The sequence below is a fragment of the Zea mays genome, chromosome 3 (genome assembly GCF_902167145.1).
Source record: "Zea mays cultivar B73 chromosome 3, Zm-B73-REFERENCE-NAM-5.0, whole genome shotgun sequence".
Lineage (NCBI taxonomy): Eukaryota > Viridiplantae > Streptophyta > Magnoliopsida > Poales > Poaceae > Zea > Zea mays.
Window position 1 is genome coordinate 205,263,272 of NC_050098.1, and position 67,450 is coordinate 205,330,721.

At 44.9% G+C, this 67,450-nt stretch overlaps 2 protein-coding genes across 2 annotated transcripts; both read right to left on the reverse strand.

The window, feature by feature from the left end:
• Positions 1-7,961: 7,961 nt before the first annotated feature.
• On the reverse strand, positions 7,962-8,870 carry LOC100283311 (Werner syndrome ATP-dependent helicase). Its single transcript, NM_001156213.2, has one exon. It carries the CDS (start codon positions 8,809-8,811, stop codon positions 8,197-8,199), a length of 615 nt encoding a protein of 204 aa, NP_001149685.1. The 5' UTR covers positions 8,812-8,870; the 3' UTR covers positions 7,962-8,196.
• A 24,203-nt stretch (positions 8,871-33,073) lies between these two features.
• LOC541878 (diphosphonucleotide phosphatase 2) lies at positions 33,074-41,048 on the reverse strand. Its single transcript, NM_001358408.1, has 15 exons — positions 40,584-41,048; positions 40,458-40,493; positions 39,773-40,084; positions 39,660-39,695; positions 39,345-39,407; positions 39,198-39,254; positions 38,926-38,982; positions 38,484-38,555; positions 38,290-38,346; positions 38,129-38,205; positions 36,817-36,898; positions 36,539-36,655; positions 34,250-34,377; positions 33,650-33,719; positions 33,074-33,335 (listed from the first exon to the last, which is right to left on the reverse strand). The coding sequence occupies exons 1-15, from the start codon at positions 40,908-40,910 to the stop codon at positions 33,288-33,290; spliced, it is 1,539 nt and encodes a 512-aa protein (NP_001345337.1). The 5' UTR covers positions 40,911-41,048; the 3' UTR covers positions 33,074-33,287.
• Positions 41,049-67,450: the final 26,402 nt, after the last annotated feature.

Below are 67,450 nucleotides of genomic sequence, written 5' to 3' on the forward strand. Positions count from 1 at the left end.
ACCGAACAAGTCTTCACGTTCGGAAGCTCTCCTGCCGAAGCAGTCCTTCAAGCTTTCTCGACTAAGTCGGGGACAGGGCCTCATGGACGGGTGAAAGTACGCGTAAGCGGCAAGGCCGACCGAGCCGAGGGACTCCCACGCCTCTGGGATACGGATACCTCACTCGTCCCTTCCGCGAGAAGCAACTCTCGCTCACACAAACATCCCTGTTACCGACAGAGTCCAGACGCTCGAAACAAGAGGAAAAAAGACGCAGCTTTGCAAGCACGGCGAGGGTGTGTCTTTCTGGCCTCGGCGGCCGCAGAAGGCACACGCTACAAGACGATCTGATCCTGCAGGCTCGGGTCTTCACGCTGAAGGGAGCCGTAGCACCCTCGGCATCGGCGACGTCTTCAGCAAAGTCCGACCCAGCCTCGGACGGCGACGCGATCAAGGACTTCTCCGGGAATCCGGCCCGAGCAGGCGGCTCGGCCGGTTACCCCTGAGGCCTCGGCCAAGCATCTTCCAAGGGCGCCGGCCCGACCCGAGGCCTCGGCTGATCGACTCCGGCGTCGGCCACGCTGACGGGCAACCTGGCTAGGCTCCGGCCAACCAGGTTCCCATTCTCGAGCCAACTCCGCCTCTGTTCATACTGATATCGCTACCCCTGGCCTCGGCTCGTCGAAGAGCGGCCAAGGGGTCCCTTTAACTAAGCTAGAGGAGCCTCAGACAACAAGGCCGATCGAGCCGAGGGATTCCTACGCCTCCGGGATACGGATACCTCACTCGTCACCTTGACACGGGGCGACTCACGCTTGGTGAAGCGGTTCAGATAATCAACAAGCGAGGCTTAGTGCTCGAAAATGAGGAAAAAACACGGCTCCGTGCCAAAATTACATACATGTTCAGGCCCCGACAGCCGCAATGAACAAACACACCGGCATTCGAGATGCCATTACAAACGGAACTCCGGTTCCCCTTCCGCGGGTACGAACAACCCCACTCCGAGGGGGAAGGCCTGCAGAGCAACGGAAGGCCGGCGAACGGCGCGCCGTCACCTGCTCCAGCAGCGGCGACGACGACGACTTCTGCTCCGGGGGGTCGAACAGCGGCAGCACTGACCTCAGGGCGGATGCTGCTGCCAGGAGGCCCCCGCCCACGCCAAAACTCGTGAGGCAAGGACGGGCAGAAGGCCGTAGAGTTGGAGGTCAGTCCGTGGCCGGTCCCGGCTATCGCACCGGCGGAAGAACCTCTTCCAGCTGCCGTGGCGGACGCCGGCGCCGCGAGCGGCTCCGAAGCCACTCGCGTCTGAAGACCGGGCACGCTGCAGCTGCCAGCGCCACGGACAACAACCGCTCCTCCCCCCATCACTGAGTGAAGGAGCGGGCCGCCGCCCACGCGGGGGCCGACCTCAACTCGGCGCACTCCCCTCCCCAGCCCTGGTGATGAAAATCCTTGAGGCTGAGGGAGGGGCAGAGGCCGCAGCCCGGCCGGGCTGCATGATGAAAATCCTTGAAGCCAAACGATGGCTGAGAGGTACCAACTCCCATGGAGTTGCGTTCCTCCAACGAGGAGGCGGAAAGGCGGCGGATACCCCCATCCGGGGGCTTGGAAGATGGAAAGACACGACGCATAAGGGAGGAAGAAGACATGGTTGCCTTCTGAAAGGAGTCTCCCTCCTTTTAAAGGCAACTCTCCATACGTGCGCCCCCAGACGCCACGGGCTGAGTCTTCTCCAACACGCTCCAAGGCCCTCCCCTGCGACTCGGGGGTTGGGTCCCGCATGTCATGCAAACTGGCTCAGGGCAGAAGAAGCCAAACCGCCGCGCGTGGTGCGCACAACCGCCCAGCGGTTACAAGCGACCCCCCACTTTTGCCCAGACCAACGGGCGGGAGGGGCGGGCAGCCATGCAGGCGGCATGCAACCGCGCCAGGTGGACGCGCTTCTCCGACTTCTGACGCGCCGGCTTGGAGGCCCAGGCCCACGCGTCGCACAACCAGCGCGCCAGTTGCTGCATGCAAGCAACCGCACCGCCACTTGTGCCACCGTCGCACCTTTTCGGTTGCGGAGCCTATGCCGCGACTCGAGGCGACCCAGCGCACGACCCAGCAGCGCCAGCCTGGCGCGTTGGTCAAAGCGGCCGAAAGTGGGCCGGCAGTAATGGCGGTGGCAGGCGGGCGAGCGCAGCAGTCACGTCGTCAGCCAGGCTCATGTCCCGTCCGGGGACAGCAAGGGTGCCTCCTCCCACGGCGTGATGACGGTGCACCCGTGACCCGTTCCTCGAACGGCTCGCGCGCGCGCAACGGCCGCCCCGCCAACCACTCGCCCCGTCGCATTAACTCCGCGGCGGGACAGGCGGCGATTCTGGCAGGAGAAGCGGACGACGCTTCGCCTTCGCCGCAATAACCGCGTCAAAAAAGGTACGCCACGTCGTTCGATTTCGTATCCTTTTCCTTTTTCCTCTTTCTCTATCTCTTGCAACAGGGACCGGGAAAGGGGGATACCCCGAAAAGGATCCTTCTCCGCGAAGGAACCGGGCTCCGAGCTCCCCCTTACTGATCAGAGGTTCGAAGACTGGCCCTCCGAAGGGTTCAACAGTCGCCTCAGATCGCGTGGGCCCGACACCCACTACTGGTCAGGGGTTCGAAGGCCAGCCCCCCGAAGGGTTCCATGGCCGCCTCAGGCTACTCGGGCTCCGCGCCCATTACTGATCAGGGGTTCGAAGGCTGGCCCCCGAAGGGTTCACAGTCGCCTCAGACACCGAGCGAGGGATGACCAGGGGTACGTTCGATACATAACCGAGGCTCGGGCTACGCTCCCGAGGTACCCTAGGACATTTCCGAGACCAGCGGGAATGATCTTGTAACGGAATCCCATCGGAGGGAGGCATCGAGCCCTCGGACCCCGTCGCCAGGGGACCGGGTCCGGCAAATCACCCGCAGGTACTTTTGGGCGTGCCTCTGGGCCCCTAGCCGACCCCCAACGAACGGGGCACGGACGTCCACTCGGATTACCCGCTTGCAGCTCACCGGAGACACCATGTTCGGTGCCCATCGAGGGTAACATGGCGCACTCCCCCCCCCCCTCCTCCTTGCGGAAAGGCGACGTAGGGGCGTATGTAAAAAGTCGAGTCTGTCCCTGATCGTCCTCTCGCCCTGTGCGGAGGCTCGGGGGCTGCTCTCGCAAACCCGGCTCCGGCCAAACCGTTGACAGCGTCAACATACCAGCCCGAGAGCTTGGGCCCCGACCGTGCACCCGGGCTACGGTCAGTTCGCATGAGGGAACGACCAGACCAGCCGAAGCATTACGCAAGGCATTAAGACCTCGAAGGAGTGTAACCACTCCTCCGAGGCCTCGGGGGCTACACCCGGCGGGTGCGCTCGCGCGCACCCACCGGAACGAAATGCAACCGAGAAAGGCTGGTCCCCTTGCAAAAAAGTGCGACGAAAGCCTCCAAGCGAGTGCTAACACTCCCTTCGAGGCTCGGGGGCTACTGTCGGGGACCATAATTAGGGGTACCCTCAAGGCGCCTAATTCTCAGCTGGTAACCCCCATCAGCATAAAGCTGCAAAGGCCTGATGGGTACGATTAAGTCAGGGATCAGTCCACACGAGTGACTCGATCACGCTTCACCCGAGCCTAGCCTCGGCCAAGGGCAGCCGACCTCGAGAGACTTCCGTCTCGCCCGAGGCCCCCCTTTTTACGGCGGACACACCTCCGGCTCGCCCGAGGCCTTGGCTTCGCTCAGAAGCAACCCTGACTAAATCGCCACACCGACTGACCAAGTTGCAGGGGCATTTAACGCAAAGGTGGCCTGACACCTTTATCCTGACACGCGCCCCCCGGCAGAGCTGAAGTGACCGCCGTCACTCCACCGCTCCACTGACCAGTCTGACAGAAGGACAGCGCCGCCTGCGCCACTCCGACTGCAGTGCCACTCGACAGAGTGAGTCTGACAGGCAGTCAGGCCTTGCCAAAGGCGCCATAGCGAACTCCGCTCCGCCCGACCCCAGGGCTCGGACTCGGGCTAAGACCCGGAAGACGGCGAACTCCGCTCCGCCCGACCCCAGGGCTCGGACTCGGGCTAAGACCCGGAAGACGGCGAACTCCACTCCGCCCGACCCTAGGGCTCGGACTCGGGCTAAGACCCGGAAGACGGCGAACTTCGCTCTGCCCGACCCCAGGGCTCGGACTCGGGCTAAGACCCGGAAGACGACGAACTCCGCTCCGCCCGACCCTAGGGCTCGGACTCGGGCTAAGACCCGGAAGACGACGAAACTCCGTTCCGCCCGACCCCAGGGCTCGGACTCGGGCTAAGACCCGGAAGACGACGAAACTCCGCCTCGCCCGACCCCAGGGCTCGGACTCCGCCCTGGCCTCGGCCAAACGGTCTCCGCCTCGCCCGACCCGGGGGCTCGGGCTCGGCCTCGGCAACGGAAGACAGACTCGACCTCGGCTTCGGAGGAGCCCCCACGTCGCCCTGCCTAGGGCACAGGCCCGCCACGTCAACAGGAAGCGTCATCATCATCCTGCCCCGAGCCGACTCGGGTCACGGAGAACAAGAACGGCGTCCCATCCGGCCAGCTCCGCCGGATGGGCAATAATAACGCTCCACGAGCTCTGTGACGACGGCGGCTCTCAGCTCTCTTACGGAAGCAGGGCGACGTCAGCAAGGACTCGACCGCTCCAACAGCTGTCCCTCCGCCAGGCTCCGTCGCTCCTCCGACAGCCACGACATCACGCCAGCAAGGTGCCAAGACCTCTCCGGCTGCCACATTGGCATGTACCTAGGGCGCTAGCTCTCTCTCCGCTAGACACGTAGCACTCTGCTACACCCCCCATTGTACACCTGGATCCTCTCCTTACGACTATAAAAGGGAGGACCAGGGCCTTCTTAGAGAAGGTTGGCCGCGCGGGACCTAGGACGGGACAGGCGCTCTCTTGGGGCCGCTCGCTTCCCTCACCCGCGTGGACGCTTGTAACCCCCCTACTGCAAGCGCACCCGACCTGGGCGCGGGACGAACACGAAGGCCGCGGGACTTCCACCTCTCTCACGCCCGACTCCGGCCACCTCGCCTCTCCCCCCTTCGCGCTCGCCCACGCGCTCGACCCATCTGGGCTGGGGCACGCAGCACACTCACTCGTCGGCTTAGGGACCCCCCTGTCTCGAAACGCCGACAAGTTTGCTCTAGATTATAAGTTTTATAGGTGCCAAAGGTTCACAACAAACCAATAAAAAGACCAAGAAAATGGTTCAAATAAAGAGAGCAAAAGACAACCCGAAGGATGCCCTAGTCTGGCGCACCAGATTGTTCGGTGTGCCACCAGACAGTGTCCGGTGCACCAGGGAACCCAACTCCGAACTTGCCACCTTCGGGAATTCTGGGAGCCGCTCCGCTATAATTCATCGGACTGTCCGGTGTAGCACTGGACTGTCCGGTGTGCCAGTGGAGTAACGGCTATACAACGCCAACGGTCGTCTATAACGGAATAGTAAAAGTGAACAGTGCGCGCCTGCGCGCGCAGAAGTCAGAGCATGTGCCAGAGGCGCACCGGACAGTGAACAGGACCGGTCCGGTGCACCACCGGACTGTCCGGTGGCCCCACTTGTCAGAGCTCCAACGGTCAGAACCCAACGGCCGGGTGACGTGGCTGGCGCATCGGACTGTCCTGTGCGCCATACGACAACAGCCTCCACCAACGGTCAAATTGGTGGTTGGGGCTATAAATACCCCCCAACCACCACACTTCAATGCATCCAAGTTTTCAGCCATTAAACCTCATTCAAGACCTCTAGACTTCATTCAAAGACACAATCAAAGAGATCAAATCCTCTCCCAAGTCCGGAATCACTCCAAAGAAATTAGTGACTAGAGAGAGAGACATTTGTGTTCATTTGAGCTCTTGCGCTTGGATTGCTTTTCTTCTTCCTTCTTTCTTGTGTTCAACTCACTTGTAATCAAAATAAGAGACACCAAGTTGTGGTGATCCTTGTAGTGGACTTAGTGTCCCATTTGATTGAAGGGAAAGGCTCACTCGGTCTAAGTGACCGTTTGAGAGAGGGAAAGGGTTGAAAGAGACCCGGTCTTTGTGACCACCTCAACGGGGAGTAGGTTTGCAAGAACCGAACCTCGGTAAAACAAATCACCATGTCATCCGCTCTTATTCGCTTGTGATTTGTTTTCGCCCTCTCTTTCGGACTCGTTTATATTTCTAACGCTAACCCTGGCTTGTAGTTGTGCTTAAACTTTATAAATTTCAGATTTGTCTATTCACCTCACTCTAGGCGACTTTCAGATACCCTACACTATCTCTACCTATGTTAATTGATCTAGCACTTCCTATTGAGCAACTTCCTTCTTTAGTTGCCTCATCAGAGTAGACACTTGCCATTAGCCATGAACCTATAGTGCTAATCACCCTACTCTAGTGCATCTAGAGCCATCGACAATGGTAGTGATTGGCCTTTCGAGTTAGTCTATAGTAGTAGATTCTGAGAGCACCACTCAGTTAATTGACCTAGCTCTAGTTCCCTCCACTCAGACATGGGCTCAAACAACTATAGATATTATAGACTCTGATGACACTCCTTACGTCTAACAGTTTGGGCTTGCCTCACACATTTCCATGACCGACATGTCTGTGTCCTCCCCACTGTCTGAGCCTTAGATTTTGACCTTAGGTTTAGTCCTTCATGAAAAACAGGGCAAGATAGTGAGTATGCGAGTTAGGAGGAGCTTGGGGAATGGGAAAGATAAGGGGAGCATGGTGAGTTTGAGATACATTTGGTTATACATATTTGATTTTATATGCTTTGTTACTTTCTATTTACAATATGCACATTGCTTTACATACTCATGCATTGATGATGCACTGTGTTTATTTCATTGACGTATGTATGATATAGTGGCATGTCCACTTTTCACTTAATATTCAATAACATGTCACAAATGCTTGTTTATGACTCCTCACGTGATAACTTTTTGAAAACAAGCTTATCCTTTCATGTACATGAGCTAAATATTGTTTTTACATGGTACATGAGTACATGACTATGGATCTTAATTATATGGACTTACTCTAACATCTTGTATTTCAGCTCTAAAAGTTCATACAAACAAGGTCCCTTTAAAAACCTTACCTATTTCACATACTTGAGATAGTGTTGTTATCAATCACCAAAAATGGGAAGATTGATAGCATGTAATCCCTAAGTGGTTTCAATGATTAATGACAATATAAGATTATTGTGACTAGCATGTGTTTTGTACAAGCAAATTGAAGTTAGGTCATGATGATAGAGATTGTTTGGGTAATCTATGGCTTTCATTTGAATTTTTAAAAGGATGGAAGACAAGGTTAAGGATGAACTAGTTTGAAGTGTCGTTTGGAGTTGAGGGACACTTAAAATAGTTTAGGACTTTGTGAAAGGGAATTAGGCTTACACCTAGTTCCTATATACTTTTGGTGGTTGAATTGCCCAACACAAACAATTGGACTAACTAGTTTGCCCAAGTGTATAGATTACACAGGTGTAAAAGGTTCACACTCAGCCAATAAAAAGACCAAGTTTTGAATTCAACAAAAAAGCAAAGTGGGAACCAAAGGCCCTCTGGTCTGGGAGCACCGGACTGTCCGGTGTACACCGGACAGTGTCCGGTGCACCACCGGACAGTGTCCGGTGCACCAGAGGACTCCAACACAAACTCGCCACCTTCGAGAATATCACAAGAAAAGCTCGTCACAGAAAAACCGAATATCACAAGAAAAACTCGTAAAAAGAGATCACAAGAAAAGCTCGTCACAGAAAAACCGAATATCACAAGAAAAACTCGTAAAAAAACCGATTCTCAGAAAAGCTAAAAAGTTGTAAAGAAAACAGTAACAAACCGGCCCTGGATATCATGGTTTTTTCTTTTCAGACTGCCTGCATGCACGCTTTTGAGGCGGCTTAATGAACATGCCAATTGAGAGAAGATCATGGGGCTTCAAGATAGCATTCAAATTTTGAAGTCGAAATGCCATATGCATGACGAGTGGTGGCGCACACAAAAGAGATCACGCGCGTGATACTAGCTAGTACAACTTATTAGGCAGAGAAATTAGAGGACACAACTGCAACGCAAACTGAAGACCATCGACGACTGCTAATACTGATACGCCGGCCTGACACGCATGGCATTGCTAAACCAGACAGCATACCGTAACCCTAGACCCTAGTAGTCGCCTTCGTAGAGCCTCCGGCCGACCTCGAACGAGGCGAAAGCGTCGGCGCAGGCGTACTTGAGCTGGTCTTCCGACAGCGTGGGCGTGTCCCAGGCGCTGACGCGCACGTGGTGCGGCTTCACCATCTGCACGCCCATCACCTCCCACACCAGCGTCTGAAGCCCCGCGCGGAGCAGCTCGGGCACCTCCAGCGTGTCGGCAGCGAGAACGCGCAGGTCCACGGCGCTCGCCACCCCCAGCCTGTACCCGGCCCGCAGCTTTGCGACGTCGCCGCTGATCCCGACCCCCACGAAGGTGAACCGGCGGTCGGCGAGGAACCTGGACAGGGCGTCGGGGATGTAGTCGGCTTGGAGGATCTGGAATACGAGGCAGCGGTGGTCGACGCAGATCTGCAGCACGGCGACGGGGACGGGGCCCGGCACGCGAGCGGGGCGCCACTCCACGTCGAGGCCGGCGATGTGGCCGCGGTGGTGGAGGCGATAGGTCTCACCCAGCCACCACTCCACCACGCTGCCCAAGTTCGTCAGCGTGGTGTCGATGTTGTGCACGTCGAACGACACCACGGCGGTGCCGTCATCGTAGTAGCCCTGGATCTCCGTCGCCATGCCTTCGTGTGAGATCAAGAAGCTGAATATAATGGATGCGTTGGGGTCGGTTTATATAGACCGAGAAAATGGGTGATACCCTACCTTATATCGCATCGCCTGCCGTTTTTCTGAAGGGAAAATTCCATGTATGCCACATCAATTTTTGTCAGTACTCTGTTGGAATTTTTAAATGTGTCCATGGTTCTATCACTCTCTAGTACGAGAGGTTATTATTACTCTCTCCCTCTAACCATCTCTAGTTTAATTAGTTTTAGGAACTAATTAGTCCCTTTATTTTATTTAATTTTATTCACTAAATTACTAGATATAAAAGTTAAAACAGTTGTAGTTTCAATATTTAGCAATTTTAGGGAATAAAATAAATGGACTACAAATTAGTTCTAAAAAACAAACATCTTCTAAAAACTAAGAAATATGTTTAATTCTTTCAATCATTATTGGTAGTACTTACATCGATGTATATATATATATATATATATAGGGAAGAGGTAATGGAAGCCCTGGGCTTCCGTTAGTGGGCGAAGCCCCAGCCAGGGAGACCGATCGGGTCGCGTTCGGCCCACTGGACGTCAGCCTGCACCATTTATGCAAAGGATAACCACGTATCCCGTCTTACACGCGACATGCAATTACGCAACCATAAATATGTGTACAAATGTGCATAACTCATGCATAAATGGAATCTTTGCATGCCAGGAATCGCGCGCACGAATATTTGCATGTGCTAGACGTTTACGACTGCATAACGTTGTGATACATGATAGCGTAAACCATGCAAACATTTAAAATCTCTCACCGGTTTTGAGATAAGGAAAGACGTGCTCTTCGTGCGCGTAAATAAAGGCGCAGTTACGGGAGAAAACAAATACGCACACATAAATATATGTAGTAATGTGCATAAATCATGCATAGAAGGGATATTTTGTACCTTGACTCACAGAAACGAATATTACCATGTGCACACCGTTTACGACTGCATAACGATGTGTAACATGATAGCATAAACCATGCATTATATAAATCTTGATCAGTTTGATATAAGGAAAGACGTGCTGCATAATCACGTAAATAAAGGGACAGTTACGGTTCGAGGAGCATTAGTAGAAGGAAATAAATTTTAATTTACAGCCGCAGTTCGCGGGTTCTGCTCGGGCGGATTCCAGCGTAAAACGTGAGCTAAAACATCGTAAATGAGTACGAAATTTAGCGTAAATCATATGCCTGTTTCGTATACCAAATTTACGGCGCGAAAATCACGCGCCACCGGTCATGCGCGGGTTCTGGCTCGGACGGATTTAAGCGTAAATCGTGAACCAAAACAACGTAAATGAGTATGAATTTTAGCGTAAATCGTCCATCTGTTTCATAATAACGAATGTAGACCGAATGTATCTCTCAGCGCATGAGGTTGTCATAAAACACATCAAGAAATTTCGTAAATTGGTGTAAGATACAACAAGAAGTGATCTGAGGTAATTGTAGCGTAAAATGCAAGCTAACCCTTCTACATGAGAACTGTTTCAGATTTTACAATATGATATAAGAGATAATTATTCTTGTTCATGTTGCCCTTATATTTTGTGTAGAGTTCCTTCAAGTCCGTTTTCTCAGAATCTGACCCTCTATATTTAGCTTCAAATTCTTCAATGTCAGCCTCCGTGACCTGGGAATAAAGATTAAATTAAGTACCATTATATATAAAAATATACAACCTGTCCCCAAAATAATGTCACTCTGGCTATACATCTGAACAAGCCAAAAGGGTATTCTTTTAGAGACAGAGCAACAGAGGTAGTTTTATGCCACAACAGAGTTCTCGGTACTGTATTTCCCTAAAAAATATCATTGTAAATTAATAGACAACATTAGCCTACAATTAATATAGAAGCAACCATATTTTATTGTACATTGTTCTGAAGTACTCCTGAAGTTGTTCAATTCTCTATTTTCTTTTCTTCTTTTTCTGTTATTAGTTGAAGGCACACTTGCACACCCTTACTTGCATCACTTCATTACATAACTGATGAGCCAGTTTGCTCGATGCCCTTCAGGACAAGTCTGTTAATCCCTGGACAAAAAAATCAAGAATGATGATGGTATTGAGCTGATGATACCTGCACAAAATCCTGATTTGGTTCCAAACATCGTTTATCCATGGATCAAAAGTAAAGAAGTTGACATTAGAGTTAGTATGTTTCACATATTTATCTTTATCCCATCCTTTAAAATAAAATCTAATGTTTTTCCCAATAGATGTCACTGCTCAAAGTCGCCAACTCCAATTCTTAGAAATTGATTGAACATTAAAAAAATATACAACAGTGGCTATCCATCGGCACACCACTGAACAAAACAACATGTAAACTGCAAACGTTACACTAATGCACAATATAAGGAAACATTGGGAGCCGATTATACCTCTTCCAAGCCCAAACAAAGCGGTTGTAGCAATGCCACATTTCACATAAGGATTATGCAACAGATCCAAAAAAACGTTCCTGAACCATAGGTAGACTGATCAGAGGGGCCCTTCACGCCAATATTAAACATCACTCTGTTATTCCAGAAAATCAGATCACGCTATGAATGTCTCGTGGTAACTCACCGTGGCCAACATGGATACCGAGCGAGTGCAGGATGTGGGACGCATGCGAGCCGCAGCAAAGCGCGACGATCGTCCACGCGACTCGGCCCCGGCTCCGCAGCAGGAGTTCCTCCTTCCTGGCCGCCATCTCCCTCCACTTGCGCGCGCTCTCCCCAACCCCCGCGACCGCTCCCCCTCGGCGCGCCGTGGCGGGGAACCCGCACTCCGTGAGCCTGGCCGCAAGCTCCTCCCCCGCGCTCGGCGGCGCCGGCGCCCTCAAGCGCACCGCGGCAGACTCAGCGAGGAGGTTGACCGCCGCCATCTCCACCCGCGGGAACAACAGCCGTGCAGTCGCGCTGGAGAGTGGGTCCGCACGGAGCAGGGGCAGTCTGGAGATGTAGCACCGGCGCTGCGAGGAAGATGAAGATGGGGGAAGAAGAAACTGGCGGCGGCTACGTGCCTTCGGGAGATAAAGATGGGAGTAGTTAGGGTAAAGAAATGCGTGGGTAAAATGGGCCATCAAATAAAAGTTCTCGTGGGCCCAGAAAGCTAAATCATGCACAAACTATATTTGCATAAATGGCAACACACATCATCGTAACTCATATGTTAATTTGGCGTAAGCAGTCGGGGACAGTAAACCAAAAATGGTCTGGTGCGGTCTGCACACCTGGTTGGTCGCCCAGTCGGTAGGTGGCCGGGGCTCCCTGCAGTAATGGAAGCCCAGGGCTCCTAATACTATATCTATATATATATATATAATGTATATTAGGAGCCCTGAGCTTCCAATAACTAAAGGAAGCCCGGGCCAGACAGTGCAATCCGGTCGAGCCGGACCACATCCGGACGTCTATAAAACAGGATCCGGAGTGCTAGGGTTCAGTTTTTCACGCCCCATCTCGATTCATTAGCGATGATGGTTGCCCGATAGCGCGCGCGGCGGTGGACCCTGGCCAGTGGCTGCGGTGGTCGTGGCTCCCCGACCTCGACATGCGGTGGCGGCGGTTCTCAGGCCGGCGGTGGCGGCCCCCGATCCAGAGGGCGAGCGGCGGCGGATCCCAGGCCGGTGGTCGCAATTCCATTACCTCGACGCGCGGTGGCGGAGGTTCCTCGATCCGCAGCGAGGCCCTTGTGCAGGCAAGCGGCGGCGTCCCCGAAGCCCTGAGGAGGCGGCACTTCCAAGGCCGGCGAGCAAGCGACGCCCGTCGACGTGCGAGTAGCGACGGCGACGCATGAGGCGCGATGTTCGAGCGAGCGACGTCACGGAAGGGGCGATATGCGCGCAGCGATGATCGCGCGTGACATCCTCTGATCCGGCGTATTTTTTTCGTTTATTGTGTTTTATGCCTACCACATGTATTATTTACGCTAAAAACTGTATGATTTTATGCTTTAACACAGAGTTCATATATCAGTTTACTGCATGCACATTGGAAAGGCAATTCCTTGATTTATGTTGTTCTTAATTTGCGTGCGTCCAATGGAAACTCCCACGATTTTGCCATAATTTTTGGATCTGTATAAAAATAGAAACCGCATGCATGCGGCTGCCATGTTTTTCGGATATGTCATAAAAATAGGATCGTAATAACAACCTACTAAAGCTATCAACCTCTAATTGACTCGGTATTTACGCTTATAATTGAGGGATTTTATGCTCAAAACTTAAGGTTTTTACGCTCCACCCGGAGATGCGTCCACCAGTGAACAACATGCCAGATTTTTTACGCAGTGTAAGGAATTGCATAAATACCTACACCGTGTAGTATAATTTGTTTCAGTATACATCATAAACTAGTTCTAATACGTTTAGTTGCATGGCTGTTGGAGGGATCCTATATTTATGAAGGAAATAAAACATTAAATGTGATTTTTTGTTTCTATGCATGCAATTCATTTCCTTTCATTGCATATTATTTCCATCATAAATTCGTGTGCATGCAGCCTGTAGCAGATTTTTACGCAGTATACCGAATTGCATAATTATCTACACAGTGTAGCATATTTAGTATCAGTATATAGCATAAAAATGGTCATTACGAGTTTTAGTTGCATGTCTGTTGCAGCGATCCTAAATTTATGGAGGAAATAAAGCATTTAAAATAGAAACCGCCACACATATCTTTCCTAAATTTATGCGCATGCAAGGGAACGTGTTTGACTCATGCATGCATTTTGCCATAATTTTAGGATCTGTATAACCGCATGCATGCGACTGCCATGTTTTTCGGATCTGCCATAAAAATAGGATCGTAATAACAACCTACTAGAGCTATCAACCTCTCACATTGGTTCGGTATATACGCTTATAATTGAGGGATTTTATGCTCAAAACTTAAGGTTATTACGCTCCAACCCGGAGGTGCGTCCACCAGTGAACAACATGCCAGATTTTTTACGCAGTGTAACGAATTGCATAAATATCTATACCATATAGTATAATTTGTATCAGTATATATCATAAAGTAGATTTAATGTGTTTTAGCTGCATGGCTGTTGGAGGGATCTTATATTTATGAAGAAAATAAAACATTAAATACGATTTTTTGTTTCTATGCGTGTAATTCATTTCCTTTCATTGCACATTATTTTTATCATAAATTCGTGTGCATGCAGCTGGTAACAGATTTTTACGCAGTATATCGAATTGCATAATTATTAACACAGTGTAGCATATTTAGTCTCAGTATATATCATAAAATGGTCCTTACGCGTCTAGTTGCATGGCTGTTGCAGCGATCCTAAATTTATGGAGGAAATAAAGGATTTTAAAAACAGAAACTGCCGCACATATCTTTCCTAAATTTATGCGCATGCATTGGATCGTGTTTGACTCATGCATGCATTCCTTTTTTTGCGCTAACAGACGTGGGGCAGGTGGCGCACCCGACAACCTGTTTGGGCGCGCTGGTTGAACCAGTTTGTAGGGGTGGTCGGCCTGGGCTTCCTTTAACTATTGGAAGCCCAGGGCTCCCGTTATACCTGCCCTATATATATATATATATATAGTATTTAGAGCCCTGGGCTCTCTCTAACTAATGGAAGCCCCGACCAGGTGCGCTGACCGCACCGTACCGACCAGGCGCGCACGCTTTTTTGGCTGACTGTACCACCTAGTTACGTCAATTATAACTACGCGTTATGCTAAATCTTGTTACGTTTTACGCACTTTTGGTGTGCGCATGTTTCGCGGCATCCGGGCCCACGAAAAGATCGTGTCCCCGCAATCTGGGCAACTTACGTCTATCGGGCCCACGAATCAAGGAACCGAGCACTCATTTTTTCAGCTCATCTCTCCCGTAACTCTCGCGGCGGCCGAACCCTAGCGTCTGCGTCCTTGCCCAGCCGTCGGCCACCACCTCCATCCTCGCTTAGATTCATCCTCGTCCTCGCCCCCTCTGAACTCGCCCAGCCGCCGGGAACCGGTGATGCGTCCGCGTCCTTGCCCCCTCCGGGCTTGCCCAGCCGTCGGGCACCGGCGATCCGTTCGCACCCTCGCCCCCTCCGGACTCGCCCAGCCGCCGACAACCAGCGATCCATCCACGCCCTCGCCCGCTCTGGACCACGCCCGCGGCCGCCTCCACGCCCTACGAACTTACCGTCACGGGCCCGTACACCGTTTCTGTCTTCCTCGAGAAGGGCTTCCTCTCCATCCCCGGGTTCATCCTCGCCGGCGACAACCTCATCGCCAAGTGCCCCTCCTGGTTCTGGTGCATTCTTTACTCATCTCGCCCTGCTCTTGTGATTTTTATTCCTAAATACGTCTTTTATGCTAATTTGAATGTGTTATTATGCTCAATTACCAGATCTCGTGTACGCTCCGCATTATAAACACGTAGACCACCAGTTCTATATCATATGTTCTTTTGGTAAATACGTAGATCCAAGTTATATTTCCCCTAAATAAACTGGACAAACCTAGGAGCAACTACATGATTTATATAAAAAAGATATAGGCACCCCAATTTTGTATCGGCTATAACTCTGGTTTGGGTAGTCTGTGTGTACATCCACACTTTCAATCAGCTCAGTTGTCGCGACCCTCTATCAGTTATGATAATGTGTTTTGAAGATGCTTGAATGGTTTCTTGGTTTTCTGGAATCGGAATAATTGTTCAAACTTTTATTAGCATGGTGTAACCTAATTTGATCAATTTTGAGGAATTATTGCCTCTCCTAATAGACTTTTGCATCTTTCATGTATGTGTACAGGTTCAATTATCAATACTATTTTTAGTTGTGATCGTCAATGCCGTATGCTATAGTAGATAGACTTTTACCAATTACTACTATTTATGATCACTGCCTGATTCTAATTTTCTAAACATTTCTTTGCTGGAATTTGAGAGGGCCTTCATTGATTTCTATAACTCAATATTGCATAAAAATGAAACCGTTTTTCAAGTAATTGGATGGAGAGGGGCTTATAGCCATATGCATCTGTTTGTTTGCATAGTCTAAAACTGAAGTGAACTTAGGTAAGCAGGAGATTCAGTGTAGCATGGCTTTAGATTAAGGATTCAGATGAAAAGAGAGCTGAGTTTTAATGTAGCGGGGTGTGTATATTTGCACCTTTTCGTCGTAATCTGATCTTCTAACTCAAGAGATTTTTCTTTTGGTAATCTGATCTTCTAACTCAAGTGTGCATTCAGTTTAGACTGTAGGTTATGTTAGTCATAACAAGCTAGAAAAGATGATCATATTAACAAGGAAAGATCATATTAACAGTTCATGTTACGTTTGCAGATATGGGACCTCGATGGTTTTCTCCACATTAGGAAAGCTGGAAGAGCCTTTTGAACTCACTTTTTTTTTGCTAACAATGGTGTTACGGTGGAACATAGTTTTGTGTGTATGTACCAACAACTAAAATGTAAACACGACATTATCATAGTTGAGTACAGGAATAATTATCTCTTATATCTTATTGTAAAATCTAAAACAGTTCTCCTGTAGATGGGTAGCTTGCATTTTACGCCACAATTACCTCAGATCACTTCTTGTTGTATTTACTCCAATTTACGATATTTCTTGATGCATTTTATGACAACCTCGTGCGCAGAGAGATATATTCGGTCTACATTCGTTATTATGAAATAGATGAATGATTTACGCTAAAATTTGTACTCATTTACGTTGTTTTGGTTCACGTTTTACGCATAAATCCGTCCGAGCCAAAACCCGCGTACGTCCGGTGACGCGCGATTTTCGCGCCGTAAATTTCGGCTCCATTCGTCATTACGAAACAGATATACGATTTACGCTAACATTCGTACTAATTTACGATGTTTAGGTTCACGTTTACGCTAAAATCCATTCGAGCCAGAACCTGCGCACTCGGCCGCACATAAATTTCACGTCGTAATCTCGGGACCTATTTGTTGTTACGAAACAGATAAATGATTTACGCTAAATTTCGTATTAATTTACGTTGTTTTAGCTCACGTTTTACGCTGGAATCCGCCCGATCCAGAACCCGTGCACGATCGGCTGCACACAATTTTCACGCCGTAATTTTAGGCTTCATTTGCTGTTACAAAACATATATAAGATTTACGCTAAATTTTGTACTCATTTACGCTGTTTTAGCTCACGGTTTACGCTGGAATCGGCCCGAGCAAGGACCCGCGCACGATCGGTCGCACGCGATTTTCACGCCGTAATTTTAGGCCCCGTTTGCTGTTACATAACAGAAATAGGATTTACGCTAAATTTCGAACTCATTTACGCTGTTTTAGCTCACGGTTTACGCTGGAATCCGCCCGAGCCAGAACCAGAACCACATACTGCATGATTTATGCTGTCAAGTACATGTCATTATGCAGTCGTAAACGCTGTCCACAGTGTCATATTCATTCCACGTGTTTCGGGCGTCAAAAGATTCCTTTATGCATGGTTTACGCATCTTTATCCATATATATATACATTCGTATATTGCCTTACGCGCTTATCGTCCTGGATTCCTGGCTGTTGACTGCATGGCTGCGCGGGTGCTGGGTTGACCGCGTCCTGGCTGGGGCTTCCATTAGTAGGGAAAGCCCAGGGCTTCCATTATCTCTTCCCTATATATATATATATATATATATATATATTATGATTTAGTTAAAGTCGAAATTCAAATTTTTTTTCTCTGAAAAGCGAAATGTACTCTACGTCGTCGACGACGGATGGAAGGAGTGGCGTATCAAGTGCAACTAAGCCTGGCTTCTAAAAGAGTCCATGCAAATCGAGCAGCCATTCAAAGCGTCTCTGTTTTGCTTGTCCACGCATATAACACACGTTTTTAATGGTACAATCAAAAAGACAGCGGTAGTATAGTCCAACAAATAAACCCGATGATGGGGTCATGTTCTCAGACACAGAAAAAGGAAATAACTGACAGCCACAATACAATCTATTATGGCTTTCCTCGCTTTCCATTCTTTTTGCTTGACTCGTTTGGCTATCCTGTTGAAAGATGTTTTATACTGCTATAGTAGCTTGTGGGCAGTTATTTTAGCTTTATCTATTCATTTAGTTGCTCCGTTGGAGTCAATCGTCTAAGCGACTAATGGGTTGTTCACTTGTTCTCGTGGCGTGTCATCAAGTGAGCTTGTTGGACTGGCAGCTGCGGCTGCAGCTATTCAGTTGTTAGTACTGCTGTCAGTTGCATTATTTAAAGATAAAATGCTATAGAAGCAGTAGTCACAGTTAGCTATAAGTACTGATACAATTGTAATTTGTAAAGATAAAAGACTGTACAACCAGTAACCAGTAGTCGATTAAAGTCGCAGCAGACAGACCTGAAACCAGGGCGTTTTTTTGAGGCTGTGTGAGTGAAAAACAAACCGTGGTTGCTCCTGCCCAACACTGGCAGTAGGAACAGATTTGCTGATGGCGACTGGACTAGCAAGACTCGTCAGTACAGAGTGCACTGTATCTGTTCGGATGTGCAGTTTATACAGTCTTACCAATTTACCGTCTGTTCTCTTGAATTTAATTTATACCGATTTTTATTATATTGGACCGCATCAGTAAACAACGACTGCAGCCCTGCAAGGCTTCACCTTCACGCAACCCTCCGCAGACGACAAGACTTATCAGTACGGACTACGGAGTACACTGCATCCTTCAGATGTGTGGCCAGTGTGGGCAGGGGCGATTCTAGGGAGGGGCACAGGGGGCAATGTCCCCCCTAATCTTCTACAAATTCCATAGAAGCTACTAATTTTTTTAGCTAATCACCATATAAATAATGTAAAATACCTCTTAACAGCCCTCCTCAATCTAATTTATCCCTCTCAATCTCAAATGCTGGCTTCGCCCCTGAGTGTGGGGTTGCCGTCTGCAGAGCCGCGGACACGGGGTGGAACAGACAGAGGCAGGTCAAGACGCAACAGGTTACGTGGACGTTGGAGATCGCTGCACCTCGCATGCTATTCTTTATGAGGCTGGATTAAAATAAGCTGTTGCACCGGTGCAATTACAAACTATTTGAACAAAACACTGTAAAAAAATTAGAAACCGTTTCAGATTAAATTTAAACGAACAACCTATATAATACGTAGCTCATATATGTAGTCAGTCAAAACACTATTTTACATGATAGATTGATTATTTATAAAGTGGAGTTTAAAATAAAATATAAAGATAAATAGACGGTTAAAGATAGCCTAATATATATAGTCAGTTCGTTGTGGCTTTAATTCACTGGCTTTTACTTTTTCTCAGTATTTTGTCTCTATGGATTGCAGCTGCAGCAGTTCGAACGTTTTATTAATAGTATTTATATCTCTAAGAAATAAGTCTTGGACAGGCTAAAGGCAAATGACATCAAGCTTAAACGAGAAATGCGTCTTTGAGTCCAAGGGGAATGTTGCTCGATTTTCTCATCTCCGAGTGTTGCATCAAATCCAATACTAAGAAAATCTCTGTCATCTCTAACATGCGGTCAATCCACAACCTTAAGGGCTTGTTCGGTTATTTCCAATCCATATAGATTGGAAGGGATTGATACGGATTGAGAGAGATTTTGACTTACTAGGGATTGAAACCCCCTCAATTCCCATCAATCTATATGGGTTGAGGTAGAACCAAACAAACCCTAAAGGGGTACAATGGATCACGAGGTGCCTCGCAGTCCTAAGCCGGTTCCCCTCTATTGGATGATGAAAAAGATAGACCGTTTCGAATGCCCTCCACAAGCTCAAAAGCCTCTTGTCTAGGGCTCCGATCCTCGTCCCTCAAATGAAAAAGAACCTGTCGGGTATCCGGGAACCGGGTACCCTAAGTAGGCCCATGGCCTCTTAACGGTCCACTCGTCGACCAAGCCTCAACCGAGCAACACAACGATGCGGAGAGCCCGGCCAAGCCTCCACCGAGCAACCCAGCGAGACAAAACGACTGACCAAGCCTCTGTCGAGCAACTTAGCGAGGCGGGGCAACCGACCAGGTCCCTACCAAGCAACCCGGCGAGGTGGAGCGGCCGACCAACTAAGACCGAGCAACTCCACGAGGCGGAGTTCCCAACCAAGTACTATTGACCCACATTGGCTATGACAAGACGTGTCATCCTTGAGCCACGTCCGTACATACATGCGGCGCACCGAAGGTGCCGGGAGGTCACTGTCGACACGATTAAACGTCCCGGCGTACGGTCTCAAATGTATCACCACTGTCTCGTGGGGCCAGTCAACCCCGATTGTAGGAGACCTCAACACCAGAATCTCTACATTGACCCGTATACCAGAAAGGACGCGACAATACGTCATACTGGGTGTATGCCTACGTACTACAGAAGATTATGCAGGGCTCATGATGACAGGAAAAGCCACGCTTCGCACGATAGCTGCGTGAGACTGGTCCGTGGGACCTGCCATGCACCACTACGAAGACATCAGCAACGAACTCGCTACAGGAACCCGTATGACGAATGAGCAGGGTGGTATGCCATACCAGAAGTACGGCTAAGCACGGCCCTACGGACCATGTAGGAAGCGCTACGTCAACCCATGGCAACAAATCGTCTTCTTACAAGTAGAGAACAAGTCTCCTCTGTAAGGTCCTACCCTTGAACTATAAAAGGGCAAGTCCTCCTCGTTCTTCACACACATGCACCGGTTGTAACACGATTTAAGACAATAATATGATCAGCACTACACTGGACTAGGGTACAAGCCTGAACCAGTATAAACTCTATGTCTCAAACTCCACACCCGAGTCTCAACAATTCACCATTCAGAGTGAATCCGCGCTAGCATCCCCCACCAAAAACAAATCTTATTGTCCCCCGATTTCCAAAACCACGACAGTTAGCGCGCCGGATAGGGAATTCTTAGCGTGCCAAGTAACTTCTTACACTCTGATGGCTCAATCTTCAGCGTTCACCGGAGGCGATACTTTCGCTCCTGGAGCCGCATTACGTTCAGCTCCCTCGACTTCCTCGCCACCGCCACCAGGCGAACTCCGCCTCACCGAGCCTGACGTGCATGTTGCCGCAAGCACAGGAACCACACGCTCCACAAGGAGCAAGACGGTGAAGCATATGATCACACACGGAGGCGGGCGCTGGACACCGGGACCCACCTGACAGCGCTGTGCGATGGAGAAGTGGGCTAGCGCGGTAGGAATCCTGGGCCGACGCAGGAGATATAGGCCCAGGTGAGGTTTCCTATCCTTTTTTCTTTTTATTTCCTATTTTCACTTTCCTTCCTCCATTTAAATCTTTATTTTAAATTGAAATTCAACCTTGGGTTTTAAATTCAAAATGCACGCCCAATTAAGACTCAACATGAAATGCATATTTAATTTTATTAATTTTATTTATTGTCTCATTTTATCCGGTAATTGCATGCTTTTCCATATGAAACTCAAAATATTAATCTAGAAAGCCCATTCTTAGTACCTCATCTAAATATTTTTAGTGAATAGTTGTAATTACTAAATCATATTGCCTGCATTAATTTGTATAAGGATCCTTTATTTAATCTCCACTAAGAGAGGGTCCCCAACTGAAAGTCGCCTAGAGGGGGGTGAATAGGACGAAACTGAAATTTACAAATACAAACACAACTACAAGCCGGGTTAGCGTTAGAAATAAAGAAACGAGTCCGTGAGAGAGGGTGCAAAACAAATCGCAGGCAAATGAAGAGTGTGACACACGGATTTGTTTTACCGAGGTTCGGTTCTCGCAAACCTACTCCCCGTTGAGGAGGCCACAAAGGCCGGGTCTCTTTCAACCCTTCCCTCTCTCAAACGATCCCTCGGATCGAGTGAGCTTTCTCTTCTCAATCACTTGGAACACAAAGTTCCCACAAGGACCACCACAAGTTTGGTGTCTCTTGCCTCAATTACAAGTGAGTTTGATTGCAAAGAAGGGATCAAGAAAGAAGAAAGCAATCCAAGCGCAAGAGCTCGAAAGAACACAAGCAAATCACTCTCTCTAGTCACTATGGCGTTGTGTGGAATTTGGAGAGGATTTGATCTCTTTGGTGTGTCTAGAATTGAATGCTAGAGCTCTTGTAGTAGTTGGGAAGTGAAAAACTTGGATACAATGAAGGGTGGGGTGGTTGGGGTATTTATAGCCCCAACCACCAAAAGTGGCCGTTGGGAGGGTGTCTGTTCGATGGTGCACCGGACAGTCCGGTGCACACCGGACATGTCCGGTGCCCCCGCCACGTCATCACTGCCGTTGGATTCTGACCGTTGGAGCTTCTGACTTGTGGGCCCGCCTGGGTGTCCGGTGCACACCGGACATGTACTGTTTGCTGTCCGGTGTGTCCGAATGGGCGCGCCTGCCATCTGCGCGCGCTGCGCGCGCATTTAATGCGCCGCAGGTAGCCGTTGGCGCGGAGATAGCCGTTGCTCCGGAGTTGCACCGGACAGTCCGGTGCACACCGGACAGTCCGGTGAATTATAGTGGACTAGCCGTTGGAGTTTCCCGAAGCTGGCGAGTTCCTGAGGCCGCTCTTCCTTGGCGCACCGGACACTGTCCGGTGTACACCGGACAGTCCGGTGAATTATAGCGGAGTCGCCTCTGGAAATTCCCGAAGGTGGCGAGTTTGGAGTTGGAGTCCTCTGGTGCACCGGACACTGTCCGGTGGTGCACCGGACACTGTCCGGTGTACACCGGACAGTCCGGTGCTCCCTGACCAGAGGGCCTTCGGTTGCCACTTTGCTCCTTTGTTGAATCCAAAACTTGATCTTTTTATTGGCTGAGTGTGAACCTTTTATACCTGTATAATCTATACACTTGGGCAAACTAGTTAGTCCAATTATTTGTGTTGGGCAATTCAACCACCAAAATTAATTAGGGACTAGGTGTAAGCCTAATTCCCTTTCAATCTCCCTCTTTTTGGTGATTGATGCCAACACAAACCAAAGCAAATATAAAGGTGTATAATTGAACTAGTTTGCATAATGTAAGTGCAAAGGTTGCTTGGGATTGAGCCAATATAAATACTTACAAGATATGCATGGATTGTTTCTTTCTTATATAACATTTTGGACCACGTTTGCACCACATGTTTTGTTTTTGCAAATTCTTTTTGTAAATCCATTTCACAGTTCTTTTGCAAATAGTCAAAGGTAAATGAATAAGATTTTGCAAAGCATTTTCAAGATTTGAAAATTTTCTCCCCCTATTTCAAATGCTTTTCCTTTGACTAAACAAAACTCTCCCTAAATGAGATTCTCCTCTTAGTGTTCAAGAGGGTTTTGATATATCTTTTTGAAATACTACTTTCTCCCCCATTTGAACATAATAGAATACTAATTGAAGATATTCATCACTAAGTTTTTGAATTTGGTGGTGGTGCGGTCCTTTTGCTTTGGGCTCTTACTTTCTCCCCCTTTGGCATGAATCGCAAAAAACGGAATCATTAGAGCCCTCGAAGTGCTATCTTCCTCTTTGGTCATAAATAAATGAGTTAAGATTATACCAAAGACGAAGTCCTTTTGCTTGGTGCTCATGTTTTCTCCCCCTAGAACGGAGAGTTGCTTGGAGCGACGATGAAGGATGAGTTACGTAGTGGAAGCCTTTGTCTTCGCCGAAGACTCCAATTCCCTTTCAATACACCTATGACTCGGTTTGAAATAGACTTGAGAACACATTAGTCATAGCATATGAAAGAGATATGATCAAAGGTATACAAATGAGCTATGAGTGCAAGTTAACAAAAGAAATTCCTAGAATCAAGAATATTTAGCTCATGCCTAAGTTTGTTAAAAGATTGTTCATCAAGAGGCTTGGTAAAGATATCGGCTAATTGATCTTTAGTATTAATGTATGAAATCTCGATATCTCCCTTTTGTTGGTGATCCCTAAGAAAATGATATCGAATGGCTATGTGTTTAGTGCGACTATGCTCGACAGGATTATCCGCCATCTTGATTGCACTCTCATTATCACATAGCAAAAGGACTTTGGTTAATTTGTAACCGTATTCCCGCAGGGTTTGCCTCATCCAAAGCAATTGCGCGCAACAATGGCCTGCGGCAATGTACTCGGCTTCGGCGGTGGAAAGAGCGACTGAATTTTGCTTCTTTGAAGCCCAAGACACCAAGGATCTTCCCAAGAACTGGCAAGTCCCCGATGTGCTCTTCCTATTGATTTTGCACCCCGCCCAATCGGCATCCGAATAACCAATCAAATCAAATGTGGATCCCCTAGGATACCAAAGCCCAAACTTAGGAGTATAAGCCAAATACCTCAAGATTCGTTTTACGGCCGTAAGGTGAGCTTCCTTAGGGTCGGCTTGGAATCTTGCACACATGCATACGGAAAGCATAATATCCGGTCGAGATGCACATAAATAGAGTAAGGAGCCTATCATCGACCGGTATACCTTTTGATCCATGGACTTACCTCCCGTGTCGAGGTCGAGATGCCCATTAGTTCCCATGGGTGTCTTGATGGGCTTGGCATCCTTCATCCCAAACTTGTTTAGAATGTCTTGAGTATACTTCGTTTGGCTAATGAAGGTGCCCTCTTGGAGTTGCTTCACTTGAAATCCTAAGAAGTACTTCAACTCCCCCATCATAGACATCTCGAACTTTTGTGTCATGATCCTACTAAACTCTTCACATGTAGATTCGTTAGTAGACCCAAATATAATATCATCAACATAGATTTGGCATACAAACAAATCATTCTCAAGTGTTTTGGTAAAGAGCGTAGGATCGGCCTTTCCGACTTTGAATCCATTTGCAATAAGAAAATCTCTAAGGCATTCATATCATGCTCTTGGGGCTTGCTTGAGCCCATAAAGCGCCTTAGAGAGCTTATAGACATGGTTAGGATACTCACTGTCTTCAAAGCCGGGAGGTTGCTCAACATAGACCTCTTCCTTGATTGGTCCATTGAGGAAGGCACTTTTTACGTCCATTTGATAAAGCTTAAAGCCATGGTAAGTAGCATAGGCTAATAATATGCGAATTGACTCAAGCCTAGCTACGGGTGCATAGGTTTCACCGAAATCCAAACCTTCGACTTGAGAGTATCCCTTGGCCACAAGTCGAGCTTTGTTCCTTGTCACCACACCATGCTCATCTTGCTTGTTGCGGAAGACCCATTTGGTTCCTACAACATTTTGATTAGGACGTGGAACTAAATGCCATACCTCATTCCTAGTGAAGTTGTTGAGCTCCTCTTGCATCGCCACCACCCAATCCGAATCTTGTAGTGCTTCCTCTACCCTGTGTGGCTCAACAGAGGAAACAAACGAGTAATGTTCACAAAAATGTGCAACACGAGATCTAGTGGTTACCCCCTTATGAATGTCGCCGAGGATGGTGTCGACGGGGTGATCTCGTTGGATTGCTTGGTGGACTCTTGGGTGTGGCGGCCTTTGTTCCTCATCCTCCTTGACTTCCTCATTTGCATCTCCCCCTTGATCATTGCCATCGTCTTGAGGTGGCTCATTTGCTTGATCTTCTACTTCATCAACTTGAGCCTCATCCTCATTTTGAGTTGGTGGAGATGCTTGCGTGGAGGAGGATGGTTGATCTTGTGCATTTGGAGGCTCTTCGGATTCCTTAGGACACATATCCCCAATGGACATGTTCCTTAGCGCGATGCATGGAGCCTCTTCTTCACCTATCTCATCAAGATCAACTTGCTCTACTTGAGAGCCGTTAGTCTCATCAAACACAACGTCACAAGAAACTTCAACTTGTCCAGTGGACTTGTTAAAGACTCTATATGCCCTTGTGTTTGAATCATATCCTAGTAAAAAGCCTTCTACAGTCTTAGGAGCAAATTTAGATTTTCTACCTCTCTTAACAAGAATAAAACATTTGCTACCAAAGACTCTAAAATATGAAATATTGGGCTTTTTACCGGTTAGGAGTTCGTATGATGTCTTCTTGAGGATTCGGTGTAGATATAACCGGTTGATTGCGTAGCAAGCGGTGTTGACCGCCTCGGCCCAAAACCGATCCGAAGTTTTGTATTCATCAAGCATGGTCCTTGCCATGTCCAATAGAGTTCTATTCTTCCTCTCCACTACACCATTTTGTTGAGGTGTGTAGGGAGAAGAGAACTCATGCTTGATGCCCTCCTCCTCAAGGAAGCCTTCGATTTGAGAGTTCTTGAACTCCGTTCCGTTGTCGCTTCTTATTTTCTTGATCCTTAAGCCGAACTCATTTTGAACCCGTCTCAAGAATCCCTTTAAGGTCTCTTGGGTTTGAGATTTTTCCTGTAGAAAGAATACCCAAGTGAAGCGAGAATAATCATCCACAATAACTAGATAGTACTTACTAGACAGTACTTACTCCCGCCGATGCTTATGTAAGCGATCGGGCCGAATAGATCCATGTGTAGGAGCTCCAGTGGCCTGTCAGTCGTCATTATGTTCTTATGCGGATGATGAGTGCCAACTTGCTTTCCTGCTTGGCATGCGCTACAAATCCTGTCTTTCTCAAAATGAACATTTGTTAGTCCTAAAATGTGTTCTCCCTTTAGAAGCTTATGAAGATTCTTCATCCCAACATGAGCAAGTCGGCGGTGCCAGAGCCAACCCATGTTAGTCTTAGCAATTAAGCAAGTGTCGAGTTCAGCTCTATCAAAATCTACCAAGTATAGCTGACCCTCTAACACTCCCTTAAATGCTATTGAATCATCACTTCTTCTAAAGACAGTGACACCTATATCAGTGAATAGACAGTTGTAGCCCATTTGACATAATTGAGATACGGAAAGCAAATTGTAATCTAAAGAATCTACAAGAAAAACATTGGAAATGGAATGATCAGGAGATATAGCAATTTTACCCAAACCTTTGACCAAACCTTGATTTCCATCCCCGAATGTGATCGCTCTTTGAGGGTCTTGGTTTTTCTCATATGAGGAGAACATCTTTTTCTCCCCAGTCATGTGGTTCGTGCACCCGCTGTCGAGTATCCAACTTGAGCCCCCGGATGCATAAACCTACAAAACAAGTTTAGTTCTTGACTTTAGGTACCCAAATGGTTTTGGGTCCTTTGGCATTAGACACAAGAACTTTGGGTACCCAAACACAAGTCTTTGAACCCTTGTGCTTGCCCCCAACATATTTGGCAACTACTTTACCGGATTTGTTAGTCAACACATAAGCTGCATCAAAGGTTTTAAATGAAATGCTTTGTTCATTTGATGCACTAGGAATTTTCTTCTTAGGCAACTTAGCACGGGTTGATTGCCTAGAGCTAGATGTCTCACTCTTATACATAAAAGCATGGTTAGAACCAGAGTGAGACTTCCTAGAATGAACTTTACTAATTTTGTCCTCGGGATAACCGGCAGGGTATAAAATGTAACCCTCGTTATCCTGAGGCATGGGAGCCTTGCCCTTAACAAAGTTGGACAATCTTTTAGGAGGGGCATTAATTTTGACATTGTCTCCCCTTTGGAAGCCAATGCCATCCTTGATGCCCGGGCGTCTCCCATTATAAAGCATGCTACGAGCAAATTTAAATTTCTCATTTTCTAAGTTGTGCTCGGCAATTTTAGCATCTAGTTTTGCTATATGATCATTTTGTTGTTTAATTAAAGCCATATGATCATGAATAGCATTAACATCAACATCTCTACATCTAGTACAAATAGTGACATGCTCAATGGTAGATGTAGATGGTTTGCAAGAATTAAGTTCAACAATCTTAGCATGAAGAATATCATTTTTATCTCTAAGATCGGAAATTGTAACTTTGCAAACATCAAAATCCTTATCCTTAGCAATTAAATTTTCATTTTCTACTCTAAGGCTAGCAAGAGAAATGTTCAATTCTTCAATCCTAGCAAGCAAATCATCATTATTATCTCTAGGATTGGAAGTTGAAACATTGCAATCATGTGAATCAACCTTAGCATTTAAACTAGCATTTTCATTCCTAAGGTTGTCAATCATCTCACGGCAAGTGCTTAGCTCACTAGATAATTTTTCACATTTTTCTACTTCTAGAGCATAAGCATTTTTAACCTTAACATGCTTCTTATTTTCTTTAATAAGGAAGTCCTCTTGGGTGTCCAAGAGATCATCCTTTTCATGGATGGCACTAATTAATTCATTAAGTTTTTCTTTTTGTTGCATGTTGAGGTTGGCAAAAAGGGAACGCAAATTATCCTCCTCATCACTAGCATTATCATCACTAGAAGATTCATATTTAGTGGAGGAGTTAGATTTAACCTTCTTCCGTTTGCCGTCCTTTGCCATGAGGCACTTGTGGCCGACGTTTGGGAAGAGAAGTCCCTTGGTGACGGCGATGTTGGCGGCGTCCTCGTCGGAGGAGGAGTCGCTAGAGCTTTCGTCGGAGTCCCACTCCCGACAAACATGGGCATCGCCGCCCTTCTTCTTGTAGTACCTCTTCTTCTCCTTTCTTCTCCCCTTCTTGTCGTTATCCCTGTCACTGTCACTTGATAATGGACATTTAGCAATAAAGTGACCGGGCTTACCACACTTGTAGCAAACCTTCTTGGAGCGGGACTTGTAGTCTTTCCCCCTCCTTTGTTTGAGGATTTGGCGGAAGCTCTTGATGACGAGCGCCATCTCCTCATTGTCAAGCTTGGAGGCGTCGATTGGTTGTCTACTTGGTGTAGACTCCTCCTTCCTTTCCTCCGTCGCCTTGAATGCGACGGGTTGAGCTTTGGATGTGGTGGGATCATCAAGCTCGTTGATCTTCCTCGAGCCTTCGATCATGCACTCAAAACTTACAAAATTCCCGATAACTTCCTCGGGGGTCATTTTAGTATATCTAGGATTACCACGAATTAATTGAACTTGAGTGGGGTTAAGGAAAATGAGAGATCTTAGAATAACCTTAACCATTTTGTGGTCGTCCCACTTCTTGCTCCTGAGGTTGCGCACTTGGTTTACCAAGGTCTTGAGCCGGTTGTACATGTGTTGTGGCTCTTCCCCTTTGCGAAGCCGGAACCGACCGAGCTCCCCCTCGATCGTTTCCCGCTTGGTGATCTTTGTGAGCTCATCTCCCTCGTGCGCGGTTTTGAGCACATCCCAAACCTCCATGGCGCTCTTCAACCCTTGAACTTTGTTATACTCCTCTCTACTTAGAGAGGCGAGGAGTATTGTTGTCGCTTGAGAGTTGAAGTGCTCGATTTGGGCCACCTCATCCTCATCATAGTCTTTATCCCCTACCGACGGTACCTGTGCACCAAACTCAACAACATCCCATATACTTTTGTGGAGTGAGGTTAGATGAAATCGCATTAAATCACTCCACCTAGCATAATCTTCACCATCAAAAGTTGGTGGTTTGCCTAATGGGACGGAAAGTAGAGGTGCATGTTTAGAAATGCGAGGATAGTGTAGGGGGATCTTACTAAACTTCTTACGCTCTTGGCGTTTAGAAGTTACGGAGGGCGCATCGGAGCCGGAGGTTGATGTTGATGAAGTGTCGGTCTCGTAGTAGACCACTTTCCTCATCCTTTTTGGCTTGTCCTCATTCCGACGCGGCTTGTGGGAAGAAGATTTTTCCTTCTTCTCTTTGTGGTGAGAAGAAGATTTCTTCTCCTTCCCTTTGTTGGAGGAGCTCTTCTTCTTCTCCCTCCTCTTGGTGCGGGACTCTTCCGATGAAGTGCTCCCGTGGCTTGTAGTGGGCTTTTCGCTGGTCTCCATCTCCTTCTTGACGTGATCTCCCGACATTACTTCGAGCGATTAGGCTCTAATGAAGCACCGGGCTCTGATACCAATTGAAAGTCGCCTAGAGGGGGGGTGAATAGGGCGAAACTGAAATTTACAAATACAAACACAACTACAAGCCGGGTTAGCGTTAGAAATAAAGAAACGAGTCCGCGAGAGAGGGTGCAAAACAAATCGCAGGCAAATGAAGAGTGTGACACACGGATTTGTTTTACCGAGGTTCGGTTCTCGCAAACCTACTCCCCGTTGAGGAGGCCACAAAGGCCGGGTCTCTTTCAACCCTTCCCTCTCTCAAACGATCCCTCGGATCGAGTGAGCTTTCTCTTCTCAATCACTTGGAACACAAAGTTCCCACAAGGACCACCACAAGTTTGGTGTCTCTTGCCTCAATTACAAGTGAGTTTGATTGCAAAGAAGGGATCAAGAAAGAAGAAAGCAATCCAAGCGCAAGAGCTCGAAAGAACACAAGCAAATCACTCTCTCTAGTCACTATGGCGTTGTGTGGAATTTGGAGAGGATTTGATCTCTTTGGTGTGTCTAGAATTGAATGCTAGAGCTCTTGTAGTAGTTGGGAAGTGAAAAACTTGGATACAATGAATGGTGGGGTGGTTGGGGTATTTATAGCCCCAACCACCAAAAGTGGTCGTTGGGAGGTTGTCTGTTCGATGGTGCACCGGACAGTCCGGTGCACACCGGACATGTCCGGTGCCCCCGCCACGTCATCACTGCCGTTGGATTCTGACCGTTGGAGCTTCTGACTTGTGGGCCCGCCTGGGTGTCCGGTGCACACCGGACATGTACTGTTTGCTGTCCGGTGTGTCCGAATGGGCGCGTCTGCCATCTGCGCGCGCTGCGCGCGCATTTAATGCGCCGCAGGTAGCCGTTGGCGCGGAGATAGCCGTTGCTCCGGAGTTGCACCGGACAGTCCGGTGCACACCGGACAGTCCGGTGAATTATAGCGGACTAGCCGTTGGAGTTTCCCGAAGCTGGCGAGTTCCTGAGGCCGCTCTTCCTTGGCGCACCGGACACTGTCCGGTGTACACCGGACAGTCCGGTGAATTATAGCGGAGTCGCCTCTGGAAATTCCTGAAGGTGGCGAGTTTGGAGTTGGAGTCCTCTGGTGCACCGGACACTGTCCGGTGTACACCGGACAGTCCGGTGCTCCCTGACCAGAGGGCCTTCGGTTGCCACTTTGCTCCTTTGTTGAATCCAAAACTTGATCTTTTTATTGGCAGAGTGTGAACCTTTTATACCTGTATAATCTATACACTTGGGCAAACTAGTTAGTCCAATTATTTGTGTTGGGCAATTCAACCACCAAAATTAATTAGGGACTAGGTGTAAGCCTAATTCCCTTTCACCAACAATCTATTTAAGATTAGTTCACCCATTAAACATTTTGAAAATACTTCTTATGTTATCCTATGTTTTTTCAATTCTAGTGTTCAAGTTTAATTCTGTCGGAGTTTAAATATCACCACTTATTTACTATTATGAATATACTTTATAAAGAAAAGGAAGTATATTGTTAAAAGAAATTTTAACTTGAATTTTTTAGAGAAACATTTATAAATTCTAAAATAGAATTTTGGGTGCTACAAAGACTAGGCGAAGAGATGACTTCATCGCCACAAATCTTAACACCAAGCTCCACCATATCAGCACTATAGATTATGGTGTCGTGATCACACAATCTCACCACATCATTTCGGGTACATCGGCGTCATGACCGGTGACACTCAGCTACAACCTCAACGTAATCAACTCGATGCTGACCCCTAGAGGGTCTAAAACTAGTTATAGTTCCACCGGAAGGCTACCTATGACCCTGTTTGGAAACGTTTTTAAGAATATAGTTTCTATCTCTAGTTTTTTGAAACTGGTTTATGAAAAAAATGATAGTAGTGTTTGGAGCCATCTTAATTTCCATAAACTAGTTTTAGCTAGGGGACTAGTTTCTTGGTTTTTAAGAAAATGATAATCCAATTTCTATAAACTGAAACATAAACTGGTACTAGTCGGTTGCTCGTGCGTTGCGACGGCTTACAACAATACCCACATAAATTATCCATCAAAAAAATTTAAGATTTTTTATTGATTGTCTCCGCTCTCTGTATAATATATTTTTTTATTTGGCCAACTGATGTTATTGTTTACTCCATGCAAATATGTCTTGGTACAACACGACCAATAAAGTGAGCGATTAGAAGAGAGTTCACAACGATTGACTGAATCAACAGAAATTATAAAATGACATAATTCCATCATACAGAGACCAAATAAGAGAAAATTTGTGAGATCAAGTTTATAAAATAAGTCCCGTGAAGTCAAACTTATAAAAAAGATAGATCAAAATATGGAGTGATTGCTAAAGTCAAACATCAATAAAAACTGGATGCGCTCCATATAAATTACGCTAATTTGTAGCAATTACTAACGTTTAAAACCAACAAATAACCTTTCATTTTGCTGTTAGTGTGACAAATCATTGCTGCTCCATCCAATTCAGCAACCTCAAACACCGTGTAGTCCATTGCGCAAATGTGGTCTCAGAAACGACCTAATGCTTGTAAGAGCAAAGAACGTCGTGTCGTCCTTGGGCTGTAGGCTCAACCCGTAGTGCTGGCTCGGCCCGACACAATTATTTTTTTATTTTACAAAAAAATATATATACCTATATACAATTTATATTCAATATTAATAACATCTTAGCGTAATGTTCTACTGGTTAGACAGTTTCACCCAGTGTCTCCCGCCCTCCTTCCATCAGGGCATGGGTTCGAACCCCACCTCCTGCACCGTTTTTTAACATTTTATGCTAATTTAATTAAATAGATCGATAGGTTAATGGGCTAGCTCGACACAGTTAGCAGCCCGGCATGACGTGCATGTGTCATAGTTGTGGCCCGTGTGCATTTAGCCCATATCGGGCTAACGGGTTGGCCCGACACAGTTAGCAGGCCGACATGATATGTCTGTGCCATAGTTGTGGCCCGCGTGCATCTAGCCCGTGTCGGGCGCCGTTTGGCATCTATAGACGTGCGACGGATTAATTAGAAATAGATGTGAGGGGCTATTTGTAAAAAATGACACATGACGACCGTTGAAACTGGTGCTTTAAGTATAGTATAGATATAGATGTTTAGAATCAACTCAGTTTTCATAAACCAGTTTTTTTAAAAAACTGAGGACTTCAAACAGGCCCTAGAATACAAAAAAAATGGAGACCTATCCAGCCTACTTTGCTCACACCATGGGCACTTGCTACAGCGAGACGAAAATATTAATTGGCCACGCCATGGCTCGTGATTAACAGTCATACACGAATTGATCCACCGATCTGACTATCTAAGCGTGATCATATTACCACCACTATGGCTGATCCTCGCAACATGATTGACTCAACATCTCTACGATACAGAGAGTTGAGTTTTCTCAATTATGTCAGCAAGTTAGCCTTATTTGTTTACCCTCTAGATTATATAATCCAACTTAAATAAGTTAAGAGACAAACAAACAACACAGATTATTAGGTGGATTATATAATCTAGATACCTAGATTATGATAATCCATAAGCAGGTTATTAAGTACTTATATAATCCATATGGATTACATAATTCTGGAAGGAAACAAACAGGACCTAAGTGAATAACTGGGATATTATTTGACGGTTTAAACAGACATGTAGATCACCATACCAGAATAGCCACAGTATTGATAATATCCAAACACTAAACGACGTAGTGTAACCATCTTACTAGCTGGTCACAGGTAATTAGAAACCGAAGTACTCCTCGGGAACATGGAACTTGAGACCGATGGCCTATAACAGGAAAACACAGATGTCAGCTTACGAAAGGCTTCTGCCTTGCCCAAAACATGAGAAAGGGAAAGATAACAAACTACGAATAAGACTGACTGAAACTATGTTGGAAGTAGCATAGCATCCACGTAATGTTAACTTCCAATAGATACCTGCTCGTATTAACTATTTTGGCTGATTTACATAATCCTTGTGAACCAGGTTGTTACATTCTCTCTGAATTACAACTATAGCGCAAGAGGCCTTCCAATTTGTTTGAATCCAATGGAGAAAAAAGCTTGCTGATTACTACAGGCAAACAAGATTTTTCATACCTTAGCAAATTCTATATCTGCGTCACTATGATCGTTCTCTCTCCCAGCAGCATCACCGACATAGAAAGATCTGTAATAATAGGGCACATGTCGGAAGAGGAGCTTCTGGATTAACTTTGCATCAAATAGAAAAATAAAGGGGTTGTTTTCATGTGTTCCCAAGACAAGAGTGGCTAAAAGCTTAATCCAAAGATGTGCCCTTATCCTGCATGGAAACTACTTCCATATCAACAAACACAAATGCACTTTAATATTTGGGAAATTTGGATCCATACCATTAAAAGATCACCACTTTGGATCCATACCATTACTATCTCACCTACATGTGGGTCCACATGAGTCAATGACATGTGGGGTCCATGGTATATATCTAAAGTTTGGATCTTTTAATGGTATAGATCCAATTGTTCCTTAATATTTAGTGACCAAGAGCTCCAGGTTTCCAGCCCATTAAATATTGACCACGAATTAAAGTGCATTTGTGTAATTTCATTCAAAGAGGTCCAGTTTTTATGACTAGGGCAAGAGTGATTTTATGACTACAAAAAGGCGTGGTTCTTAAAATCTGAAGAAGAAAAATATCTGAGAAAAGGTGATTACTGATCCATGTCAATTTTGATTCCAGAATTGAAATGCTGAGCCATCAACCACCACATTCCAGGATTTGGTTTGCGGTATGGATCATCTGGAATACCTTTTCCTTTCCCTAAACCACAAGCAATGAAAACCTGCAGGTGAAAATCAATTTGATCAATTATAGAACAACCTTTTCTTACCGAACACGCAGCAGTGTTTTCAAGTCATCCGACTAATCGCGATTAATCGTGATTAGTCGGTCTAATTGGTAGCTTGCAACCGACCAGCCCCACCGATGCGACTAGACCGGCCAGAATATTAGTCGTCCGATTAGACATGGGACAACCAGTTTAGACATGACTGTAGATGGACTTTTGGAGCTAGGGAATTTGTGGGCTGCAATTTACTTCGTGGGCTTCTAGGGTTCAGAACGCTTAGGCAAGAACTACAGTCCCAGTCCGCACAGGCGCACAGCCGCCCTCCAGCCCGCAATCCGCACAGCTGCCCTCCAGTCCCGCACAGCTGTCGTTGAACAGGAACTAGGAGCCGGCGGCGCACAAGGACCAGGAGCCGCCGGCGCACACAGCTGCAACCCGCACCGGCGAACACGGCTGCAGCTCTCGCCATCGCCCCAAGCCCCCAGGACAGAGCCGCTGCCTAAGGAGGAGCTGCCGTACTCCCTGACCTTGTGCAGCGCCCTACTCCCTGACCTTGTGCAGGGCTCCTCGCCCTCAAGATGAACACATCCTCAGGTGGTATAAGTTGGGTTTTTTCTCCTCTACTTTCCTTGTTTGTTGAGGGCCCTCTGTTTGATTAGATTATGACATCTGCTTGATGTGTGTAGATGTAAATTATATATACTATATTATTGTATCATATTACTACATACTATATAAGTATGTAACTATATATGTCCAAAAACATATGGACGACTAAATGGGCGACTAGCTCTACTAGGGTCGATTAGTCAATCTGGTCAATGACTAATCGCGACTAATCGATTGGTCGGTAGCTATCCTTGTGCAGAAGACCTGCATATCATTAATAATAAGAAAAGGACTCTAGGAAACATACAACCCCTTAAGGCCTTGTTCGTTTGATCCCCAAACCGAAGGGGTTGGGAGGGACTGGAGAGGAAGAGGACTGCCCCACGATCCCCTCAAAACGATGATGGCCAATAGCTATGAGATATGAGGGACTTGTATGAGCGAAAGGGCATATAGTGTAATGGTTAAGACTTCTAAGTAGCACATACAGGTCTCAGGTTCGATTCCCCTCGGGGGTGAATTTTCGGCTTCGTTAAAAAAAACCTCGTTGTGCCCCGCCCACTCCCGGATTACGTCCTGCGCCATCCTCCGGTTGGGCCGTTGCAGAGTGGGTGGCGACGACCTGCTAGTGATGGGGGACCAGGTTTCGAGAATTTTCTCAGCGGGGACCATGTTTAGGTCTCTTAATGTAATACCAGGAGGACGGTCTTTCCCTCCCTGACCGTGTTTTTTTTTTCTCAATCCCCTCAAATCCCCTTGGTTTAGGGATGAACTTCAAAGCCTAAAGCGGCATGAGCCAACCTAAAAAAGCATAACAAGAACCCCCAGATGATAACGAACATCAGTGCTTTTTGGACCAAATAAGCTAAACCAGATACCTCAGCGACTGAAGTATCACTGTTATGCCCACCCCTCTTGTAGTGGCATTCTAATAAAATGTACTTGGCCTATGTTTTTCCACAAGCTGGAATGCAGTATCCACTAGTAAAGAATTGAATACTCGGAACTTAATCTTGAAATATCATAGATACTTCACATCTCCAGAGCACAAGTTTCATGATTCTGAGTATATTATGACAGAAAAAACATATATTCCAGGTTCTATGTTTACGTATCTCAAAAAATAGTAGATTAAAGTTACATTTGGCATTAAGGTGAGATGCAATAATCTTGTTTGCCAGGACTGCTTTTCATAAACTTACTTGACTAAGTTATTTTGGTTAATTTAGATTGCAAAAATAGATACAATGGGTTTCATAAAGTGTAACAGAAACAACAGTGGTATAACTGAATTTAGAAGTTAGTTTGGTCTCCTAAACAAGGTATGATTTTTTTATGACGGTTTTTCATGGCACCTTTAAAAAATAGACAGTACTGCACAGCACAGCAGCTACAAACTGACTGTAAATAAGATCAGGTGATTTAAGTTATAGGGTGATGCACATTTCAGTTATCAGGAATAAAAATAACAGATATACTTCTTTATTCCTTTTTTATTTGAATGGCTGCTCAGATTGGAGATAAAGAAAACAAGTTTGCAGCATACCTGAATAGGGGCTTTAACACATTCAATAAAGTTATCAAGGCGGCCAACTTTGGAGTCAACAGCTTGTTGTCGCTTGTTCTTCCAGCGCTCAATGTTTGACTCATTGGTGAATATGACCTAAAAACAACATACAGTATATAAGCCACTGAAATCAAAGCAATACATAATTAAGTATACTAAATAAGATATATATATCAAAACATTAAAACAAAAAAAAATAAGAAGTAAAACGAGAAGTGAATGATTTAAAAAGAACTGGTGAAAAGAAACCTACTAACCAGCTTGTAACCATCATCGTACAGTCTTTGCAATTTTTCTGGAATTGATTTATGCTGTAAAGACCACTGGTCTGCACCAACCCTGGACGAGCAGTAGGTTGAAAAATACCAGCCAAGTTCTTATTTTAGCAAGAGGTCAGAAAATATTCCGAATCAGAAACTTCACATGTAAGGAATCTAGTCGGAAGAACATCGCAACAATATGCCATAAGAAGGCTCTTAATCATTAAAATAGAGGTCATCGAAAGTTCAAGCATAATACATTTCATGGTTAAACTCTAGGTTGGTCTGGCTAAGCATAATACAGACAATTGATGTCTTTGCTTGTAAAGATATAAGCTTATTAGTTAAGGACACCAAAGGAAGAGGTTGACAAATGAAGGGACCAGGAAATGAGAAATTGACAACACACTGATAACAGAGGTATGCCCAGTGGTGATGCCACCAACAGACAACCAGGGTTCAAACCTGTAGTCGCACAAAAAAGAGCCTCGTCATGCAATGTCATGTTCCTGGACGGTCCAGCCTTCAGTCCCTTATCTCGGCCCTGTGTTGAGATCCTCTTCTTAAAGCAATGCACCGTGGGAGGCCTTTCCCGTAGGGGTCTAGTTTTTAAGAGAAGTTGAAATCTAAGAGACCAATGCTCTTCAAAATTACTGTGTGGATGCCCACAGGTTTCCCTAGCAATACCCAGGAGTGAAAATCATATGCCATGAATGCTTTGCACTGAATTCAGGATAGCCCAGTTTTCCAATTTATTGGCATTTGCATTTTTTTTGTCTGAAAAACCCTCTATATCCAACAGCAAGAACTTCAGACTAACTTTAATTACACAACTCAGTAATTTAAAACCTTGGGCTGAGGAAAGAGTGAGTGGTCAGGCAAAGAAAGGACTCAACTCCATAGTTGTTCTGGGAGCCTGGACCGTTTTAAAGTACTGCAACTATGCCTTTGATGGTGCCTCTCCAAATCCATTTGGGGCCTTAGAGGCTGCTACAGAGGAGCTATTGGATTGGGGTGTGGCAGGGGCCAAGGCCATTTCCTTTCTCCATGCTCTTGCACCAGATAGTGAATAGGGCAATCACCTTTCCATAGGTTGAGGTCGCTTATTCTCGTTTATTGTTCTTACCCCCTTCTTTTCTTCTCAATGTTATGATCTTGTTCGAGAAATAAATCAGTAATTTGAAGCCTTTATTTACTAAATCAATTCAAAAGTGTCTCCATAATAAACAACAGAATAGGCGAAATAATATTCAGTGGAAGCATCTAGAATACCATTTAGAGTAAAACCATGTCTTATGAAACACAATACCTCTTCATACTGGTATTGGCAAGGCACCCATCAAAATCAAATGCAGCAATCTTAGATGAAGCATGAAGGCCATCTTCCTGAACGATTATTGGAAGAAAGTTTCTTTAATAAAAAATTAGGACCTTAAAACCAGAAACAGTATGACATTAGTATCAACACACCTTCTCACGGAAGATAACTGTATCAAAAACCTTCCAATGAGCAGGAAGGGTAGCATTCTACATCAAGAGACAGAAAAAAGGTCAATATGTAGCAATTCAATAACATGCTTGTACAAAAAAAATTCATGGCAAGATATAAGGAGCATAATTCTTAGCAGCAGCCAAGAAGACAGGAGTAGCTAAGAATGACATACCTTGTATTCTTTTTTTATATCAGAAAGTGAAAAGGATATCGATGGACCAATCATTTTGTTCCCTGCAGGTAACTGCTAGGAGAAAAAAGAAGAATCAGGTGTTGGGCTTTGCAGCAGTTTCCTTTTTTGAGGAAAAGATGCCAGTGATTTACCAATTCACAATAGCAGGAAATCACTTACAGCCTGCTGAGTGCCAGGCTTTAAGGAAACTACTCTAATGACTGACAACATACAGGAAACCCACAGAACTAAGAGTTTTTTAAATTGAATAAATAAATCTAAATGCTGTGATAGACAAGCAAAGGCATTCTAAAAGAGTTGGCCAATTGCCATCAATTTTTTTTGTGTGTTTGCGTTCTCCATAGTTATCATCCAAGGTAGATAGAGTCCAAAACTGAAAGCATCATAAGATCAGATATATAGATAAAAGATCACACATCACCTTTGCTTCTTCCAGGTTCTTTTCAGCACCTTCTTCAAACTCCCCCATGCAGTGAATCTAGATAAAATGAAGTAATGAGTGACAGACATGTTACTTATACAACATTACTAATTCACTGACTTTTTACTACTTCTGTCCTGTAACACATATTGCTGCAGATCAATTCGATCATAAGCTTGATCCATCAACATCTTTATTGTTAAATCTTTCATGCATGCCTTCTCTGTAGATACTATCAAATGCTTAGCAGCAGTTCTAGTATATGTGATCACCTTTATTCCTTCCAGATCCTTTTCAGCACCTTCATTCGAGTCATCCATGCTGTGAGCCTAAAAGAAGTGGAGCCATGCATGAAGAATACATCAAAAGGTGCTTTAGGGGCTAGTGTCAACTCCAAAATGCTCATATTGAAGTCTAACCATTTCTCTCTTCAGATTTGACTCATTCAATACATCAGCCGCTTTTCCATCGCTCTTGTGATTCTGAAAACGAACATGGTGAATCTAACTAAGAAATCAAACTAGAGTGAACTGTAAAGTAAACACATCGTTTTACAGCTCCAAGGTTTAGGATTGAGGAAAGAATCCTTCATATTCCTTTTGTGTACTAAAACAAAAGGCCACAATTTTCCATATTTACAAAAACTAAAAACTAGTGAGCACACCTGCACCACATACTTCATAATAAGAGTGACATGTGATTTAAAGCTAGTTGTATAAGTGACAGACTGTTACCTCCACCAATTTGTGCAACTTGTCACGGTCATGATCCTGCATGCAACTCAAATCTACAAAGTATCCATAAGGAAAACAAATCACAAAAGCTTTGCGAAATAAAAGGCACATACCTCAATTGAATCAAACCCCTTCAGATTTGACATTGGAAATAATGGGTATGATGATGTAGGGAAGCACACAACATGGTACCACTTAGTATTTTCGTAGCCACGGGGATCAGGAAAAGAGGCACCAAGGCGGAGGGCACCTTTGGCAATATTCTCACTGCAGCCCTTGCAGGTAGAGCGACCAGACTTCGCATACTCAACAGAGACTGTTACATTATCTGGCACCCCCTCCGCAGGGGAAAACATCTGAATCCTTGCTTTCTTTGGACGTTGTTCCTCCGGAGGGCTGACTGCAGTATTGTCTCTTTTATGATTCTGAAAATGAGTTGTTCTCATTATCATGGAAGTCAGTAAAGATTTTGCCCCAAAAAGGTTGAATTACTTGGTTTTGCTAAATATGGGATCAAGACAAAAAAAACATTGATCATCCAAGTGCTGCTGTTCAAACAAGAGAATCAGTATGGTCCATTCTATTTGATTTATGCACAAGCATATCTGACTATAAGCACATCATTCTACAAGCAGGGGTGCCATAGAGTGGGAAAATATTAGGAATGAATTCTGCACATGGTGTTTCTTTACTCTGCATTATTAACCACAAATTTTATCAAAGTATCCTACATTACCCAAATCTGTAGCAAAAAACTATGTGGCTGAACAACCATTGCAACGAGTAAAGGGCGCATACCTTCTCTAGTTCTCGCAATTCCGCACGATCATGGTCCTGCAAATCCCAAAGCCCCACGTATTAATCCCCAAAACAACACAGAATGAGATAGCGAACGGCACCAAACTAACCACCCAATGAGAGAACCTTAATGGAGTCGAACCCCTTGATACTCCCGATGGGGCCGAGCGGGTACGACGAGGAGGGTAAGCAGGAGACGTGGTACCACTTGGTGGCGCCGAAGCCACGGGGGTCGCGCGCAGAGGCGCCGAGGCGGAGCGCCCCGGAGGCGATGACCCCGCTGCACCCCTTGCAGATTGAGCGCCCGGACTTGGCATACTCGACGGATATGGTAGCCGCCGCCGGCGGCGTGGTCGACATGGCGAGACGGGTGAAGCGAGCAGCGGAGACCGGAAGAAGGCGGAGGCGGATGGGGTTTCGCGCAATGCGGAGGGAGAAGGGGACGACGACCATACGAGGTGGGGAGCAAGGGGTTTAGGGTGGGGCCATGCCTAGGGTTTTGTGCGGTGGATGCGGGCGGCCGGCTGGGCGGTGCGGGGATCGAGGTGTGGTGGACTGGTGGTGGCCGGTGGGAGCGGAGCGATCGATTTCGTCAATCCGGCGGGAAGAAAGATGAGAATTTTGCAACATGTCACTCCCTTCGACGGGCTTCAGACTATTGGCACGATGATCATCGCAATTGAATATATGGCATTATAATCTTGCCCGTTTTAAAGATTTAGCATCGCGCTGGATTAATGATCATTACCGTTTCTCGTGTGCCCGTCGTGCCCTCGCTCCGTTACTTCCCTAGTCGTCGTCTCCTTCTAGCGTATTTCATTCTCTCTTCCTTCTTTCTCTGGTCGTCGTCTTCCTCCATCGACTCTGTTCGCCGTCTCCGCGCACTGTGGTGCCTGTCTGTCCTGCCATTCACCGGATCTCGCCCTTCCCTGCTGATTTAGTTCCGCGCAGGGCCATTCCCGGATCCTGCGCCCTTCCCTGCTGATTTACTTCCCTGGCTGCTTGCCCTGCCCTTCATCGGATCCTGCGTCGAGGGACATTCCCGTGTCGTGCGGTTCCCGCACCACCGACTCTGGTAAGCTCCTGTATCTTCTTCCACACTAAACTGACTATAGCCGAGCACCCATTTAGCTTATTGTTTGTGCAGTTTACTATGAATAATACTACGAACGATGAGTCAGTTCCCCCATGGACGAAACGACTGCATGCATTGTCAAAGAACAAGAGTGAGCATTGACTTGTATTGGCACACAACCTACAATGGTTAGTGGTTCGAAATTATTGTATGCAATTTAGTAGTTATATATGATATTACAACTATTTTGGTGAATAGGGGAGTGGCCATGGAATGCATGATATCGATTGGGATTCAATAATGGTAGAAGAAACGACCAACGAAGAAGGAAGAAATGATGTTACTAGTGAACAAGGACTATATTTTCAACTTAGACTAGATAATCAAGATGATGGAAGGGAAGATGATTCAAGTGCTTCCCGTTTTGGAAATAGCATTCCATGTGAAGATGAATTGGGAGCAGGCATTCCATGTTCTGATTTAGTGCTTAATGAGACTAGGACCATATATGATATGAACAATCCAGTAATGGAGCCTGGCAGCTTGTATGCAACAATGCACCACTTCAGACTCGCAATTAGACAATACGCCATAAATAAAAAATTTGAGCTTGGAATTGAGGCAACTAATAAGACTAGATTTAGAGGGTATTGTAAAGGGTCTAATTGCCCCTGGAGAATTCATGCTAGACCGGAGATGAAAGGGGCTCCAACAATTCAAGTAAGCCGAGAATATAGTTGTTTTACTTAATATGTACCTTTCTATTCGTGGTTAAATTCTATTTAACACTTTGACTAATTTTTCAGGTGATTGTCTTGAATTACAAACATACTTGTACTTCGAGTGGTAGACGTAAGACGACTACACCTACATGAGCTTGGGTTGCAGCATGTGCGCTTCCATTACTGATGAAGAAGCCTCATATGGGTGCTAAGGAGCTACAAACTACATTGCAGAACACTTTTGGTTGTACCATTGCATATGACACAGTTTGGCACGGGAAAGAGAAAGCTTTAAAGGAATTATTTGGTAGTTGGGAAGATAGCTTTCAGCTACTATGGCATTGGAGAGAAGCAGTTATGCAAAAAGTCATCGGATAGTGTCATTGAGCTTGATGTAAAAATGGATGAGGGTCGTCCTTTCTTTAGTCGATTTTTTGTGCGATGGGTCCATGCATTTCTGGTTTCAAGGGTGGCTACCGACCATGCCTAAGTGTTGACTCCACAGCTCTTAATGGAAGGTGGAATGGTCACCTTTGTTGTGCCATAGGTGTCGATGGGCACAATTGGATGTATCCAGTTGCATATGGATTTTTTGAGGCAGAAAATACTGAAAACTGGACATGGTTCTTTCATCAGTTGCACAAGGTTGTGGGGGATCTGCCTTTGTTAGCATTGTGTTTAGATGCTTGCAAAGGTCTTAAAAATGTTATGAATAATGTCTTCCCGTATGCCGAGAAAAGGGAGTGCTTCAAGCATCTGATACAAAACTACATAAAGCAGTTTGGTGGGGTCTGAGTACATGTATCCAGCCGCTAGAGCTTATAGGAGAGAGGTCTTTGACCACTATTTTAGCAGCATCCAAGAAATCCCTAATGTCAACAGTTGGCTAAATGAGCATCATGACTGTCTTTGGTACCGAAGTGGCTTCAATACGGACATCAAGTGTGACTACATAACCAACAACATTGCTGAGGTTTTCAACAATTGGATTAAGGATTGGAAGGATCTGCCTGTATGTGATTTGGCTGATAGGATAAGGGGGAAATTATGGAGATGTTTCACAGGAGGAGGAGGATTGCACAAAAGTTGCAAGGATGGATTTTATCGTCGGTTCTGCATATCCTACACGCCAAAACAAGAGGTTTAGGTCATTTATCAGTACGAAAAGCTGACAACTACAATGCAGAGGTAAGGGATAACAATGATGTGCATTCGAATCACATTGTCAATGCTCAGCTGCGGGAATGTTCTTGCAAAAAGTGGCAGCACACGGGCAAACCATGTATCCATGCATTGTGCTTGATAACAGTTCAAGAATTTAGGGATGTCAGGATGGAGGATTTTGTCGATGAGTACTATGTTGTAGCTAATTTCACCATAGCGTACTCAAGGGTGGTTCCACCTATCGGTGACAAATCATTTTGGCCAGAAGTTCCTTTCGCAAAAGAAGTGGGTGCTCCAATTGGAAAACACGCTGTGGGTCGACATAGGAAGAATAGGATGAAAGGATGCCTTGAGGGAAGCAGTGGAAAAAAGAAAACTAACAATGACAATGGTAAGAAAAGCATTCGGGGTAAGTTCAAGTGTCCAAACCGTGGTGAGCTAGGGCACAGGAAAGCAAGCTACAAATGTCCATTAAATGGCACAAAGAAAAGGTAATAGATGGTTATGTGTTATATTATTTGTGCAACTGGCTATTTTATGATATTTACTAATTTCTGTACAACAAGAAGCGAAGGCTTAGAAAAAATTCTACTAAAGGTTGGTTCCCGAAAGATGTACCTGAGTCATCACAGCTAGTTGTCCACGAGAGTGAAGACGTGGTTGCAATGACACTAGCTTTTGAAGATGTTGTTGAAAGACCTTCTTCGCCACTAGAAGAACGTGTAGTTCGAGTTATAGTTAAAAAGATCACACCTAGGAAGAAGAATGTTTGAGTAATGTGGTGAAATTGTTTGTTCTTATGGCATTGTGGTGTTTGTATGGCACTATGGCATTTGTATGACATTTGTATGACATTATGGCATTTGTTCTAGTTAAAAAAATTATCATGAACTCTCTTTCATAATTGTCATGAACTCTCTTACAATTAGAGAACACACAATAGAACGCAATTAGAGAACACATAATATAACACTATACGTAGTTCATAGCATTTCAGGACACATAATAACCAATAGGTAGTTCATGATGTCATGTCTTACAATTTCCAACTCACGCATTACAATACTTGTCCAGCTAACTGAACACAAGAGAAGTACACAAGACAATGTTACATTGATCTATCCCAGATCTCATTGAAACTAAGCCCCCACTTAGCACAGTGCTCACCAAGCGTCTCCGCTTCTAGAGGCTGATTCATAATTTCTCGGTCACGGAATACGTCCTCCCACACCGCATTGTCTTCACTTCCATAGCCAGCTTCTAATATAGCAGTAGGGTCCATCATCGAAACCTGACAGTCAATTGAAGTTACTTCTAGTATTTCAGCTAACTCGTCCATTGAACAAGCTACTTGAGTCATCATGAAACCATCTACAACATCCTCATCTGTGTAGCAGAAAGAGGCAGTATCTTGTAGTTTTTTAGCTGTATCACTCATTTGAGACACGACATATTTGAGTGCATGTGCAAGTTTTTTGTTCATCTGCAAAAAAATATAAATAACATCAGACTATGGAATGTTCAAGATTTTTGTTCAGGTGTAAACATGGACATGCATATGAGGAAACCTTCTTCTGCACTGGAAAGACAAACAACCATCTGCCAAATGAACTGAGTGGATCATGTGTACTGATAACTGGGCTTAAGAACAGAACAGCATATGAACAGAACAAGACAGCATATGCCCTCAGCTGTTTTTTAAAAAACATCATATGTAGTATACAGTTCAATAATTTCAAAGAAATCATCATAGGGCAAATCAACTATCTCATCTCAATCAATAGTTTTCAAATAGCCATATGACCTGAAACATATGTTTTCAAACATGCATATGCCCTCAAACATATGCACTCAAACAGTCATATGCCACGGATCCAATTGCGACGATCGCGGTGCCAATAATCTGAAGCCCGCCGAAGAAAGTGCCACAGTTTTAGGGCATATTTTCTGTATGATGCAACAGAAACAGCTTCCAAACAGCCATATGCACTCAGTTATTTTTCAACAAAAAAACCAAGTGTAGTACACAGTTCACTGTTTTGAAAGAAAACATCATCGGGCAAAGCAACTAGATCATCTCACATTATCAAAAGCCTCAGTTCAATATTTTCAATGAAACAGCAACAAACAGCCTGATGCCCTCAAATGAATATAACAGGCATATGAACTGGCATCGTCAACTATGCACTGTCACCACAAACATCCATATGCCCTCAGTTATTTTTCAGCAAAAAAACCAAGTGTAGTATACAGTTCACTAGTTTGAAAGAAAACATCATAGGGCAAACCAACTAGATCATCTCACATTATCACAAGCCTCAGTTCAATATTTTCAATGAAACAGCAACAAACAGTCTAATGCCCTCAGCTAATTTTCACAAAAAGACCTAGTGTAGTCAGTTCAATATTTTCAAAAAAAACATCACATGGGCAAAGCAAATATATCACCTCACATGTATCACAAGCCTCAAAACAGCACTTAGGTTTCTACAATTCCATCACAGGGCTGCTACAAAGCACATGGCGCAGATATCTCAAGCATTGACGCAGTAAAAGTTTCAGAACACAAACCTCATAGTATTTGGCCAATGCCTCCTGAGCACAAACGACGGTTGCACTCGCCTATTGATAAGAACACATAGCACTTTTTTCTGTCTCCACAGCGGATTCAAGAACATCAAGCGTAGAAACCACATGGTTACCTACTGATGCTGTGGCGCAGAGATCACCAGCAACCACACAGGCGGCAGTAGAAGCAGTAAATGTGTCACGGGCTGCAACAACGGTCGCGGAGAACTTCTGGGCACATAGCTCAGCGACAGATTCCATGCTGGAATCCATAGCTGCAAACCCTAGGGTTACAGAAGAAGATAGGAGATCTCACCAGCGTCGGAGGCGCGTGAATGGCCCTCGGGCACAGGATCCGCCCTAGGCGAAACTAAATCAGCAGGGAAGGGCGAGATCCGGTGAAGGACAGGGCAGGCAGGCACCGCAGTGCGAGGAGACGACGAACAGAGCCGAGGGAGGAAGACGACGGCCAGGGAAAGAGGGAAGGGAGAATGGAATACGCTAGAAGGAGATGGCAGCTAGGGAAGTAACGGAGCGAACGGAGCGAGGGCACGACAGGCTCACGAGAAATGGTAATGACCATTAATCCAGCGCGATGCTAAATCTTCAAAATAGGCGAGATTATAATGCCATGGATTCAATTGCGACGATCGCGATGCCAATAGTCTGAAGCCCGCCGAAGGGAGTGCCATGGTTGCAAAATTCTCAAGAAAGATGGGTTGGGCAGCGCGCACGAGTCGGGTCATGTGGCGTGGCGTGTCGTGTCGCGGTCTCCTAGTATGTTGAACAGTGTGGCCAGGACCCAGGAGGTAGTCTGTGTTGAGAAACCCTAAAAGAGGTTTAATAGCCTAATATCGAAACTGCCCTCAGGGGGTTCATAGCTTATATATATGTATCCATATCCCCTCATAATAAATAGAGATAGAAAGAGCTTCCATCCACTGTGTCTATTGTTCCTTTGTGTGTTGGGTTGTTGGGAAGGGAGCGAGCTTCTACAACTTCTCACGTCCCTACTGCCGTTGGGAGGGTTTGGAGTCCGGATCAGGGATCTGCGACAACCACGTTGTTCAACACGTAATTGAAAGTCGCCTAGAGGGGGGTGAATAGGGCGAATCTAAAATTTATAAACTAAAGCACAACTACAAGCCGGGTTAGCGTTAGAAATAATAAATGAGTCCGGGAGAGAGGGCGCAAAACAAATCGTGAGCAAATATAGAGTAAGACGCGATGATTTGTTTTACCGAGGTTCGGTTCTTGCAAACCTACTCCCCATTGAGGTGGTCACAAAGACCGGGTCTCTTTCAACCCTTCCCCTCTCTCAAACGGTCACTTAGACCGAGTGAGCTTCTCTTCTCAATCAAACAGAACACGAAGTTCCCGCAAGGACCACCACACAATTGGTGTCTCTTGCCTCGGTTACAATTGAGTATGATCACAAGAAGAATGAGAAAGAAAAGAAGCAATCCAAGTGCAAGAGCTCAAATGAACACAACAAATCTCTCTCTCTCTAATCACTAAAGCTTTGTGTGGAGTTGGGAGAGGATTTGATCTCTTTGGTGTGTCTTGTATTGAATGTTATAGCTCTTGTAAGGTGTAGAAGTGTAGAAACTTGGATGCCATTGAATGTGGGGCGGTTGGGGTATTTATAGCCCCAACCACCAAAAATGGCCGTTGGAAGACTGCTGTCGCATGGCGCACCGGACAGTCCGGTGCGCCACCGGACACTATCCGGTGCGCCACCGGACACTGTCCGGTGCGCCAGCCACGTCAGCCAGCCGTTGGGGTTCGACCATTGGAGCTCTGACTTGTGGGGCCTCTGGGCTGTCCGGTGGTGCACCGGACAGGTCCTGTAGACTGTCCGGTGCGCCAACTGCGCGTGCTCTGACTCTGGCGCGCACTTTAGCGCATTGAATGCGGTTGCAGTCGACTGTTGCGCGCGAAGTAGCCGTTGCTCCGCTGGCACACCAGACAGTTCGGTGTGACACCGGACACTGTCCGGTGTTTCACCGGACAGTCTAGTGAATTATAGCGGAGCGGCCTCCCATTTTCCCGAAGGTAGCGAGTTCAGCGTTGAGTGCCCTGGTGCACCGGACACTGTCCGGTGGCACACCGGACAGTCCGGTGCGCCAGACCAGGGGGCCTTTTGGGATGCCTTTTGCTCTCTTTGTTTAAACCCTTTCTTGGTCTTTTTATTGGCTTATTGTGAACCTTTGGCACCTGTAAAACTTATAGACTAGAGCAAACTAGTTAGTCCAATTATTTGTGTTGGGCAATTCAACCACCAAAATCAATTAGGAAATAAGTGTAAGCCTAATTCCCTTTCAGTAATAAGCATTGCTCTACCTCGACTTGTGGATCCGATCAGCAACGAGTCTCCACCACGTCGGCAGGTCCTGTGGCCTTGCCGAACTGTCCTACGTGACATGCTTCGTTCCCATTCGTCGAATCAGGAATCACGGTATGAAATCTTGAGTGGATATGCGATTTCCTATTCACCGAGTATATCGCCGTCTCGTGAGCAGCACCGCCAACGCCAGCGTAAACCGACGACGCGCTATTAATCCAGTCTGCTGCTGCGTCGCATGCTCCACAGCCTCCAGCCCTCCACTGCTCCTGCCACCAAACCAAGAGGAGAGGCGATCCATTTTCTCAGGCGCATGAACAGAAAAAAATTGTTGTGTTGTACGTGGGCTCCAGCGTGCTTGGTTGCATGCGTCTCTCAGCCCTGTTCCTTCTGGGCGTGCGAATATGAATTTGCAGCCGTTGTGCGTCCTGGTCTTTCTGCGTGAAGAAAGGAGCCACCAGTTAAAAAAGGACCTCACCATCTTTCTGCGTTTTTTCAATCTAGTCAAATAGGCTGGCGCTTAAGGTGCATGCGTCGAGCAGGAACTGCACATGCGGTTGACGGTTTTTGTGGTCTACTGTTATGGGATTAGTTACTTTCGGCCGTAATAAGTGTTTATTTGTTTATTATTTTTTACTGCCATGTTTCCTCCCGGTCATGCACTATAAGAATGGATTCTTGATGAATTTGTTTAGTATTTTTTAAGTGCAATTTAATTTTGTATGCATTATTTTTTTGTGTTTCCTGCTGAAAAGCATTTGAAAAACAATAAAAATGCATGCTTATGATTTTTTATATATACGTTTGATATATCATTTTATTCTATTTTATTTATGTAAATAGAATAATACACGTACAACCATTTAATTTATGTTATGGATAATTGGCACGCCTAATTAACCTGGAGTTAATTTTGCGTGACAGGATATGGCTGAAGACAGCAAGACTGACTTCGCGGAGCTTGCCCTGAATGGCAAGAACTATTTGACCTGGGCTGACGACTGTCAGTTTCATCTGGAGGCGATGCAATTGGGAAAGGCGATCGTTTGGCTAGGCCCAAACGACATCGGTTTGCAGCTTCATAAGAAGGCAAAAGCTGCGATCTTCCTTAGGCGTCACATCCATCCAGACTTAAAGATGGAGTATCTGGAGGTGAAAGACCCTCTAGTACTGTGGACGAAGCTGCGAGAGCGCTTCGGTGTGCAGAATCATGTGATGCTTCCGCGGGCGCAACAGGAATGGGCCACACTCCGCTTCCTCGACTTCAAGACTGTGGAGGCTTACAACACTGCCATTCACCGCATTGTCGCTCAGCTACGTTTCTATGGCCAGATAGTTACAGACCTAAAATGATTGAGAAAACTCTCCAGACCTTTCACCCCCAACATGGTGCTCCAGCAGCAGTACCGAAACAACAAGTACACGAAGTATTGTGAGCTCATCAACATGTTGCTTGGTGCTGACGCTCAGAATGAGCTCCTGATGCAAAACTACCAGAAGCGTCCTGTCGGCGCTGCGGCCATACCAGAAGCACATGCAAACTTTCCGTCTTAGGAGAAGAGAGGCTCCTCTAGATGAAGGGGTCGTGGGCACCGCAATAATCAGGGGCCGACAAGGGGAACTTTTAAGAAGCAGCCACAGAATGGCAGCGGTAGTAGCAGCAACAATGGTCGTTACAGAGGCAAAGGCAAAGGCAAAAGCAACCCCCAGCAGGGCGATGCAAATGCTTCAAAGCATGCTGGCGAAGGATGTTTCAGGTGCAGGTCTCAGCAGCACTTGTCCCGTACATGCACCATTGAGAAATACCTGATTGACATATATCATGAATGGAAGAAAAGCCAGAACTCAGAGGCTCACTTTATCCAGGCGCCTGTAGACGCCACAACTAGAGAGCACCTTGAGTTGCCTCAGCCTGCTGCACAGTTTGAGCATGCTGCCATAAATGTTAATGCCACAACTAAGAGCTATACTTCGTTAGGCAAAGTCGACTTCGATTTCGATATTGATGATCTCCTGTAGTCGATCATGTTACTAGCCATTAGCTCCACATTTATTTCCTTAGCAATTTTATTTATCGAAGAACATTTATTTGATTATACTGTAATAAATGCTCCTGGTGAGCTCATACTATTTGGTTGATTGAGATTAATTGATTTGCAATTTTATTTATTCCTCATTCATGGTTTAGTTGTTCTTGCTCTATTATATGTTGTTGTTGGTGGGAAGAATTCCACCGGCCGGGTGGCGGAACGCACCCGCCCTAATCCTAAGATGAGGAGGGGCCTAAGCAGTTTGCATGTCTATTGGAAGGTGGAAGAACACACGAAGACACTAGGGTTTAGAGTGGTTCAGGCCGTCGGAGCGTAATACCCTAACTCCACTGTGTGTAAGATGTATTGAGAGTGTAATTGAGTTTGTGTCTGTATACTTGAGAGCTTGTTCCTTGTAACTTCGTGCGCCTTCCCTTTTATAGTTTAAGGGAGGTACACACAAGGATGTTGAGCCCCGACATGTGGGCCCAGGAACATAATGGAAAGAATATATTATGTGAGTAACTAATGCTAGTAACGCCTGAGCAATCACCGGGAGTCTTGATGTCCGCAGTCCATGCTGTATTGATGGGCAGTTACCGCACGAGTAATGGTGAGTAACTGTGCGGCCCACGTATCGCGGGTTGATCACGCCACCTGTCAGTGGAATGGACAGGCGCACGTCTTATCCGTAATGAAGGCACGCGTAGCCCAGAGGCGTCACGCCGGGTTCCGCCCGTTGTCTTATGCCGCGCGCAGTATGCCACGTGGCAGCATCGGGGTTCCGCCTGAGCAGGGAGCAGGAGTGTATGCGGATAGGTCCGGAGCACACCAGAACAGGTCTGGACACGTGTCAGCTCCGGACCCTCGCCTAGGCCTTAAGTAAGGTCTTGGGACCCCACTGTGGGCGATCCGGACCCCATACAGAGGGGTCCAGATCCCATTCTAGGGGTCCGGTCCGTACACGTGGGGGTCCTGGACCATCTTGGAGGTCCGGATTGTATATCCAGGGGTCCGGACTCACTGTTGATGCCTTGGAGTATATCACTTTCTCTGCCCACGTGGCGGCCCCGGAGCCGCCCACGTGGTGGGGTCAGGCGCTGTTGCTGGCCCAGAGTAGTCGCCTGAGGCTGGGGCGAGTCATGGTCTGGTCCCGCGTATAGCTTCTTTACCACGCGACTAAAGATAGCCACGTGGGTACTGGGTCTTCATACAGTAGTAAGGGATACCCTAGTTTCAGGGTACCGACAGTTGTCATCATGAATGATGAACTGAATCAATATTATATATTATTTATATAGAACAAGACTCACTTCCCACCATGGAGGAAAATGATGAACCATGCCTGATTGATAGCGCAACCACAAATTCGATTCTTAGAGAGACGAAATATTTTCAGACACTCCAGAAGAGGACTGAGAATATCACTACGGTTGTCGGCAACAATGGCTGCATTGTAGGCTCCAGTCGAGCCATTGTTATCCTCCCTAACGGCACTAGGATCTTCATTGAAGAAGCATTCGTATACCCAGGAGCAACTCGTACTCTCCTCACGTTCAAAGATATCCGGCGTAGCGGCTATCACGTTACAACTGCATGTGTGGGTGGTGTTGAATACCTCCATATCACATCAACGGACGAACGTGAAACAAAAGTGGTAGAGAAAGCACAAGGCACCTCCTCTGGGTTGTATTACTCAAGAATTAAACCGCCCCCTGAATTTGTTGCGATGTCTACTATATTTAAAAATCCTGAGTCTTTTCGAGTATGGCATGAAAGACTAGGACACCCTAGATTAAGGATGATGTGAAACATCATAACTAGCTCTATTGGCCATGGCATGAAAACCACACAAATTTCTAAAGACTTTCTATGCATCTCTTGTGCTAAAGGAAAACTGATAACTAAGCCCTCTTACCTGAAAGTAAAGGCTGAGTCCCCGAGTTTCCTGCTTAGACTTCAGGGTGATATATGTGGTCCAATCAACCCCCTATCGAGGCCCTTCAGATATTCCATGGTTCTTATAGATGCTTCTACTAAGTGGAGCCACATGTGCTTGTTGTCCACGCGGAACCCCGCATTTCCAAAATGTATTGCCCAAATTATCTGTTTGCGTGCGAGTTTCCCAGAGAACCACATTCACTCAATCAGGATGGATAATGTCGGAGAGTTTACCTCAAAGGCCTTTAATGACTATTGTCTTGCTCTAGGCATAAATGTAGAGCATTTTGTACCATATGTCCATACACAGAATGGACTTGCCGAGTCCTTAATTAAAAGAATAAAATTCATAGCCATGCCACTTCTACAAGATAGCAAACTCCCGACCAGTTGTTGGGGACATGCAGTTTTGCACGCTGCGACCTTAATCCAATATAGACCATCTGCTTACCACTCTGCTTCTCCCCACCAGTTAACGCGTGGTCAACAACCAGTGGTTTCCCATCTGCGAAAATTCGGTTGTGTTGTATACGTGCCGATATCACCACCCGAGCGTACATCTATGGGACCTCACTGGAAGTTGGGGATCTTTGTTGGTTATGAATTTCTGTCCATAATCAAATATTTAGAGCCTAGAACTGGGGATCTGTTCACGGCTTGGTACGCTGATAGCATCTTCGACGAAGAGCATTTCCCGGCATTAGGGGGAGGATTGTACCTTAATAATAAAGAATGCCGAGAAATAGAATGAAGTGCTAGTAGCATCCAATCGCTTGACCCATGCACTAGAGAAACCAAACTTGAAGTTCAACGAATAATACACCTGCGAAACTTAGCAAATACTCTGCCAAATGCCTTTACTGATATAAGAGGAGTGTCGAAGTCGCATATTCCTGCGGCAAATGCACCTGAGAGAGTGGAGATATCTCTGTAGGGTATGGACTCTACTCGTACTCCCCATCCTAGGAAAAGGGGGAGAAAACCGGATGATTCAGTACCAACCAAGCGGGGACGCCTGCACCATCAAGTTACTGAAGAGAATGCAACACGCCCCTTTCAGATGTTCCAGTAGTGACACACCTTGAAGGTGAACGTCCTAGTGCAAATGTGCGCACAAATAAAAGCACAAGGACTTTGAAACAACCGGTTTCAAATAACTTGGGAAATCATAATGAACCAGATGTTTCAGTTGAAGAAATTGCCATAAACTATGTTGAGATGGGAGAGTTATATAACCGTAAGACTACAATTGTCGACACTGATTTTGTCTCTATGATCGATGTTGTGATTGCTGAGGATCCTGCCAAAGTCCATGGCAGAGTGCGATAAGTGCTCAGATTGGGTCAAATGGAAAGAAGCAATAGAGACAGAATTGCTCTCGCTTTCAAAGAGGCAAGTATTTGGGCCTGTCACCCGCACGCCCCCCAATGTTACCCCAGTCGGGTTCAAATGGGTGTTCGTCCGAAAGAGGGATGCGAACAATGAGGTGGTGAGATACAAAGCGAGACTTGTAGCACAAGGGTTCACACAGAGACCCGACATCGATTACGATGAAACTTACTCCCCGGTAATGAGTGGCACAACGTTCCGATATTTAATATCGTTGGTAGCAGGTTTAAACTTAAAAATGCAGATGATGGACGTAGTGACCGCATACTTGTATGGGTCACTAGATTCGGAAATCTATATGAAGGTCTCGGATGGGCTGAGAGTATCGGATGCCAACTCAAATCGCAACATGTATAGCATTAAGTTGCAGAGGGCACTGTATGGGCTTAAACAATCTGGGCAGATGTGGTACAATCGGCTCAACGAATTCCTCCTGAAGAAGGGATACGCAAATAATCCAGATTCTCCTTGTGTATTCATTAGAAAATCCCAGAAGGGTTTTTGCATAGTTTCGATCTATGTTGATGACTTGGATACCATTGAATATGCTGAGGATATTGAGGAGGCCAGCGCCTACCTCAAGACAGAGTTTGAAATGAAAGACTTGGGAGAAACCAAGTTTTGCTTGGGCCTGCAGATCGAGCATCTCCTAGAAGGAATATTTGTACACTAGTCGACCTATTGTAAAAAGGTCCTTGAGAGATTTAATATGATTAAAGCTCACCCTTTAAAGACCCCGATGGCCGTGAGATCCCTCAAAATGGATACTGACCCATTTAGACCAAAGTGCGATGATGAGAAATCGTTGGGACCTGAAGTTTCTTATCTTAGCGCTATTGGAGCACTGATGTACCTTACGAACTTCACCAGGCCTGATATTGCATTCACGGTAAATCTACTAGCTAGATACAGTGCAGACCCAACCAGAAGACATTGGGTAGGTGTTAAGACTATATTTAGATACCTTAAAGGCACTCAAGATCTTGGCCTGTTTTCCCAAAGAATCAAGACCAGACTATGGTGGGCTATGCTGATGCTGGATATCAGTCAGATCCTCATAATGGTATATCTCATACTGACTTTGTATTTCTATGTGGTGGTACTGCTATATCGCGGAGATCGTGCAAACAGACATTAGTAACAACGTCTACTAACCACTCAGAAAAAATCTCGCTATATAAAGCCGCACGATAATGTGCTTGGCTACGATGGTTGACTAACCACATCCAGAAGTCATGTGGTTCTAACACCGCAAATACCCCCACCATTATCTATGAAGATAATGCTTCATGTGTTGCACAAATGGAAACAGGCTATATTAAGAGCAATATGACTAAGCATATTTGTCCTAAGTATTTTTATCCTCATGAACTCCAGAACGAGGGTGAGGAAAGAATCCTACAAGTCAAGTCTTGTGATAATCTAGCTGATTTATTCACTAAATCCTTACCTACAGTCACATTCAGAAAATGTGTACGGGGTATAGGGATGAGCCATTTGACAGACCTGCAGGGTTCAGGGGGAGATCATCTCTGAACTTCAGCCCTTACAATTCGACCTGAAGATCGTATATTATACACCATGAAGGTTATAGTTGTCCTGAAGACACCCATTGTACTCTTTTCCTCATTGTGAGTTTTCCTGAAGTTTCTCACAGATGGTTTTTAATGAGGCAACAAGTGCAATACATCGAGTGGCAATATGCTCTCTTTTCTCCTCTTTTCCCATTGGGTTTTTCGGAGTTTTGATGAGACATAAGTCATCACGGTATTCACCCAACGAGGAGTGTTGAGAAACCCTAGAAGAGGTTTAATGGGCTAATACCGAAACTGCCCTCAGGGGGTTCATAGCTTATATATACGTATCCATATCCCCTTATAATAAATAGAGATAGAAAGAGCTTCCATCCACTGTGTCTCTTGTTCCTCTGTGTGTTGGGTTGCTGGGAAGGGAGTGGGCTTCTACAACTTCTCACATCCCTACTGCTGTTGGGAGGGTTCAGAGTCCGAATCGGGGATCTACGACAACCACGTTGTTCAACAGTCTGGTCCTGCCTTTAAGGAAGGCGACACATCGAGTGCACTGTGCATATGGTCTGTTCGTGCACATCATACATATATTAAATCCCGCCCTTTTATTTAAGATCCAACATCTCCCATACATCCCACCACTCTCTCCTGACTTTTTTCTAAAATCCCCTCCCACATCCCTCACTTGTTGCCATGTCGTTTTTTTCTGAAGGCCCCTTGGCAGAGCAATGGTCTCTTGTATCGTATCCATCGTCTCCCTCACTGAAAACGGACACCATAGATGACCCTTCGTATGCCGGCCATCGCGACAGCTTCCTAGAGCTACTCAATGACATGGAAGGCCTCATAAGCAGTGCCATGGAGGCCAGCTTGGTCCCAGTCATCCCTGAGCGCAGCGCAACGAAGTCAGGAAGCTACAGTTTGAGTGCCATAGAGATGTTGCCCGTACGTAGCCTCAGCGCCTCTACGCGTCACCCCGTCAATCCCCTTCCATCCCGCCTCTTCCCCTCCCAATCTCTCTCAGCTTGTCTCCTCTTCCCCACTAGACGACCTAACTCCCTCTCCCAAACCCTAAGGATCAAGCCCACCTCCTCAACGAGATGCCCATGGGCCATGGCGGCGGCTGCCCCTGCCCCCACCCCCACAGAGGAGGGGACGCACGCAGCACACCCCGGTTCTCCTGGCGGTGACAACAAATCATGGGACACGACATTGGTGCCCCCGGCCACCCCCATCCTCAGCAGACAAAACTCTCAGATCTTTCGCTCCTATATGCTCCCGTCACTCTGGGTTCCTCTAAGAGGTCAACCTCTGCCTCCTCCACTGCAACCTCCCTGCCCCGCCCTCGATCGCACCCCCACTCGCTTCCCCTCCCCATGCAGGTCCACTCAGCCTCGCTACTACCTCCTCGCTTGCTGTCGTTAAGGACGACGACCACGAGGCTACGACTCGCCCGAGGCCAAGCTCGGGCAGGACACATGGTCACGACTCGCTCGAGGCCATCCCCTAGCAGGAGACACGGTCACGGCTCGCCCGAGGCCATCCTCGGGCGGGAGACGTGGTCACGCCACGCCAGACGCCAACCCCGGGCGGAAGATGCAGTCACGAGTCGTCCCATGCCAACCTCAGATAGATCAATCGGTCAGGACTCGCCCGAGGCCAACCTCGGACAGTACATGCAGTCACAACTCGTCCGAGGCCAATTTCAGGCGGGAGACGCAGTCACGACTCACCCGGGGCCAACCTCGCGCGGGAGAGGCAGTCACGAGAGTATCTATGTTTGTCATTCTCTATCCATGTTTCTTATAAAATTTTTTACTCCCGTCGCAACACATGGGCACATACCTATTTTAATGGTTAATAGTAAAAAAGATCAAGAGTGTCAAAGAATTACCAAAGCCACGGAACAACAAAAATGCCAAGGATGGCACCTAAATAGACATGTTATGCAAATGCTGCTTCACTTATGTTGTTATTTTCACAACTATACTGGGTTGTTCATACTTTATACCATGCTCAAACATGCCACATTCATAATCTTAAATTATGTTAAAATGTTGACAGTTAGTTGGCCCTAGTGGAAGTCTTAAATTTACAGTAACATGTCATCAGCTTTTACTATACCTGAATATCTATGCAACTATGTGCAGTAATATTTTAGTTTGGTTTAATTTGTTCGTTCAGTTTCGCTTACCGAACGTTGCATTATCCTACCCCCTCCGGTAAGGGAGCTATCAACAAAGGGTTTTCTAAAAAACGATAAGGCAGCAAGTGACGGAGGTAGGAGGCGATTTCAGCAAAAAGGCAGAAGAGAGGTGGGTTGTGTGTGTGACGTTGGATCTTAGATGAAAGGATATGATTTAATATGTGTATGATGTGCACAAACAACCATGTGCGCTCGATACGTCGCCTCCTAGGAATCTGTTGCTGGGTGGCGAGCACGAATCGGACAGCCGCGCCACAGGCTTCCATTGGGAGCCCACGGTGTGCCGGTGTGCATGCGCGGCTGCCACATTGTTCGCTTCAGATTAAAGCTAGTTGTTGTTCTGACTACTACAGCTGTAATCCATAGAGATAAAATTCTATAAAAACAGTTGTTGTTTGGACTACTACAACTGTAGTCTATAGAGATAAAATATTGTAAAAGCAGTAGAAGCCGCTACGGATTAAAGCCAGATGAACAGGGGCTTATTCGCTCCAGCTTGTTGAGGCTTTAATCTGGCTGCGGCTACGGTCTCTACAGTATTTTGTCTTTATAGATTGCAGCTGCAGCAGCTATGGCTACAGGGCAGTCGAATACCTCACATGCACGGCAGTCGGCACTCAGCAATCCACATGTGTCACGCCCAGTTTTATAAGGTAAACCAAATGCGAACCATGTACGTGTCAGGATCAGAAATTCACGTACATAGCGATTACATAATTGGACATCATCGCACAATGCTCAAATAATAGCGGAAATAAGTATATCTTTTTTACATCATGATGCCCAAAACATTCACTTATTCATTAACTTAATATAAATCAAAGTACTGAAAAAAACACAGTAAGATAAGGCCTTCACAGGCAGCCGACTGAGGGTTTGCCGCTAGTCTAGATTAGAATTCCTCGAAGTCATGAAACTCCTGGAAATCCTCCGCATTTCCTTCATCTTCTCCTGAGCAATGGTTGCAATAGGGACAACCTGGTGTTTGGTGTTTAAGCAAAGGTGAGTACACATCAACGTACTCAGCAAATGTCCCGTTTCATTGAAGTGAACTAACTGTATATGGGGTTAAGCTCAAAGCAGTTGCTTTTATTTGGTTAGCAATTTATCATTAATAGAAGCTAAGTTTTATCATAAAACCCAAATTGATATTCCCAAACGAGAGCACTTCCTCAAAGAGGAAAGTATCAAATATAATAAGTATAACCATCTCATTAAACCATCAACATAAATGAATCCAAGTATATCTAATTAAAGATGATCGCAAGGCCGCTCTAAACCTGTACCCTGAATTTAGGGGTATAAAATTTCTTTTCTAATATCTACCAAATTCACGTGTTACCCTCTCCTTTCTTTGATTTACTTCTCTTGTTCCTAAATATTGAGGAGTTATTTTGTATTATATAAATATTAATCATAGTAAGTTAAAGCCCTAAGAGAATAATTGTTTGTTGCATCATGTTGGAATGTATTTATTTTCTGTTTGACGTGTTGTCTTGGTATGCATTCACTTAATTTGTAGCTCAAGAAAAGAAAAAAAAGAAAATATAAACCCCCACCATTTTCCCTAGCCAGCCCACGTGTGCCTCGGTGCGGCCAGCAGCAAGCGTGGTTCACCGTGCTCGGCCGGTGCCCCTGCGCGGCCAGCCTCGCGCGACTGTCTACGGCCCCGCGTGTCTCTAGAGTGGCCGTGCGCGGCTCAGTGCCCCGGCGCGCTTCGCGCGGCCCCGGTGCAGTTCGCGTGCGCTCGCCGTGATCTCACGGCCCTTGCACAACAACGTTAAACAGTCGTGACTCCCGTGTGCATCGTAGTTCACGTGAGTCGTTATTCACACACTTTAATAAAATCGTTTCACTACATCATTCATGTTGACTAATTAATTACTTGTTTAGTGTCGGTTATTTAAAATAACAGTTCAATCAAACCAAATTTATAATTTTAAGTACACGGTCGTAAGTACCTGTTATGGTGGTTATGCCAACTTAAGTGTTGCAATTAAAATTTGTTTAGTATAAACACGACACAATTTATTAGTATTCGTATGTCGCATCTTTAAAAACATGATATGATTGTTTAAATGTTACAAGCCCTCCGTGATGTTTATATAAATACAATTGGCGTTGTAAACCTATTTCATCATGTTTTAGTCGTGTTAACTTTATAATAACGTTGATTTCGTATTAGTAACATATTTTATCATGTCACAAGTTTTAATTATTTAATTAGTTGTTCATTCGATATTTATTAAAAATGACCTTCTAATTAAAACTAGTTTATAGTTTTTAACTTGCGCTTTTATAAATAAATGTTAACTTAATGAATATCAACTTAAACACTCTTCATTCAATACTTGTTTAGTATAATCGCGTTATCTGTTAGCGATTATCACGCGTCGCCGCACTGTCTGCGTGCTGTTCGCGCGTGATGTGCTCGTGGTCTTGTGCTGATTCGCGCGTCGTTCGCGCTGGTCACGCGCACTGTTTCTTGCCTCGTTCGCGCGGTATGTCGCGTGTGTCCTCACATCGTTCGCACGCTGTCGTATTGTTTCGCGCGTCGTAAATTCGTCTCGCTAAGAATCGGTCATATTAATAAAATTACTTACTCAACCAATAGTTGTTAGTGTAGCATATTAATCAAAACTAAGTAGTAGTTTTAATTTACATTCAATAAATATCAATTATTATAATTATGTCGAACTAAATGTTCAAACTAATACTTGTTTAGCGTAAACGTGATAACTCCTCGAACGTAGCTCCGACTATCAAGTTTATTTCCTCCCGTGATCATAGAAGCACTCTCTATTTTATATTGCCCGTTTTTACAATGTGTTCGTTTGTATGGTGTAATGTTCTTATGGATATGTATATGTTTGTTTGTGCATGTTTGTATTCGCTGTGCGTAGCGAATAGATCGCGATCCGTTTCCGAGCTTCGGTGAACCGATGATAAAGCTTCAACGACCAAGTGATCAAGTTCTTCGAGTTCTACGGGATTGAAGATCCTGAGCATCTGTTTGGTGAAGGCAAGCGTCCTCTGACCCATTATGTCCTACTTACTTATAATATACTGCCCCTCGTTACTTAATTGAAACCTAAGAATTGACTAGCTTTGTATTTACCATGTCCTTGATTACCTTTTGGGTTATTATGGTTAGCTCCATGTTATTGTTTTACTTTAATCAACGAACATGATGAAAATATTTATGATACGATGATGTTATCTTGATTATGATGATGAACTTGTGATACTTTAGGGGACTCAGGCTACGATGATGATAATTATGTTCCTCGATGAGGAAATGGTTCACGGGTTGGTTATTGCTAAAACTTTGCTTCCGCTAATAATAAATACCTGACCAACTAAAAGCAACTGCTTTGAGCTTAACTCCACATAAAGCTAGTCCACCTCAGCCAAACGGGACATTTGCTGGGTACGTTAATGTGTACTCACCCTTGCTTTAACAAAACACCTGGTTGCCTTTGGTGCAATCTATGCTCAGGTAAATAAGAAGAAGGTGTCGAGGCAGATCTCCAGGATTTCTAGGACTTCGACGAGTTTGAGGATTATGCTAGCGACCTCCCCCAGCCAGTTGTCTGTGGTGGTTTTATCTACGTTCGGTATGTTTCTATTCTGTGTACTTTGATTTATATTATGTAAATGACTCTAGTCTGTAGTATTATTACTTACTCTTTATTATTATTTGAAGCATTGTGCTATGATGAGTCATTTATGTAATCGATGTGTACGTGGATTTCTGATCTTGGCACGTACATGGTTCACATTCGGTTTACCTTCCAAAATCGGTGAAAGTCGCCTAGAGGGGGGGGGTGGATAGGCGAAACCTGAAAATTAAAACTTTATCCCCCAACTAGATCCTTTGATTAGTGGTTAGAACAAGATGAACAATTATCGGAGTATAAAAACTAAGTTCTTGCTGGTAAAGAGTATAGCTTTCAAATAAAGCGGAAGTGATAAATCAATACAACTAATAATTCTATGATAACAAAGCAAGAAAGCTTAGATGAAAAAGAGCACTAACTCAAGTTCTTTTCTTGCGGAGTGTTGCTTCACTTAAATGAGATTTTAACTTGAAGCAACACCAAATGATATGAGCAAAGAATAGTGCAAGAGAACTTAGAGTAAGGGAAAGCAAACAAATCACAAGCAAAAGCACAATGAACACGGGTGATTTGTTTTACCGAGGTTCGGCCCTCGAAGGCCTAGTCCCCGTTGAGGAGTCCACTTAAGGACGGGTCTTTTTCAACCCTTTCCCTCTCTCCCGATCACACAAGGATCGGCGAGCTCTTCTTCTTCTCAAGGATCACTCTCGATCCCACAAGGACCACCACAATCTTTGGTGTCTCTTGCTAGCTTTTACAAGCCTCCAACACTTTGGAGGAAGTTCGAATGGGAGTCAAAAACTCCACGCGCAAATGAACACAAAGATGTAGAACACACTATCTCTCAATGAATCTCACAAGGCGCTAGGACTAAACTCAATTGAGTAGCTCTCAATTGCTTGCTCTCTCTTTTGTGGCACTTGTGTTGGTTGTAGTGGACTAAATCTTGTGTATAGGATGGATCAATGAATATAGGTGGTTGGGAGGGCTTGAGTATGTCAACTAGATGACTTGGAATGTTGCTTGGACTCCCACCACTGAAGTGGCTGGTTGGGGTGGTATTTATAGCCACCATCCAAAAACTAGCCGTTGATGAAGTCTGCTGGCGATGGGCGCACCGGACAGTCCGGTGCACACCGGACTTGTCCGGTGCCCCAGCCACGTCATCCTATCCGTTGGGGTTGGAGCTGGTCGACCGTTGGAGGCTTTGTCCTCATGTGGCACCGGACAGTCCGGTGCACACCGGACAGTCCGGTGCCTCTCTGATCCTCTGCTCTGACTCCTGCCGCGTGTACTGTTCTGCACTGTTTACTGTCAGAGTCGACCGTTGGGCACAGATGACCGTTGCTCCGCTGGCACACCGGACAGTCCGGTGCACACCGGACAGTCCGGTGAATTTTAGCGGAGCAGTCTTCGTGAAATCCCGAGGCTGCCGAGTTCCTGAGGCCGCGTTCCGTTGGAGCACCGGACACTGTCCGGTGTACACCGGACAGTCCGGTGAATTATAGCGCGCCGGCCCCAGACTTTCCCGAAGGTGGCGAGTTTGAGTCTGAGTTCCCTGGTGCACCGGACAGGTACTGTTCACTGTCCGGTGGCACACCGGACAGTCCGGTGCGCCAGACCAGGGGTGCCTTCGGTTGCCCCTTTGCTCCTTTCTTTTGACTTTTGTCTTGTTCTTTTTATTGGTTTTATGTTGAGTCTTGGGCACCTGTAGAACATATAATCTAGAGCAAACTAATTAGTCCAATTGTTTGTGTTGGACATTCAATCACCAAAATCATTTAGGAAAAGGTTTAAAGCCTATTTCCCTTTCAATCTCCCCCTTTTTGGTGATTGATGCCAACACAAACCAAAGCAAATATATAAGAGAATAATTGAACTAGTTTGCATAGAATAGGTGCAAAGATTACTTGGAATTAAACCAATATTCATAAAATATGCACGGATGCTTTCTTTCTTTATTTTATTTAGTATTTTGGACCACGCTTGCACCACATGTTTTGTTTTTGCAAATTCTTTTTGTAAATCCATTTCTGAAATACTCCTTTCTCCCCCTTTTTGAACACAATAGGATACCAAATGATAAATACTTTTGGAAAGCACTAAGTTTTTGAATTTGGTGGTGGTGCGGTCCTTTTGCTTTGGGCTCATTTCTCCCCCTTTTTGGCATGAATCACCAAAAAACGGAATCATTAGAGCCCTCGAAGTGCTATCTTCCCCTTTGGGCATAAATAAATGAGTTAAGATTATACCAAAGGCGAAGTCCGGTCTTTTAGCTTTGGGCTCTTACTCTCTTCCAGAGACGAAGTCCTTTTCTTTGATGCTCATTTCTCCTTCAAAGAATAGAGAGTTCCTTGGAGTGATGGCGAAGTATGATATACGGAGTGGAAGCCTTTGTTTTCGCCGAAGACTCCATTTCCCTTTCAATCTACGACTTAGCATAGAATATACTTGGAAACATATTAGTCGTAGTCATGGTACGGGAATAATAAGATATATGCATTTGTACCAAAATGAAAGAGATATGATCAAGAGATATGTCAATTAAGCATGATCATAGTTCTATATAATATAGATTTCTCCCCCTAAATATGTGCCTTGAGAGGAATACATATTTTGGCCTTAAATGCCAAGTGCACATAATTAGGTTAATGAGAACAAGTCTATATCATAGAGAGAGTGAAGTGCATTGTGTCATAGTATATGAGTGATCCTCAAGACAGTTTATGCACTTATGAAAGCATGTTGCAAACATTTTAAGCATTTTCCTTTAAGGATTTCAAAGAGACTTAAGGACCATCCACCTTTGGAACAAAGGTAGCTTATCCTCGTTACAAGGTTAAGCTTTAAGCTCTTTGACAATAGAATCACTTCATCTAGTTTTAGCAAAGATGCAATAATGCATGAGTGAAATTTTAAGAGGTTAAACTAGGTATGAAGCAGGGATAAATGCAAAGGACATGCTTTCTCTTCCTTATATATAAGATATGCAAGGAATGCTTTTAAGAGGAAGATTTAGGTACAAGTTTAAATGAAAGGAAGTGATTTTACCCTTTTGTACCTTCTCATAGAGACGCTCTCTTCATTGTGCTTTGTCCTTAGTCTTAGTTGCTTAAGACCTATACCCAATGACAATATATGGAAATACTTTGCACAAGAGAGAGTTCTACAACTAGTGATCTTTTTCAAGTTATTGTTAGCATATATCAAATGGATCACAAGTTGCATAAATGAATCATGAATTCTCCTTTTTCCTTAGTGCATATCAAGATAGATGTCAATTAAAATTACCAATTGAGATCAAATTGAAATTACATGAGGCACTAAGAAACATAAGTGATAATCGAAGTTGTTCAATGATCAACCAATATGCGATCAAGAAAACAACAAAGGCATTAAATTTCCAATCAAGCTTAAAAATAGGAGAATCCAATAAGCATGCTACTTTTTTAAAAATGAAAGCAATAATCCTTGATAAAAGCGATATTACTTTAACAAGTTTGATTGATGAAGTAGCATACTATATGAGAAACATTATTCTCATGCAAGAGACTATATGAAATTACTAAGATAAAGCAATAGTCTCAACATAATCAAAATATAATAATGGACTCCCCCTAAAGATATGCATCAAGTAATTTTAAAGAAATGATTTCGATGCATTTACTTTAAAGAACATAAAGGGAGAAGCATTATACATTTTGATCAAGGCTCATAAATTTAGCAATAGACAACTTAAGCCTTGTAATCTCATAATGAAAAAGAATTTAGAATGCTTACAACCACACCATTGATTATTGCGAAGACCTTATTGTCCAAGTAGGTGTTGTTATCCTTGATGTTTTTCCCTTTTCATTTGAGTGTCCTCCCTTTGTATTTGTCTCTTTTTCCTTCCAAACTTATTGAAAATACTCAAGAGACATGTTAATAGCGCAAGGGAGTATATGGTGAAGGATGATTACTTTAGATAATTAGCATACAAAATTCATCATCCACAAGTCACACAGACATGAAGTAAAATCCTTAACATTAGTGCATTTTATTTGAGAAAAATGAGTGAGCACCTTTTAAGCATTTTAATAATCATCGGAGATTTTACTTTATCATATTAAAGTTAGTTAATCATCACTTGGAAGCAAATCAATATGATAACATATACATAAATATTGCAAAGGCATTAAATAGATTCTAATGGACATGAGCAATAAGAAAATGATATTTGAATGCACACTTAGTTAATTTTGGTCCAATAGCGAATCTATTCCTCACAAGGGTAGAATATGATAATTTAGATTAAATACCCATTGAGATGGGAACTAAATTTATCCAAGAAGATGAGTTCCCATACCTTTGCTTTTACCTTTCTTCTTTTGGGTGAAGGTCAACCCATGAGGCTTGTGTACTTTCCCTTCTATGCATATTTATAAGTAAGCTCAAGAGATACGTTAGTAACACAAGCACTAGTTTCCATTTAGTAATCATTTTGACAAAGAATGAAAAGTGAATTACTATTGGCATGGAAACTTTATAATATGAACTAGATTATTCCATGAAGTATGCCTAGTTTTAACTCATAAAACAAGCATGGTTAAATTCTTGAGACTTAAGGGAATAAATCTAATTCATAACATGGAGAGCGATAAATGTAGAAGAATCATATCCAATTTAAGCAATAAAACATACAACATACATTATTGGATTGATTTTCCTTGCCATGGTGGATTACGCATTTCCATAGAGAAAATTATCTCTACAAGTGAGACTACTTAAATTATTTAGATAAAAACAATAGTCTCACTTTTCTAGCTATAGAGAGAATTTTCCTTTTATAAGTGTCCTTAGTATTTGAATTCCTTATATGACACCTTATTCTTTTAAGAACATGAAGTATCTCTCTATATCTAGAACATGGCAATAATAGAATAACTAATGTAGAAACATGCCATGTGAACTTGCAACAATTTAAAAACATGTAGATTGTCATAATATAGAATTTGATGAATACACAATCTACCATATGAGAGGAATTTTCTTCAAAGAATGATGACATAATTTTTAAAACATCCTTAAGTGCTTTCTATTTCTATGTGACTACACAAGACATATGATGAATTAAGATAATTGCACTTAAGAATATAAATGTTACCATCCCTTGACTTTCCTCCATGTTGTAGGCTTTGATATTCCGCACATGATGATTCTTTATTTCCTACAACATTAATATCTTGCCGAGATGATATGAGTTTTGAATACAATAAACTGAAGTAACCTTGGGTCAATCTTGAATATGTAGATCATTTGAAGATTGATAGCTTGAGTTGATAAGAATTGAATTAACTCCCTCAAGCACCCCAAAGGTTCATACCATCTCCTTCTCCTACAAATCTTGTCAAGCACATTTTGGTACCCATCGCTTGATGGGTCCGTTAAGGTTAGTAAACAAAGATCTAGGAACCCAAGTGTCCTTTGTGCTAGCGCTTGGTAAACTTGTTACCTTTCTAGCACAAGTTGCAATCTTGGGTTGCCTAGTTATATATGAATCAAATGACAAGTTAGGAGTGAGATTTTTACCAATGGGACAATCTTTGCATTGATGTCCCTTCTTTCGGCATGTGTAGCATAGGCGTTTTCCAAATTTTGAAGATTTCTTCTTTCCTTGTTTGTTGCCTGCTACATGGTTAGTAAAAACCTTCTTTTCTAACCCTATGCCTTTTTGTTTTAAATGGGGACAAGATCTAAGCAAGTGTCCCTTCTTGGAGCATTTAAAACAAAGTCTATCATCCTTGTTAATAATCAAGCCATTTTTAATGTAGGGACATGACCTAATCAAGTGCCCCTCTTTAAAGCATTCACTACACCTCTTAATGTGAAGTGTGGCTTGATCATTACCTTGGATGTTACCTTTTGTGGAGGCGTGGTTGAGGCTTTTGGAGGAGGTGTTGAATTTCTTCTTTTGTTTATTCCTCTTGGCAATCCTCAAATCCTTGACATTTTCTTCAAGGGATGTAGTGCATGCCACGGTTGTTCCCGTCTCAAGCTTCTTCACCATGTGATCACGGTTATCTTGAGAAGGTTGGGCAATGCATTTCCCTTTAAGTTGTGTCAAGCTCTTCTTTAGCCTCTCATTTTCTTCTTTGAGCTTTTGATATGAATCATCATTTGTTCCTGCAGATTCTAGCTCAAAAGAAGATTTGCTTGTCGACGAACAACAAGCATTAGCACATGGTAATATAGTATCAATTTGAATACATGTGCATGAGTGAGGTTGTTGGGATTTTAAATTTTCTATCACAACCTCATGAGCAATGTTTAATATGATATGATCATCTATAAGATTTTCATGAGAACATAGAAGCATATCATATTTATTTTGAAAAGCTAGATTTTCAACTTTTAGCTTTTCTA

Coding starts and splice junctions, on each gene's coding strand:
- LOC100283311 (NM_001156213.2), bottom strand. CDS start 8,811: ATGGCGACGGAGATCCAGGGCTACTACGATGACGGCACCGCCGTGGTG.
- LOC541878 (NM_001358408.1), bottom strand. CDS start 40,910: ATGGTCGTCGTCCCCTTCTCCCTCCGCATTGCGCGAAACCCCATCCGC. Junction 40,494..40,583: donor AGGGGTTCGACTCCATTAAG/GTTCTCTCATTG, acceptor TGGGATTTGCAG/GACCATGATCGTGCGGAATT. Junction 36,899..38,128: donor GCCAATACCAGTATGAAGAG/GTATTGTGTTTC, acceptor CTGCTCGTCCAG/GGTTGGTGCAGACCAGTGGT.